At 37.1% G+C, this 72,089-nt stretch overlaps 2 long non-coding RNA genes across 3 annotated transcripts; both read left to right on the forward strand.

Moving 5' to 3' along the window:
- The first annotated feature begins 1,943 nt into the window (after window positions 1–1,943).
- Window positions 1,944–21,079, forward strand: LOC148051440 (uncharacterized). Its single transcript, XR_015699702.1, has 4 exons — window positions 1,944–2,089; window positions 8,668–8,950; window positions 19,818–19,966; window positions 20,828–21,079. It is a non-coding gene; the product is annotated as an uncharacterized LOC148051440 (long non-coding RNA).
- Window positions 21,080–31,872: 10,793 nt separating this feature from the next.
- Window positions 31,873–36,988, forward strand: LOC148051441 (uncharacterized). Of its 2 annotated transcripts, none has more exons than XR_015700173.1 (3): window positions 31,873–31,929; window positions 32,781–32,856; window positions 36,596–36,988. It is a non-coding gene; the product is annotated as an uncharacterized LOC148051441 (long non-coding RNA). The 2 variants fall into 2 exon arrangements; XR_015700175.1 differs by lacking the exon at window positions 36,596–36,988 and adding an exon at window positions 35,100–35,146 and having other exon boundaries at window positions 31,875–31,929.
- The last annotated feature ends 35,101 nt before the right edge of the window (window positions 36,989–72,089 follow it).

Consider the following 72,089-nt stretch of genomic DNA (forward strand, 5'->3'; position numbering starts at 1 on the left):
ACCATGTGCAGTCCTCTCTCCCAGTCCCTTGCCTCCATTAAAATGGCAGATCTGAGCACTGGCTTTTGGGCTGGCACAGTAACTGTTGCTTCACACTATATATACTCTGCTATACAATACTATGATAAAATACTGTAATACAAGGTAAGCTTGTTTTTTCAGGACAATTTCCCTTAAAAATCGCTTTAGAAGCTTGAGAAACACAGTATAATTTTTCTATTTCTCATTTTCCTTAATCTAAATAAATAACTGAAAAATACACAGTGTTCTGCATTGTGGGAAAAGCAAACAATGTGCAAGCTTCCCAGCCACAGGAGAAAATAAAAAAAACACACACATCTTCTCACAAAAGTGCTTTCCCCACATAAATAACTGAATGGAACTAACTGAAGTATAAATAAGAATCCTCCCATAGCCCTCCTTTTCTGTTCAGATAACATGTAATATGGAAATCAAAGGAGACCCCTTTCAATTGTTAGTAGAAGATACTGGCCCAGTGCCTTACTGCTGTATGAGAGGGTGAGGATGCTAAAAGTCCATTGAAGAACATCTCCTCACCCAAGCACCTGTGGGATTTTTCGGTTAGCTTTCAATCACGGCACATATTTCCAACGTGACACGCCTCATTGTCAGCACAAAGACAATACATGGTTTTCATTCTCCTGTTGCCACTGTGTCTTAGGCAGCAGGCTTTATTTTAGATTCTCTGCTTGCCAGTTGTTCCTCTAAATGCAGAGTTTAAAAAACGTTGTTCGAGAAAGACTTAAAGATGGTTACAAGGCTCTGTTATTACAGGAGGACATTGCCTGAATTCGGGGGTTATTTCACTAGCATAGTAAATGCAATTTGTTCTCACAGCAATTCTCTCCAAGGCCATTGCATACAAGATGCCTTGCATATAGTCTTAACCTGGAACGGGGGAACTAGCCCTGCTGAGTACACCAAGGTCTACAAGACATTTGGCACCTATGGGATCTGACATCAGGATCCTGCTCTCATATAGTGCTCAGCAGAAGATTTAGCTTTCACTTTGCAAACTGAAAGCATGGCTGTGGTGATAAAAACAGGACAAGTGGAAAGTTCTCATAGTTTTGACAGTAAGGAGATACTGTCAGCGCTACTCACACTATATCGCTGTAGCAAGTTACTGTGGAAGCTGAGGGCAAGGAAGGAGACCTAATCTTGTCTTTGCATACTTGCAGGCATAAGTTTAAAATCAATATGATTGCATTAACTTTCCTTTTTCATCTTGTAAGACACACCGCAGTTACAGACAGGTGAAACAGTGTCTCATTTTCATGTTCATGTCTGTGCAAAATTGCTCTGCAGATATTTGTTTGCTGCCATGGGGGCTGCACGCCTTGTAGCACATACTTCCCCCCTCCTTGCTAGAGCGTGAGGAGCTCTTGCCATGTCGGTACAATGGACTTCTCCTAGGAAAAACTGCTTGTGTCCACGCTGTCTGAATGAGGTCAGTTCTCATGGCAACCACATTTTATCTGCAGAAATGTGCATTGTTTTCGAACACTTTCCCCTTCTGTGTAGAGATGATGTAAAATCCAAGGGAGCAGAAGAGCAAGAAAGAAACCTAATTGGCATGCAAGCGGCAAACGCTGTGACACTTATTTGCCTTTCATGCTGACCACTATTGTTTCACAAATTGTTAAGCCGCCCGAAGTTTTATGAGATGACATGTATGTTAAGAACACTCCTTTAGGGTTGCTCAGCAACATGCCCATACAATAGATCTTTTTTAGACAGAAATCAAGTTAATGCAGGATTAGTTACTGTCAGATATGGCAGAAACCAGCAGCTTTATTGCTGTGTGCCTCAGGAGATTATTTCAGTCTCTTCCTCCCTCCTTTCCTTCCCCCCCTCTCCAGTTTGAGGAAGCTCGGCAGGGCCAGCGTGATCCCATGGGAGGTTGGAAAGATGAGAGGAACTGCTTTGTTGGTGGGGATGGCCAGAGCTCCCTACTCCCGCTCCACTCCAGCAACCCCAGTGAGGCTCCTGCCAGCAAGGGATTAGGTGGCATGACCGTGACTGTGACAGTGCTACGCTTGTAACGAGGGAATTCTCCGATGATGGTGTAAGGTTATGTTAAATCTCCTTTGTAGAACTAGCAGGGGATCAGGTTAGGTTTTTTTGCAGATTTCAAAACCTTTTGAACAGGAGAAAGACACCCCGCCTGCGTTTTTAACAGCATTTTCGTTCTTTTAAAAGGGAGCAAAGACTTGGCCTCAGCCTAATAAAAACAAACATTTACTTTGATTACAAGAACATCCTCAGTTGCGCCAGCCTAAATGTCTTATAACTCCTCAGACCACGAAGCAGAACTGCTGCTAGGAGAAAAGCCTCCCCTACAGAGAACAGCCACTTATTCCCTGGGAGGCTACTTACAGCGCCGCGCTCAGCTGTGTGGCATGGCTCTGTCTGAGTGGGCAGATCCGGCTGTAAAAGTTCTTGCTCTCATACCTTAATGCAATTTCTATGCTTGTGACTTTTATTGATGCCTTAACTGATTGCTCTCCGCCCTTTGTATGGTATTTGTAAAGCTAGCGTCAGGTACTATAAGTCTACCAGCAAGACTGGTCACAAAACCTGTAATTAGAATATTAGTTAGTAAAAACTGTAAAGTACTATACTTATTTTAGATTATTACCTTCTTTGTTGTCATGGGGGTCACTGTAGATAGAAGCCAGGGTAAACAAGGAGAAAATGACAAAAGCCAGCAAGATGAAAGCTACTTCAAGGTTTGTGAAGGGCAGCTCCATGAACTGTTACTGCTTCGCCTAGAAAAAAGGGTAAACCTTCAGTGTTCGGTTGGCTGGCTGTGGAAAGGGACTGCTCTCAATAGAGTAGTTAAGTCTTTAGTCGGAAGGATACTAGATCCTGGTCAAACTGGTTAAGTAACTTTAGCAGGTAAGGAAACAATACTGCTGGCTCATACAAGAATGCAAGTTCAAGCCCTTTTTACTTAGGATGTAATATGTACGGTTCCTCTAGGGGATATTTACAGCTTGCTTACACTGTTATGAGAGCAGTTATTAAAGCAAAGCTGCACTTAACTGGATGTCTATATCTAGCTGTATCCTATATTTATCTTATACGTATTTATGTGCAATGCATTTAATAACAGGAACATATTTGGACTCTGAAAGAGTAGAAAATACTTATTAAAACAAAAAGTATCCGTAAAGATCTGTAGGAAAGCATAGATTTTCTTGACAGTAAAACTCCTAGTATATGAAAAGTCTACCTTCTGTGTAGTGGAAAGTTTAACACATATGAGAGAAAGCCCTGACATTACAACCAAATTGCAAATCAAATCCCAGTCAATAGTTAGTCCAGGGATTCTGAAGTCAATGGAAATTTAAAATGTTCAGTTGCTCACAGGATTTAGCTCTAAAAAGCAGTCTCCCTGAAATCTCAAAACCAAGGAGTCCAATACATTTGTACAGAGAAGTTGTGAGAAATCAGAAGCATATAAAAAAAAAAATGAAAAGAGCTTGCAGTGAATGAAGTGAAGCCGGCACTTACTGACTGCCAGGAATTTGTATGTATATTCCATTGGGGTTTCTTCAAAATCATCCCAGGTCTAGAAAATGATTCAGTATCATGGACGGAGTTAATTGCTCACAGCTGGAAGGATCTAATGTAACGTGGTTCGCTGACGCTTGTCACTTGCTGCCTTGCTCGTGGCAGGTCCAGTCCACATCAGACTGGAGAGTGGTGAAAGTGGAAGGAGGAGGCACAGCTCAACAAGTTTGTTTCTTATACCTGCCTTCAGGATGCTGGCAACGTGCAAGCAAACTGAAGCAACAGTAGTTGTATCAATGCCATTGGGGCAGTTGAGACTGAAGTTTGTACGTTGTAAATCATGTTGAATTTTAAGCCCTAGTAAAATATTAACATAATTGTAAACAAGACTAACTAGTATAAGAAAGAAACACAGCTCAGGAAATGTATCAGCAAGAATTTTAAAATTCAGATCCATACTGATATAAGCAATAATTGTTGGAATGATATGGCTATGTTAGCAAGAACCAAACCTGTACAGATGCAACTTGTATGAAAAATGGTCCTTTTGAAAGACCTTTCTGATCACTTTGTGAGGATTTTTTTTTTTGCTGTAAAGTCGTGGTCTGAAAAACTCAAATACCATTTATAGAAACTAAAGCATCCGTCACCTCTGAGTGTATTAGCTACCTGTTAATTAAAGGAGATCACTAAACTATATTTTTTTAATATTCTGATTATTCTATTATTTAAACATATGAAATATTTTGACATTGCTATTTTTGAGTTCTGATCTTTTGTATAGTGATCTAAGCAGGAATATTTCCACAGCAGGCAAAGGAGTGATGCTTATGAAACCCAGCATCAATAACACCTGAATAAAACAGGAGCATGTGGAGATGATTTGATCTCTGTCACATCCAGTGTGTCTTCTGCTGGGTCACTTCTGCAATAAACATTTCAATAATAGCTATTATAAATCTCTCTTTATGATTTCTAAGAGTGAAAACATAGTTACACATATCACAACTTCCCTGTCTATATGATGGATTAGTTAGTTACCCCATTTTATTCAATAAACCAAAGAATCACCTGTTCCATTCAGAGGTAAACTTACACCCATGTATCTCATGAAAAATCTATTATTGACTGTATTTATGCATGTTTTTTCTTTGCAACAGATAATATTTTATATCTGCCTGAATTTAGATGTGAACTCAAAACTCACAACTTTTGCTATATACAGGTTAAATTCTTCCATTATCCCATATGTCAATAAAGCTGATGAATCTTTCATGCTCTTCTTAACGGATAAAAATAAAGTTGTGTGCAATTAAAGAAGGGGCCTGATTTCTGATTTTTTGACATAATAGATATAATTATATATAATATAATTATATAATAGTTATAAAAATATAACAATTATAATTATATAATAATTATAAATATATTATAATACAATTTTTTATATAATAGCCTGCAATTTCTTTAAGGAAAGTCATTAAGCAAAACCGATATATTTTGTATTGTTGTGGTTATATGTATAGTGTATTCATTTATGTAAATGATATTTTTACCTATACATCATTGAGTAGTTAAATATCAATCATAAAACCTTAGACATTAGGCACAATAAGAAAAAATTAATCTGAACAGTAAAAAGAAATGATGGTTGATAATGCTTTTGAAAGCTCCTAAGTCCCATTGAAAGTAGTTGGAATATAAGCTCCATAGCTGTCTAGCACATCACATTTTTTTCTTTTCACTCTTGGCAGTATTGGTTACCTGGCTGCCATACCTTACGAATTACAAGCGGAGCTGGTGCTGAGGTGTAATTATCACTAAAGAGAAAGACAAGTCAGAAACAGTAAAAAACATTTTAAAAGTGTTAATTCTGAATTTATACTTAGATAAATAAATACTTAAATCTGAATTAAGACAACACTTATTAGCAAAAATATGCATCTGTCAGAATAAAGTTGTAATTTGACTTAATATGAAAAATCACAGGACATTATAATAAATTATTAAATTACAATGTTTCTCTATTTGTACATTGTCCACTGTACACTGAGAAAATACCACATCTTTCTTTTTGGAGACTAGTTCAATGGAGACGTGTTCAATGGAAGACCAGAATCCTCTGCCTATGTCCTACCGTTGACATGAACAGAGAAAGTATGCAATATTTGTCAAAAATAGAAGGTTTGTGCCCCATATTGAGGTCTTATTAATACTGTAAGAAGGCTTTACAAACAGACACAAATTCTGTTTAGATATCTACAATGAGGCTAAAGAACACAGGGGGTTAACCCCTCAAATGTGGCAAATAAAATGTGAAGTTATTTGATATAAATCTCTAAGCACCTAAGCCATATTTAAAGTTCAAGTTCCTTTTCATCTTTATAGGAATAACAGTTCAACAGAAAGACTAAGAATTGACTCAAAAGCAAACACCTTATTCAGCATTGTCATATGATAGGGAATCTTCAGAGCAAAACCGGAGGGGCTAGCGTGCAGAAGAGAGTTAAGTCTTTCAGTTCAAACACATTGGGAAGGTGTTCATAAGTAACCTGTCTTTCCCATGGGGTCTAATATACTGTCACTGTCTACCTGGAAAACTATGAGAACTTTCTCTTCTCACCCCCATAAGACGCATCTTCTGCATTTTTTACAGGGACTATTTAGTACAAAGGTTACACGAAACCTTCAGTCTTCCTTAGAGGCTGACAAGTCTACCATACGTTTTGAGCTGAGGGAGACCCTTGTTTTAGGAAAATTACTTTACACAAAATACCAGTAGGTCAAAAATGGATGGAAAGCAAAACCTGCCTTTCAAATATGAATAACCTTTCAAATCATGAGTTATTCACTAAGTTTTAATATCATTCTCCATTAATGAAAGCAGATTGTAGTGAGCTGAGTAGAAATGATGAAGAGAGGAATGTGCAGATGTGGGAAGAGATGCTGGTGGTGACAAAATAAATATGAACATTGGTAGCCTTGTAGAGAAATTGGACTAGCCTTCACCACTACTATGTGTTTACAGGGACGCTATTAAAATACTGTAAAATTACTCCACTGGAGAGACAGCTGTTGACATTTTACTGGAGACCAATGAAACCCCAGATCTTTGTAAATAATTCTGATAGTTTTGGAATCAGATTAACTTGGAAAAAGATAGGGAAGGTCAAGATGATTTTTTAAATGCTATTACAAGGTTAGAACGAGAGGAAACGGCCTCAGGCTGTGCCAGGGGAGGTTTAGGTTAGATATTAGGAAAAACTTCTTCACCGAGAGGGTGGTCAAGCATTGGAACAGGCTGCCCAGGGAAGTGGTTGAGTCTCCATCCCTGGAGGTATTTAAAGAATGGATAGATGTGGTGCTCGAGGACATGGTATAGTGAAGACTTGGCAGTGATAGGTTGACGGTTGGACTTGATGATCTTAAAGGTCTTTTCCAACCTTGACGATTCTATGATTCTATGATTCTAAGGTTTCCATTGAAGTGTGTGTACATATATGTGTGTGTGTGTGTGTATATTTATAACACTCTAAAGCCAGATGAGACTTACAGAACGTTCCACTGTAGCCAAAAGCAAACGGTGTGTCTCATAATTTATCAGTTTACCAGGTGGGGGAAATAGAGTCAGCACCAGGGCTGGTGTTTGGTGGCTGTGTAATGTTTCTTTGTCAAACTTTTTCAAAGAAATGTGTGTGAAAAGTAGTTCAATGACCAGATTCTATGGACTTTTATTTTCTAGATTAAATTCTGGCCCCACTGGGATCTTTAGAAAGCTGATCCATTACCCTGGTGTGGCTTGGATTTCACTAACCCCGTAGCAAGTTCCTCCACAACTATGTTTGTTGACTTGTGTGGGACGACTGAGAAAATAAGGAACTAACTGTCAGGACTAAATGGCCTTATCGTGGCCTTAGAAAAGATGAAAAATGTGAGACTGAAACAAAAAGAAAAATCCAGCATTTGTCCAAGCAGGGCTTTTAATTTAAGAAGTTAGACAAAGACAGAATGGAGATTAGAATAAGAAGTCAGTGAGAGCTGGGCAGAATTAAACCCATAATTTGAAGTCTTACTTTTTCTTTTTTTTTAATCTATACATATTTTTTTCTATTCTAGGTTGCTTATTGCCAATAAAAATATCATTCTTTTTCTGTAGGAATGATAAACTAAAATTGTAGGAAAAAAATATGGGACAGGTAGAAAATATAAAGCAAACATATATTCTATGTACCTACATGCCTGTTCCTGTCACCAGAAAGAATGCTGCCAGTGAAGTGGAAATATCCTTCATGATAGTGCTTGTATTTAGTATAAGTTCTTACTGTTTGTGCAGAGGCTCCTCCTTATATGCTGAAGCTGCTGTCATAGCTGTTGATCACTTCTGAAACTGAACTGTGGACTTGACCACATAGATAGTAAACTTAACACAATGAAGTATCAGAAAATGAGGAAAGGCAATATCCAAACTTTAAAAATTTTCTGCTGTAATTAAAATCCAGCTTGTAACTGACAGAAATTATTTGATCTCATAAAAATGGTTGACTAAACCAAATAAAGTGCAAGGGTCAAAAAGTGAGTTATGAAAGTGTAATGTCTACAGCTTCAATCCAGTGACTGTTGCTATTACTGATAAAATGAGGTACCTACTTCACATAGGCCAAGCTGAGCAAATATGAACTTTGTAAGATATTAACTTTAGTTATTTGTGTTAATGCAGTTGGACATATATCATTGGTCTCAATTAAATTTCTAGTTGTTTTCATTTTTTTGCATCCATCACATAATAAAATTATGCCACACTGCCATTTCTTGAGAAAGACTTATGTGAATGTGGCCTTCTTTGCTTTAAAGTAACAAATACTGTATTAATGAGAGTAATATTATTCGTCTACTGTATTTTGTTTGCTGTAAACAAGTCCTGCAGTTTTTATCATTAAAAAACAGTAATAAGAGCTAAGCTACATATTAAAAAAAGAGTTCACACGCTAGAGGGAATGGATCCAAGGAAGATTCTACTAAAATGGTTTTTGAAGCACCACCATTAAAGACATTAAATGATTTGTTAGTTGTTACTGTTTTTCTACCCTTTACTGCTTTTAACTGTAATTCAATTCTGTTTCTTGGCAGGTCTTTCAATTGTCTAAATATTGAAAAGCTGACTCCTATGCTATGACATCATCTGTTGTAAATTAGCATCATTTGCTAACTTTAAAATGCTGACGATCTGATGAGCAGCTTCTTCAGTGAATTGTAACCTGCTGAGTCGTGTGCTATGGTGGGCTGGGTATCCTGATCAAGGAGTTAATTTATTTAAATCTGCTTGGCTATTTATGCAGCAAAGGTATATCCCCAGTCATTAGCTCAAGAGTGAACTGAAACAGAAGAAAGTGAATTGGATACAGAGGAAAAGGTAAGAGAGGGGCTGTGGAAGGAACAGCCAGAGCAGTACCGGTAGAAAAAAAGTTGCCAGAGGAGTAAATAAGTGACACCATGTATAGTGTGTATATAGCAGAGACGATAAGAACAGCCTTTGGACTTATATATCTGTAACTTCCTAGTTATCTCAGTATATCCTAAGTTCATAGTGGGTATGCTCTATACTCCTATTTGCTGAATCTGCTCATTTTGTTTCCTTAACTTGTATTCTAAGCTTACCAAAGTATAATTTAAACCAGATATGTTAGCTGTGAAAAATGCAATAAGGTATAACTTTATTATAGCATACTGAAAAATAACTAGTTCAATATAAGGTAAGATATTTGCTTCCTTCAGAGGATTTATCTTTATTAAAAATTATATTAAAAAATGGGATATTATAGAGATTAACTCAAACTTTCTCCCTAGGCTTTGCTGCTCCTATGGTTAATGCTTGAGGAATGCTCAGCTTAAAGCATACATCCTTTTTTGTTATCTCAGTAAAGAAATGAGCCAATAATGTTAGTGAGTCAGCAAGGCACACAAAATAGCTCTTGCTAAATAAAAAAAAGGCTGTTGTATTGCTATGATGTTGTAACAAAAAATGTTGAAGTTGCTCTGAGTCTGACTTTCCTTACTTCTGTTTGCAGCTAAACTGTGTTCAGTTCAGGGGTATGTTCTGTTCACAGAAATTGCCAGTGACAGGTAGTTTTTCTGGCTAGTCTTGTCTAGGTTTTTTTGTTGTTCTTGGTTTTTTGTTCTCTGGATGTTATATCCAATGTCTTTAATGTTAAATATATCTATATGTCTTTAACTTTGCTGTCTACATATTCTATGTTTTCACCTGCCTAAGCAACTAACAGGGATTAAAAAGCAAAAGATCCTGCTGTATTTATTTCTGTGAGATATCAGTGACTTTATAACTCAGCAGTGGTGTGGAATTTTGTTTGTAACAGTGAAAATAACACTGCTGACCTACAGAAACAATTCTAAATATGAATGATTTTTTTTTTTTAATATCAGCTTGAGATCCTCGTAGGTCAGAGTGCAGATGAGTCCAATGTAAAACTTGATGATTTCTGTTCTGACTCATATGACATTCAGCTATACATGTAGTACTGAGCACATCTTCATAATTTTTTTCATAATGCTTAAAGGCATTTCTTTGTGTAAGAAGATAATGATAAATAATTGATACCTATTCTATTACAAAAGAAAGACATGTTCAGTGTGAAATGTGAACGAGTAGGAAAACTTCTGGAGTGGGAGCAGGGCTTCCCTTTAACCAATATAGACTAGTGCAACTCTGAAATTGTTGGGGTTTAAGCCATTTGAAAGAAAAGCCTTGTCAAAATGGAATTCTCTGTATCCCAATGGCAGTCACATATTACATCAAAATTTGATGAATTTGTGGGCAGAACAACCATGAAAGACCCCCATGTTCAGAAAATACCCCGAAGACCCACAAATAAAGCGTAGCAGCAAGATTCTGCACTGTGCAAGGCAAGAGCAGAATTAGCAAACAAACCCCAAAGTTATTCCTAAGAGTATACTCTCCTCCTATTTCAAGCTCAGCCCTTTAAATGGGAAGAAAACCCTGCTCCTGGCAGTCACCAGAGTACCATTTAGTACCAGCACGTGCAAGTGGCAGAGGATGGATCAGCTCAGCACACCTCAGCTCCCAAGTCCAGGAGAGCACAGCCCATCCCCATGCATGTCATGCCGAAGCACCTTGCGCTAAACCAGCTGCCAAACGGAGACTGTCAGAGTAGCCTGGGATGTTCAGCCGGATTTATGCCGGGAAGAATCAGCCTGCCAAGCTCTCAGCAACAAATAGCTGATGCAGGGGGAAGAGAAGGGTTTCTTTGTCCTCTGTTACAAATAAAATTGCAATATTGGAATAGTATATCCTTTAATCTAAGTGACCAGTTGGATTGTTACTTTGTGTGCTGTTTCCACTAGCATGTTTTGGAGTTATATTGAATTTGTATGGAGTGATATTTGCAAAAAATGTATACTAAATGTTCTTTCCTTAGAAACAGTATGAATTAAATAGCAGGCAGGAGAGATCTCTTTAAGTGAAACTCTACTTTTCAAACTTAACTGGGCTTAATTGGTCAGAATTTTCCCAGCTTTTTTCTAGTCACACTAGCAATAGGGATATATAAATATTTTATTCAGTCAAAAGTAACTTTATAATAAGTGAACTATCAGGAAAGAAAGATCATCAAAATGATAATTAAAATGAATACGATATTTTGTTTTCATTTAGAATCCAAACTTAAAAAAGAAAAAAAGTAGTTAAATATTAAAAAAAACCCTCTGTTTTGATCTTGTTTCTCTTTCAGCAATAATTAGAAAACCTTTCTGCCCATGTGTCTAAGCTTCTGGATAGCTATACTTCAGCAGAGATTCTTCGTGATTCAGTCAAACTTTCCAAGAGGAGCTTGGTTATTTATAATAAGCTATGTGTAAATTGTGGGATCTAGGATATGCCAACTGAACAACAGTAATTTTCCAACCATGATATTTAGCATTGTTGAAGTATTCTCTCTCCAGTGTAAATTTCTCTGATCCAACTTTTGTTTGTGTGTGTGTATGTCCTGGTTTTGGCTGGGATAGAGTTCATTTTCTTCCTACTAGCTGGTATAGTGCTGTGTTTTGGATTTAGTATGAGAATAATGTTGATAACACACTGATGTTTTAGTTGTTGCTAAGTAGTGTTTGTACTAGTCAAGGACTTTCCAGCTTCCCATGCTCTGCCAGGTGCACAAGAAGCTGGGAGGGGGCACAGCCGGGACAGCTGACCCAGACTGGCCAAAGGGCTATGCCATACCGTATGGTGTCATGCTCAGTGTATAAGCTGGGGGAGTTGGCCAGGGGGCAGCGATCGCTGCTCAGGAACGGGCTGAGCATCAGTCCACGGGTGGTGAGCAGTTGTATAGTGATTGCTTGCTTTGTATGTTGTATTAGTATTATTACTACTACGATTCTATTTTATGTTACTTCAATTATTAAACTGTTCTTATCTCAACCCACAAGTTTTCTCACTTCTACCCTTCCAATTGTCTCCCCCACCACACTGGGGCTAGGGTGGGGGGAGTAAGCAAGTGGCTGTGTAGTGCCTAGTTGCTGGCTGGTGCTAAACCATGACAGTGTACCTCCCTCATCACACTACATTAGCCATGTTCTTTCCATTAAACACCATGACAGTAACTGTCATTCATCGGTGAATTGCATGCTCAGCAGAGTTTGGGTAGGGTTTTCATTTCTTTTCTCTGTAGACACATTGTTACACATTTCCTCTTAGAAAATTTGTATTAAAGAAGTGATTCTAGGTTGCTCCTTGGGTAAAAGTTGATAAGCTTTATGGTAGCACATAGGATCTCTTAGACTATATTAAGTAGAGAGACTAAACCCAAAACTTTGCAATTGTATAAAGAAATCTTTCTGAATTTTTTTCATGACCTTAAGTGTTTGGGGGATTTTTTGGGTTTTAGTGTTTTGTTATTTTGTTTTGGTGTTTTTTTTTTTTTTAAACTGAGGCCACATCAGAAAATATACAGATCCTATCTGTGAGATATTAGAAGACATAAAGGGGAACTACATCATCTTCCATTTCAAGTCTGTGCTAATTATCCTTTAATATTGAAAGGATTGAGTATAAAATTATGACCAAATTTTGCAGCATAGTAACACTTTTAGCTTAGATCATATTGGTAAGAGATGGTGTTCACCACTTCATAGGAAGTATGACTCACTTTCCAGTATTTTTCAGCAATATATCTGTATAATATTAAAAACTGAAAAAAAAAAAAAAAAAAGGGCACAAAATAAGCAAATATAAATGCGCTGACCTGGTAATTCAGTAGAAAACAAAAAAAAAATTTCAACATGACTCACCTGGATATGCAGTTGTATGGACTGTATTGTCAACAGATATCATCTTTGCTTTGCCAAATCAGGTGACTGCTTACCTCTTACCTACTAGCATGACTAGATGACCAGGAAGGCTATATTTATTTTTCCATGGCCAGACTATTTATGTGTGGGGCACATCTTGCCTGGACAGAGGTTTCCTGTTTAAAGCCACAGCTAGAATGAAGTTAGGGCTTGGTAACAGCAAGCTCCACTTGGATTCCTTGTTTCCCTTATCTGTTTTCTCACAGTTGTCTAGAATTTGATTTTTCTCACGAAAGCTTTGAAACTGAGAACACTTCACAGCAAGGAAAACTCTGCAAGTATTTAATCACTTGGTATGCACATTTACAGATACATTTTCATACTCACAGGCATATCCATATGCGGTGCAATTTATGTGTTCCTAGTACATAAAAACAATATGGGATTTACTAAGTAGGTTTATGTTGGCTTTCATGCTTATTGTGTCACTAAAATGATCAGGTAGAAAAAGATCTGGTAGAAAAAAGCCAAAAAGGTGAATTTTCTTTTGAACTAGTGGTGAATGACTTTTACTAACTACTGGTTTTAGGGTTCAGTTTGACTGATCTGCTTATCTCAGTGGTGTGGAGAAGACATAAAGTAGCTGGAATTGGCCAGTAATGAAGTCTCCTATGTTGGCAAAAGGCAGCGGAGATAACATATCTGCTTCCTGCAGCCACAGCTCACAACCCCAGCACCATTCCTCTGGTAGATCCACAGTCCAGTAACGCCTGTATATGAGGTCTGGGCAGTACGGGGTCTGCCAACCCCTAACTCTCAATTCCTCCATTACAGCTAACTGGGTATCAGGCTAAAGTGCTAAGTTGGCCTTTCAAATATCCTTGTACACTTCAACTGATGATACATGAAAAGGACTAAAATTTAGTTTTCAATCCAGTTAAGTATAAGTCAAGAATGAACAAAGCTCTAGTTGTGTAACTTAAATTATTTTAATATATCTAATGAGAATTTCTGGGAATAATTTGGACTTGGATAACAAATAAGGGGATAAGCTTGCTGATTTGGTCTTACAGTGCCACATGTACTTCAGTTGAATCCTTCTTTTTATAGAACATTATTATATCTGCCAACACTGTGGTATCTTATTTACAACTAACTCCAGTTCTGTGAAAGCTTAAAGTAGAGACTTTGGAAACTCATTTTATGCCTTGTACCATCTGGATTCTGTAGATGTCACTCTTTTGACCATTTTAATGGTGGTATATTGCTGGTAAATGAATATGAAGGGGGCATTATGATTTATCTGCTTCTCTGGGTGCTTAAAAATACATTGCAAAATAAATACACAAAGATATGATTTCACATGCAGGATTATCTACTCTCCTTCATTTACTGCCATTATCCTAGGACCAGTAAGTAAAGTAATAGTTGACATAAACATATACTTTACAGATTTCTTTGGCACTCTGAGAAAATCATAATTACTGCTGTAAGTCAGTCTTGTGTTTTTATGTATATTTTGGTATCTCAAGAGGAAGTAACTCTGCTATTTCCCCCAACTGAATGTTTAAAAGGTTCCCTCCCGCATACTCAATAATCATTCTATGGTGTTTTAATACAAACATATTGTATTTGTCTTTAAGCGTTTTGGGACAGCCTATCAATTTGGGCTTCCTTGCTCTCCACTAAGCCTACCGAGATTAATGTGCACATTGAAATCGGTGAAGTCAAAATAGAAGCAGCACCCAATTATTTTGGTATTCTCCTGTTTCCCTTTCTTGCCTCCTTATATTGCATGTGGTCTGTTGTGACCAAAATGCTTATTTGAGACCTTCCTGGGCTGAAACTTTGCAGCCATAAGAAATTTGACTGAAATGGCTGGGGCTCCAAATTGGCTCCAGCTTTTACTCTGCTGCTGATTCTCAGATGCCAAGTTTATTTGGAGGTGGCTGCTTGCTTTTGTATCCCACTGAGAAGATGCTACATACCTTATACAAAAATACATAGTTGATGATGTTTTGATATAAAAATTACTACAGCCAAGCACAGTTCCAAGATATTTTTTAGAAAAATCTGTATCCATTTGTTCCAATTTATAGATAATCCTGTGTGCAGTCAGAATTTTTGAGCTATTACTATAGGAAATGGTACTGAATAAGTTAAAAGAAAAAATGGTAGTAGGATACATAAAAGCCTGTAGGTTGGAGGAATAAACACCTTCAGATTTCTGTTGTGAGAAAGAACTATCTGGAACTGATGAAAACTTTTTTTTTTTTGAAGACAACATTGTCCCAGAGAACTCATTTGGGGGAGGCAAATGGATAATGACACAGTGTAAGAACACTTAGATTTCATGTAGCCAACTATTGGGTATAGATGATGTTTTAGGAATATACTACGGTATGCAAAGCTCATTGACAATAGCTACTTAATTCAAGTTACTCTGAGGTATCTGTATGCATCTTTTCAGTTTGGCATTTACACTAACAGTATATAGTTTATATCATATGCAGTACCTACAATTGCAAATGACCAAACGGAAGTTGAAAGGGATAATAAAACTTCGTACACCCACAGTGTTGACATGCTATATTCAGCTGAAAGGGTAGTGTGTATTCAAGTAACCTTTTGCTTGCAGTATGTAATTTCCATTTGCAATTAGTTTACATTTCAGGCAGTGGATGAAATTTGGTTTTGCAGCTGTCTACTGGAGATCTAGTTGTGTTCCTTGGGTTTGACCTCTGAGAGGAGAAAGTAAGGAATACTAGAAAAAAATGTTTATTCAGGAGTCTCAAGTTTCCAGATGCCTGCAGACCTTGCTGAACTTGTTTTCCCTGATCTTTACTTAGAGAATTAAAGTAACTTAAACAAATATGGTATTTTTTAATATTTGACTGAAATCAGAGAATGGTCTTTTAATAATTTTTAAAAGGGAAAGGGACAATTTGGTTTTACTCAAAGGACTTATTTATTAAAAATTTGGTAGAAGTAATTCTGATAAGTGCATTAAAGGAGAACTGAATTGAAATAGAAGCAGTTGTTGAAGAGCTCTATTCATACGTAAGCACTTTGGAAAAATTCCAAAGAAAGATGTTGTCATCTATAAACCTTCATAAATTCAATTTTATATACTTATTAGAACATTTGTGTTATTGATAGCAGGCTATTTTACTTTATAACTTCCCGATTTTTTAATTATTGCAAAGGTTAAGGACTGTTCTCATAACTCTTGTAAAAATCCATGTTTACGTGAACAGTCATATGTCATTGCATGTATTTTTCTTCCTAACTTCCATGTCCTTTTTTTTTTTTTTTTTTTTTTCAAGAGTTAGGACAAGCGTACACATCCCCAGCTTCCAGGGCACAATCCTCTTAACATTCCCTAACCTCTTAGTGAAGCATGTGTACTCATAAACTAACCATCCAGTCTAATACTGCAGAATAAATCTTAATTCAGTACATTATCACAAGAGGGAGCCCTTGTCAACAACAAATTCTGAATTTCAGTACATGATTTTGCAGAGCTACATTAATCACTTCTCAAGAGAAATATAGGCTCTGTGCACATGCAGTGAAAGTAGTTTCACACTAGAAGAGGCCCTTCTGAGACAGGTTATATGCGAACTAACTTTTTATGTAGGAGAAAAGCCTAGAAACCATGGTTGAGAATTTGAGTAGGTTTGAATTGTGATTTTTAAATTATTTCTTTTTCTACTCGTTACTGTGATATTCCTGTTATTAATGAGATTTTATTTAGCAATGCAGGTAGAGCCTTCATTCTCGGAAATCATAGTAAGAGCCTTCATAAGAGATTCATAACAGCCTTCATAGTATGAGGATTATCTGTGTGTGAGTAACTTGTTACTGATCTTTGTTTTTTAAGTTAAAATGAGTGCAGAGGTCTGTGCAGTAGGGGAATAAGGTCAAAATGGAAAAAATAATAGTAAACAGATCAGCTTGTATAAACTAGATTGCTTCATCCTACTTGTGCCTTTTATTCTTTCAGTGTACAAAAATGTATTTTAGGTAACTTCTTGATTCCATTGGGGAATCAAGGTGGAGAAAAAATAGAGATGTGGAACAACCATGGGAGCTCCATGTTGTATCATCAACATTCCATAAGGAGTTATGGACGCCTTGTGTTTTTTCACAAGTTTTGAGAAATATAAGCCCCAGAAAATCCTAAAATTACATTTGCAAATTATTTCCATAATGCCTCAACGTTTAATAATTTTTTTCATCCCTGGAAAGTATCTCATTTACGCATTCAGCATTCAGACTTGAGCACCAGCCTGAGAGCTGGGATTGTGATCTATCGTCATGACACTTCTGGCTTACAAAAGATGGCTGGTCCACAAGGGTCCATGTTACATTTGGAATTTACTTGTTTGCAGGAGTGATGGATCAAAGAGAGAAGAGAAGGGTGATGTTTTACGTATTAAACCTGTTCTGAGCATGTATTTCATCCAAGTTCAATAAGTATTCTTTGGAATCAGTTTTTATAGAACATATACAAGGATGAAATAAAACTCTGACATCTGATCTGTTTATAGGTTACTAAATCAAATGAGGCCTAAGGCAGTGAAAGATGCACATAGACAACCCATTATGGGATGATACTTCTGAGGTTCAAAGCATGTTATCTTGATCTTTCTTTGATCAGCAACTCTATAATAGAAATTAATTTTAAAAAGGGATCATCTACTGAGGAGTAGAACTTGTATCTGGAGTAGTATCTCAAAATCATAAAAGCCAAATCATGCCCCCCAATATTTCTCAGTCTTCCTAATAAAACCAGGAGGGAAATACAGTCTCTCTTAATTTATTTATTCCCTATAGATGTAAGTATGTTGAAATCCAAAGGATTATCCTTTCAGGTGCTCGTTTTCTTGAAACAATTGTGCTTGACTTCCACTGAATTAATTTATGAAACTTATGTGATTTGAAACATGTTAGAAGAGAGAATTATACTAAGTATTCTTATTGTTATATATATCTTTAGAACTAGATGTCTGAGAAAGGTGTGACCTTAAATTTTCTCACATCTGCATATGTGAGGAATGCAATGATGCTAACTTTTGTATGTGTATACGTGATAAATAATCTATTGATACTACCTGATAGAAAACATTACAAATATTTTTGGATAGCAAGCAATATGAGGCTAGAGCATTATCGCTCTGAATTTTTTTCAGAGATTTTATTTTTATTCTTGTGAAAACTCAATATTACTGTCTTATCAGTTGCAAACTATCAATAGGAATCTAATCTGTGTCAATTTTAAGCATTAATACATTCTGAATGATGTTTTCTAAAAAAATTTTTCTTTAATTTCTTTTTTCTTAATTTTAGGCACTGCTTTACAGGGGAAAATATTCAGTCTGGTTTAATGTTAATTGTTTTGCTTTGTGTGAGGAAAATTAAATGTCATATAATGTTATGGTGCTGTCATGGTGAAATTCTATATGATGTTGACTGGAGAATAATCTTAAACAAAACAGGAAAGGATAGTTTTAATTTGCAGATTTCTTAAGCATGTTTGTGTCTAACAACTTTAATAAATGAGGTCTTGCACTATAGATTTCAGGTAGCTTCCAAGTATTTTACCAAAAGGCAGAGCATGTCCAGGCTGCATTAGTAATGATTCTGTCTGTCTTCTCTGTCAGTCACACAATTATTGCTTCTTCACCATTGAGTGCTATTGTTCTTCAGGAAATTAAGGAAAGGTTCCTATTCATCTAGACCAGAAAAGGGAAAAAAATCTCATTCCCTTCAAAACCGTTCCTTCCTATTTCTGGTGTGTTGTGATCTATGGGGACTCTCAAACTTCACTTCTTTATTTTGTGACTAGCACATGTCTCATCTGCCTGTGAATTATCTAACGAACAGGCAGACTGACAAGGAGAATTTTCTTGTTGTCAGTAATATTATGATGAGTTTAGAAATCCATACATATCTACAGAGTTATAAGAATCCCTGCTATTAACTGCAAAATATATGTGAAATATTCAAAATCGTAGGAAAAGCATCTGCTTTCAGATTTGGTTATAAACGTGGATCTGTAGCCAGATTTATGAACGATGTTTACCACCTTAGGAGAGCCTGAGCTCAGCTACAAATAAATTAGCTCTGGTTTGGAGCAGAGCAGAATGGTCTTTAAGTGATAACCAAAAATTATACAAGAGATCTATGACAAGCTAAAAACTGAACCCAGGTCCTCTGAGTCTTTGGCTGGCGTCTCTATGCCAGTCAATTTTGCTGAGACCAGAGACTTTGAAAATGTTTGGGACCTCCTTTTGCAGATGCATGTGAGCGACTTCACTGGTGGCTGGGCTTGCCAGCTAGCATTAGGTAAGATGGAAGAAGCACACAGAAGGGAAAGGATAAAGTAGAAAAAAAAGGTGATGAGTAGTGCAGCGTTGTTAGTCTTTACTGCTCGGCATTGCACCACTGCTAGTAAGGAAGAGGTTAGGTCTGAGATGATATCTAATGTGAGGAGAAGCAACAACTGTCCTGAAAGGCAAAAAGCGCACTCCAGATAGAAGGGGTAAGAGGAGAGGAGGAAGCGTGAGCCCTCTGAAGGAAGTCAACTAGCAATGCTGCTGGAAACACAGGAGACAGGGGTGGTCTGAAATGTAGTAAGGGGGAAGAAACAGAGTTGTGGGACATTTTAATGCTTCAACAATGTTCTGCAACATCAGATTTTTCTCCAGTTAAGTCAAGCCAAGAAAATTATTGTTGTTATCTGAAACAACAAGAAAGGGTGACAGCCACAAAGTAAATATCTGCATTTTTAGAGAAAGAAAATTAGAATGAGAGAGTTACTGGCATGTAACAAGACAGGATCAAGTTGTGAGATGCTTGAATATTTTACTATATATTTTTTTTTTTTTTAAATGTACAGACTCCACGCTAACAGCAATGCCAAAACTTGTCTGTGGTTTTGTTTTTTTTTTCAGTGAAAATTAACCACTTCGGAGTAGGAAAAAATAGAAAAATAACTTTGCACTCAGATACATACCTGCACCTCTGTCCAGTGACAGTCAAACATGAATCAGAAGACAATTTTACACACCAGTGACCCTTGCCAGAAGTGATGGAGCTTTCGGTAAGGATGTGCACCCCCCCCCCATACACTCTGTTTGCTCCAAGGCCAAATTCTACCATCATTACTGATATAAATCAGCATCTGATGTCATGAATGGTTGAATCAAGTTATGCCATATTTATTTCTCCATGGAATCAGATATTTGCAGAACTTCATCAGGCTCTGACTTTGTCCAGCAGTTCCATTTGACCTCCTAATTGGGGATATTTGATTTTAACAGAATTAGAGTATTTCATTCTGTTTCTAACCATAACTAAATAATTCAAATTGGCACAAAAATTACAAGGCATTTTGCTTTGTGTATCTTAGCCATTTAGTTAATCTTATAGAATATTTCTTGTAAAGTTTTAAATTTATTATGAAAAATTCCCACCAGAGGCAGACTTAAAGATATTTTTGTATTTTCACTAAACCAAGCTATTTTTGCCTTTTAAAAAAAAAAATTGTGTGAGGACTGGTTCAATCAGGGATTAGTAATGGCCTATAAAACTGTTCAGATCTAGCTCAAGTCACTGTAGAGACCTGCTCTGGTTTGATAGTTTAGCTTTATACATTAGCTGGGATCTGGTTCAGCTGGCCCATTAACAATAGATATGACACATAATATGATTTTTATGTCAGTCAAAATTACTATGCTAGGTTTATATGAGAAGTCTAAAAGTGTAGTGTGCCAAACAGCATGTGCTGGGAAATATGTGTAAAAGGTAACTGAACTATTATATCTGATATAAAAATGGTGCTTTTTATTTTTGAATATTTTAATGTACTGTCAGGGTAAAAATGAAAAAAAAAAAAAAGAAAGAAAAAAAGAATGTTCTACGCCAGCAGTATTTTTTTCTGTTTTCTTATGTTTCATTTAAGATATCTGAGGAAATGATTTGCCCACCTAGGCACACTTCAAAATCACCCTGATGCTTCTGAATGGACCAAAACGCTGGGGCAAAAATCATCAATAATGGAGCACACTGACACAGTCTGACACTGATGCATTGCAGCAACTCCTGAGGAGACATTATGATGCATTTCCTCTCTGTATGAGGAAAATGTTGTGATGTTAATATGGGTATAACCTACAATATAAATTTAAATAAATCATGGAACTGTTACTCTGTATATACAATAGAGAATTTATTTTGAAAACATTAATAACACAGCAACTTCATTTTTCTTTTTACGCTTTCACACAATATAAGCAAATTGAGAGCATTGACTTTAGTGTTTAATATTCATTCTGAGGCAAGGAGATTTAGTGATACAATTTCTTTTACTATTTATGGGAGTTTATGTGGTTAACCCCTGTTCAGATGTCATGGTGAATTTACTTTTGTACTTCTGAAATTATCATTTTTAGTATAGAAGGGCTAAAGACTACAATTAGTTGTATTGAAAAGAAGAATTACAAATGCCTTCATTTAGAGATAAAAACCATTTGGAGAAAACATTGTTTTGGCATTCTCAAGGAGATGCTGAAACCAAGTAAATATTAAATAATAGGCCATTTTAGCTAAGCTTCTTGTGTACAATTTTATATTTTCTACTTCTTTTCCAGAAAATATGCACATTTTCCTACCAGTTTTTATGAGGTAGGAGCATTTGGATGTAAAATCTCATAATTTTAAGTGATGGTTTGAGATTGAATTGCAACTTTAAAATCCTTTCACCTAATTTTTTTGAATTATCCCCAATGGCAAAATTTTTGCAAAGATCTAGAGTGGAGACAGGTATGGAATAGGCAGCTATGCTACTGTTAAATCTCTTGCTTGGTGTTTTTTGGGTTTTTTGTGTGTGTGTGTTTTTTTGTTTGTTTGTTTTTTCCCCTGCCCCCCACATTGGACTTTAACTTGTATAAGCCAGCTGGCTTTTGGCTATATTTCATCTCTTCTTACCAGGAAGGACAGGGAATGACCTAACTCCACCTGGATGCCATACCCATTAGACATGCTTTGTTCATAGCATGGGCTGCACTGAACGCAGTGACAAGTCCACCTTTACTCAACACCAGGTCACTGGAGGAGGGAGCAGTCCTGTCACAGAGCAAAGTAGCAGCTGGAGTGCTCATCCAAGAAGTGGGTCTTGGCCGTCCTAAGTAAGTTTACTGAAAAGTCCTGCCTAGAAACAAGGCTGGGATAGGGCTTTGCTCTTTTGTCACTGGAAGTTTATGATTAAAGAATTCAGAAAGAAAAAATATGATGGAAATTGACTCTGTATCCTCAAGATGAGCTCATGATCTCAGAGGCCAGGCTGTGTCCCAGCCTATATAGTGAAAGAAGAGCACAGTTGGCCTTGGCACTCCGAAACTTGATCTGAACCATGCAGAAGATGCCTGCTGCATCAGTCCCTGAGGTCTAGAGTGGGGATTCTTGCTAGAGCATGCTATGGCTCTCTTCTGGCCACATCTTGCAGATTCCTCCCAGAGCATGGGGTTCGAATGTCACTGATACTTAGTTTTCTTTTTCAAAGAGTCAGGCACTGAGAGCTGCTCTTTAGAAGTTTAGGAAGTTTAAGCTCTTTGAAATAAGCATGTCAGCCCTGAAGCTTCTTCTCTTGCTGTTGCAGTGTTTCCACTAGGTATTTAAAAAGGCCAATCTGAATACTATCCATACCAAAAGGAAAAATAAAATCTTTAAACTAAGAATTAAAAATATATTTCCTTAACTCTGTTTAACATTTTTTTGTCCTGCCTGGTCTTCCTTATTGAATGAAAGTCTTTTATGCTGATTTAGCACAGAAATTGATTAGGAGGGCGCTCACAATCTGTTCCATTGACTCAGCTCTGCTGGAGAAATGCACACTTGAGCAATGGTAATGAATAGGTGGAGCTGATGATAACGTCTAAGCTGCCTAAGCTATCTGCTTATCATGTGAGTTAACTCTACATCCACATAGCATGATAGTATTTAAAGGAACAGAGATCTATATTGTGTTCTTAAAAACTATCAATATTTTTCATGATGGATACAAATTTGTCACTTGCTGCAATTGCCTGAATAATGAAACCATACTATATTATCACATACACAAAAAAGAAGGAAAAGTGGTGAGATTCCTAAAGGAAATATTTTGTATTTCTTTTTTTATATCTGTGCCTTTGTGGAGGAGTTTTGCATGTGTGGGAGACGACAGAAATAAATATAGATGTTCAGCTGAAAGTCCATGACCAAAAGAAAGGAACATCACAGAAATAAAATACAAAGATTAATGGTAGCAGAAGGATGAAAAGGTCTATCTAACTATCATTATTATAGTTAAAACATTTTTCTTTCAGGTTTCTGTTTTCTGAAGGCAGGGATGGTAACTCATTCGCTAGCCACTGTCACACTGGATAAAAAGTTCCTTTTATCAACTTCAGATTCAGCCAATATATCTCTGGTAAACTTGCTTCTTGTTTGTGTTCTCAGATGACACTACTATGGTGCAAAAAATTATTTTCCAAAAGAATGGCATCTGGGAAGATCAAGTGGGAGATGTTTTTTGCAAGGTGGGATCAATTCAGCTATCTGTCTGTAAGCTAGTTCAAAGTCATACTGTGAAAAGCATCCCCTCGGAAAACTTAATTTTTGTTTGGGTAAAGACTTAGTTAAAATGCTAAATGAGATGGCTTGATCAGACTTAAAAAAATACTTGTCAGGCGAAGGCAGAAATTAGCTAGACTGTGGGCCAGATCTTCCATTTGACTTCATTTGGGAATTCTATTATGTATATTTACCCTACGTGAAGGGGTAAATTGGATTTGCCCCAAAAGCTGTAGATTAAAACTCTTAATAATATATACATGCGGTTGGACCATGTAAGCCACACTTTTCAGTTTATTTTTGGAAGACTGTCTCCAGTTTTGTGAAAACATCAGCTCCAATAAAAAAGCCTGAACAGTGCCTCAGTATTCCTATGTAAATCAGAAGGCTATGCCTCTAAATGCTATCATTTAGTTGCCTATGATGGGTAGTAAAGTAAGTTAGAGTTTGAATTCATGTTTTACTTTTCTTAAATTTTTCTTGATATTACCAATATAGGTATTTCAAGTTATCTACCTTTTTCCATTACACAAGGACATAAGACTTCTCTGACAATGATGAATTTAATTGAGAGAGTATAGCTGCATCAAGCATAGGAGATGATAGAAAATTTCAATCTCTTAAACTGTTTGAATGTCCAGTTCTGTTTGGTTTTATGGTCAGTACCACTGCAATACTATTCAAATCCCATATTACTGTAACTCCACTGATCTGAGTAATTACAACAGACAAAAGGGGGATTTTAATAGCTGTGGCTGAATCTCTGAACTTTGTAAATGGGAAACTAAATTTAAAATTCTTCATACCACCATGTTGAGTTGTATTTTCACTGAAGATTCCAAATGTAGTGAAGAGGACATCTTTCATCATGGTAAAGAGAACGGCTGACATTCCAGGTCTGTATGTGGTAAGCCCATAAAAAAGTCCTTTTAAGTTGTCTCTTGAAAAATGGGAAGTAAAAATGGGGTTTACTGTATAATTCTTACTTTTGTTGTATTATAGTCAGAGATGCTCATAAAAATGAGGGTCTTAAGAAGTGGTACCTAAGTTGCTACGCTAATTTCCAGTGATAAATGCATGCTACACTGTCAGAGCTTAGGTATCAGGGTGCACATGGCCAGACAATTCTTATACTCCAGAGTAGACAGAGATTCAAGAGATGATTTTAATAGTCTCCTCTGACATCAGAATATGAGTCTCTAAATTATATATTCCTTTGCTCTCAGAAAACCCCCACCAAAACCCAAAACAAAACAGCATCAACATCTGACTGCACTCACCAGCTACTAGTGGACCAGAGATACATTGTATATAAGGCTTACTTATTAAAAGAAATGCATACAGAAGAACAAAATATAACTTCTTTCATTTGATTCTCCCGAAATCATGACTGGTGGCAATTCAGAACACTCACTTTTCCTTCTAGTGACTATGCTCAAATGCTTCCAGTTTCTAAAGCATTGTTATAAAAATAAATAATAGGAAAAAAGAATAAAGATCTATTGGGTAAGACATTAAATAAAAATAGTTGAGGATAAATCTCCCTCTGCCTACTGAGTCCTTGCAAGTTGGTACTTCTCCTCAGTCTTGTTTAACAGTCCAGCAGCTTTTCAGTGGCTTCATAAGCTGCACAACCCTTCCAAAACTCTCTCAGGTCCTACAAAAACTCCTTTACGCTGGTTCTGGTTAGTGAGTCTTCTCTATGTTGCAATTAAGCCTTTTTCCTTTCAGGAGTACCCCAGGCTCAACTCTTGTTGCAGTTGTCCAGGCTTTTCTGCTCTGCATACCAGAAGTGTCTCCAAGCTGTGTGTAACTTTGGTTTGATGGGCTTGTTGAGTAACCTTGTTAATACATTGGGTACAACACAGAAATAAATTGAATTATTGTATACCAAGATGTATTCTGGAGATACTGATGTGAGATTTGGACAAGACATTTAAAAAACTGTAACTTCAATTATTCCATGTGCTGTGCTTACCTGGAAAGGAAAATAAGCAGATTGGGCAGGTTATGTTCAAATAAATGATGGAACTATTAAATCCCTTACCTGAGATAATCTCTTAGCCACTGTCTTAGGTGTGCAAGAAAGGACTGACAAATATAGCTCTTCAGGCAATTGAAAGGGAGTTGAGCAACTCTTCCTTAACGGTCAAATCATAGAGGAAAAAATGCTTTTCAGTTAGCAGACAAAGGGCTTCTGAAAGACAAATATAGAACCTAGCCCAAATTCCTTCCAACCATTTAAAAAGGAAAAAAAAAAAAAAGGAAAGTCTGTGTAAGAGAGGAACTTTCACTGTTATATTCTCTTTCTACCTAACATAAGGGAGAGGTTGTATGTATGCCTGTCCTCCTAAGTGAGATTGCTTTGCTGTTTCTGTTAAAACACACGCAAAAAGAAAAAACATCAAAAAAAACTTTCAGAAGCAAAAATAACTGAAAGCTTGTCTTGTGATGTTTATTTTCCTTGATTTTTTTTTTTTTTTCCATCTGCCTCTAAAGGGTTGAGATAATGAGCCTAGCATGTAACAGGTCAACTTTGGGGATATTTCTATATCTAGTGCACATGGTTGCTCATTGTTACCATGGAAGCAGATAAAACTACTGGTTGAGAATATCAGCAGTTACCAGTGCATCTACCAGCTCAACAACAATAGATTACAATAAAACCAAACAGCAATGCTAGAAGATTCTACAATAAACAGCATCTGGTTTGCCCTTTTTATCTTGGCTGCTGTAACAGGTTTCAGGTGGAAGTTCCAAAATGAAAATTATCTTTTGCAAAGTCACTCGTTGTAGGTAGTGGTCCTTTGCTTGTGAGGACATATACTTCTGTCTTGCGCAGTAACTCCTAAGTTCCTAATGGTATCCTGATTTATACAATCTGGAGTCAGAATAAAGGAGCGGTAATGCTATTACTCCATATAGATAACACCATTATGTTTCTTGGGATATGGGTTAGGGGGGACAAAAAAAAAACAAGCTGGGCTCTTGTCAAGATTGAAGTGCTACACAAAGCAGATGTGTAGGATGTTAAATTTGAGATATCTAAGAGTAGGCAAATACATACATTGTAACAAAATAGTTTTAGATTATATTGTATGTATGTACAGGCAAACATGACCCAAGCCAAGTGGACACCATGGTTGATATAACATCTAGTCTTGAAAGGTGAGAATATTCGATTAGGATTAGTGATGGTTTTCAGGGCTTTGTGTTGTTTTGACTTGGTTCAGTGGTGCTTCAACTGGAACACAAACTCACATAGGCTTGGAGCACAGCTGGAATCCAAGGAAGCCACGTCTGGATTTCTGTGTAAGTCCTGAGTGAGGATAGGGATTAGGAGGTCATTATGGTGTGCCATAACTTAGGTTTTAGTAATACGCTTCTGTCTTGAACGGTTAATTCAAAAGATATCAATAAAAAAGGTAACAAATCTCTGAGGAAAGCAATAAGTGGAAGAACAACTTGAACAAAACAGAAGAAAAGAAGTTTGAATTTGAAATGAAGAAAGAACCTTATACGCCTTTGTCTGTCTCAGCTCATCATTTCTTGTTTGTAAGATAATGAATATGTGAGAACTTTTGCCATCATGTTCTTTTTTTCCATAGAAGATATAAAAATATCAAGACAAAATAGAAACTAGTCAGAGACCATAAAATAGGACTCCTCTAAACTCCTTCTGACATATTTATGGAGAGAATTATTTATTTTAAATACTTATTTTGGCTCTAACAGCCCAATTTTTACTCCATATGTAATACTAGGGCTATTTTTGGATGATCCCTCCTAGAGCATCAAATAGCAGTGCTCACAAAAGCAGCTACCTTTTCATCAACGGGCAGCTTTTGGAAACAGGAATTCAGTGCTTGGGCAGCTCTGCATCTCATATCATGACATGCTGCTACACAGTAACACTACAGACTAAAATGAGATTTCCCCTCCTAGCTGTAGAATGAACCTCTAAATTATTCTCCAAGCGAGGGGAATCTCTTTACTGTTAAACTAGCCATCTGATACCTCTTTAACTGCTGTTTCTCATTGGGTTAGATTTTATTAATCGTGTCTCAATGTATGTGGGAGAGGGTCTTCTGTTCCTACAGCACTGTTAATTATGTATGCTGTGTAAGTGGAACATCAGTGACATCCAGTGGCAGCAGACATTAATCACAGGCATGCTCTGTTTCGGTACACCTTGAGGGGTGAGTCTCATCAATTTGCCTCCGTTTTATTGCGATTTGGCACAAGGTTCACTTCTGGGGAGCTCAGGCACATTTTGGCAAAATCGTGTTTTCTGGCTTAAATAGTGGGTGGACAGGCTGTTACTACAGGATCATTTGACAAATAGTAAAGGATGAACAAGACTAAGCTCAATAATCAGTTACCAACTCAAAGAATAAGTCATCTTCTATACAGTAGTCTTGTGTCATCCTAGAGGATTTTTTTAAAAAATACTTGAGCAGAATTTACCAGAATTGCCAAGCAAGAGAGAAACAAGTTTTACAGGAGTATGTAAGAGAAATAATGAACTATGCTAGAGCTAAAGAATTGCTTAGCGATATCTATGGCAAAATTTTTTGTTTGTTTTCTTAAGGTGACAGAACTTAGAAACTTGAATGCAGACCATAGCAGTGCAAAATATGCTATTATTTTAACAAATAAAATTGTGTTTCTTTTCCCAGACAATGGAAGATATTGTAAACATAAGATACAGCTATATTTCTATCAAACTTTCTTCATTGCACTACGGCAAGATTTTTACCAAAGATTATTCTGAATTCATTATTTCTGGCTGAGAGGAAATGAACAGTAAAACTATAGGAAGTCAAGCTCTAAGCTACAGTTTTTGAAACTATCCTTCAGTTTCAATAGGCACTAACTGAAGATAGCGGCCTTTCTTGTAGAACACAGGAAACATATTTAATGAAAAAAAATATACATTTTAATGTTTTATAGGAAGGCTTTCCTCCTTGATACTATTCTTTCTTAATGTAAGCTCATTCTAATCCTGGAAGGTAAATTGTGTGAAAAATGTTTAATTGTGGTAACTTTCTGATGGAAAACGCAGCTTTAACTAAGTCAGAATATTTCAAGAAAACATAGATTTTGCCAAATTTTCAAGTGGGCAAAGCTAAAGAAATTATTTAAATTTCCTAGTTTTTAAAATTTGAAACTTTTTTCAGTAATATGTTTTCATTTCAGTAGAATTATTTGATTTCTTTTTAATATTTTTTGTATTAAACAAAAGCCAACATTCCAAGAATTTCTTTCTTCAGAACCTTGTTTTGGAAAACTTTATAGTCTATTCTGATTTGGAAAACAGAATATTAGAACTTGTGTTATGCTACCTCTTTTCACTGTGTTTTATACAGGTCCCCCTGATCACTAGTCATTTAAATTATCTTCTAAAATCAGAAAGTCACAAAAATATGACATCAGGTATGCAGTGACGTACTTTGTTCCGGCTGCCTTTGAAGAATAGCTGATTATTTACCATGCTAGCAAAATGCAGTTATGACACCTTGTTTTCATTAGGTTGGAATTCTAAAACAAGGCCCAAAATTGCACATACAATCCTACTTCTACATGGTTTTGTCCCTGGCAATAGGAGCAGCCTATATCCTATGGAGTTTCCACATAGTTTCAGGCCTTAGTCCTTGGCTAGAGGCTATCATTCTTTTTGTAGGGATGATGATGTCTGTTTCTGGCCCTAATTTAGAGATGTATCAGATATAGTAATGTCTGTATTGGAGGTAGCAAGTCAGGACTATCTGGTTTTCTTTCTCAATAATTTAATCTGAGTACTGGCACTAGGACTGGACTTCTCTAATTTTATTATGAGATATTTTAACATATTTTTAATTCCATAAGAATAAGTCAAAACAAATTGGAACATGCCTGGTAATCAGTGCTTATTCTGCTCCTAAATTTGCCTATTTTCTGCAAATAGGCAAACATAACACATTCAGTGTACTATGCCCCAATACTTTATTTTCAGTTTTTATAACTACATATTTTTTCACAGCAAATTCAGACATATTGCAGATTAAGAAAACCACTTATTTTTTACTTTCTTTCAGTAAAGAACACCTACTGTTCTCTTAGTCAATGAAATAAGTTTTTTGATATCACTGGAAAGAAGCAGAAATCCTCTGACATCGACATTAGATTAATGAAAATGAGACTGTTGTTAGATGAAAACAGAGAATACTATTTAACTAACGTAAATTTTTCTTCAGGAACATTGCTCCAGCTCAGCAACAAAAAACCATAGAGAAGCTGCCTATGAACCCACCAGGAAAGATCAGGAGATATGCCTGGTACCTAGTCATTGTTTCCCCTCTCAATGACAGCAAATGGCCTCAAGCCACCATGCACTGAAAATTCTGTTTCAAGGGGGATTTCAATAATTCAAAATTCCTGCTGTTCCAGTTGGGGAAAAAAATGTTAATTTTGAAATGATCAGAAAGCTGGGGAAACTAGCACATTTTTACATTGCCATATTCTTTTGCTGACTGTAAAATATGAAATAAAATATTTCATAAGTTCATTAAATGCTTAGAATAAATGGTGCTGTGTTGTCCAAAAAACTTGTTTGGCTGATATTTTTCCTACTATGTTTGCATATGGCCATGCTGGAAACTGTGAGGTATCAGTAAATGGGAAACAGATCAAATTGGTTAATCAAATGTAAATTAGTATCTTTTTAGCTATCAGAATAGAAATAAAGAAGAATAATGCCTTGAAAGGAACATCGCTGTGTAAGAATGAAACACCACATATTTTTTCACCCTGTTGTTTATATGACAAGACTATGTAGAAGGCCAATCTAAGGAACCAGCTCTATTTTGCTAGATAGGTTCAAGCTAATACAAAAGACGGCTGCAGTGTGGAAGAGAAGGAGAAAGAACATGACCACAAAAATGGACAGGATAGTTTTAGAATATTTCAATTTTTATCCGAGCCAACAGCAGTAAGGAAATAAGCCCATTAAAGTTAAGCAACTTTCAGATTTCTCAGGAGAATCTGTGGTCAGATTTGCTCCGTTCTTGTGCTATGAAGATAGATTTTCCTATTCTTTTGTGACAAATGACTATTTCTGCCTGTTTATAGGGAAGGAAGATGCAGTCAGAAGAAACATTCCATGTTATAGCTGCATTTGACAGGCTTTTTGTTTTACTCAGATTTGTTTGGAAGAATGAGGAAATAATGCCTGATAAATCTATATGAATATGAAGTCATGTGAGGATCCAGAAGAGAAAAATAGAAAACAAGAAAGAAAAAAACAAACCAACTCTGATGCAGAGGGTGGTATTCCTTCTTAGAGAAGTTTTTTTCAAGGAGTAGGAAGTTCATTAAAATATTTATGGAAGTCTATATCCATCTGTATTTATTTCACTAAACCAAGGAACTACTTTTTTTGCATGTGAGGGGAAAATCTTCAAAACACACCTGTCACAACGACTCTCCCAACTGATTCATAGATTCTACTGCAAATGCTTAGCATCCGACATTGTAACTTTTCACAGACTGTCACTGAGGCTTCCCTGCTTTTCTTCCTACCCTCTGCTGAACTAACCTATATATCAAAAAAGTTAATTTAATTTTGAAGGGTTTATTATCAGTGGAACTTAATTGTTCACTATATAAGAACTCAACTTCTAGAATTTGCATCTCCTGGTTTTTTTTTTTCAGATTCTCACAGGTTCAGAGCATGACCTGCAAAATCCATTTTTGAACACACTGTTTCTGCAAGCATGAGTTCCTCTGGACCTTGTGACATGAGGGAAAATGGCTGATATTGGTCATTTCTTCATAGAAAGCATTCAACGCCTTCACTCACACAGCACAGCTGAATTCCCTACATCTTCCTAGGTGAAAACAAGCTATACCTTTACAGCTGTTAGCAATAAGGGCACCTGGCTACATTGCTTCAAGAGCAAGTGGAAGCCACATTTTAACTCTTTTTTGCTCTTTTTTGGTGTGTTTCTTTCTTCTGATCTGTGCTGTCAATGAGTTTCTCTGATGTCTGGATGGTCACAGCCACAGGTGACCCTGTCTTCTGTCACAGCAATGTGAAAGCAATGATAACCCAGCCATTTTTATTCAAAGCTTGATATAATCAGGCTTAATCTGGATCAATTATAGGTGTTACCACAGCATTCCAGAAAATGTGACTGGGAGAGGTGTTTTCAGCTGAAACTCTTTCTGTTCGTTCTGAGGGGGCATGGTGGTGGATCTGCAATCATGTTTATCTTTCTAGAGATAATAAAATTGGTTAGACTATGAAATTTGGCCTCATTAAATACACCTGTAATGGAATTAGCTGGAAATGGGGAAAAAAACTACAAAATCACATTTGGACTTACCTATATCATGTCTTAAGTAGCCAAAGATAACATATGGTACCTTGAGTGTGAGAAGACTGTTTTGCTTTCTGTAGAGGTTCTTCAGGTAAGAAATAAACTCTTGATACTTAATAGCACAGTGTCATATGATTTGGTTTTTTGCATTATCCAGGTTTTACTCTAATCTTTAGATGTGGGCTGTTAAAGTTATTTTATAAGCTTGAACTACAGTGCAGGCAAATATGTGCACTCTGTAGAAATAATGACAAAACAGATACTTCTTATCTTGAAAATAGGCACAACTTTCCTTAAATATTTAAGTTTTAATTTCAGAGATGTCCTGGAATGTTTCTGTTATTTTTGAATGATGATAGATAGAGCGTCCCTGTAGGTAAAAGGGAATACTTTTACTAGTAAATAGTGAAATGTTTATATAAAAAATAGAGGTCAGAGTGAACTGGAAATCAAACATAAACCCTTTAGGAAGTCTCTTAATTTCTGTTTGGTTATGGCTCCTTTCTTTCAAAGATTTAAGTAGAGAATGGATTTGAGAACTCATTTGCATTTTAATCCATTTAATTTCCACCTGTCTGTCCATATTTTTGGTGAAAGGTCATTTCTTTGCATGAATATCTAAAACTACTGTTCTGTTGTACTTCATAAGCCTGACATTTAAGAGATTATTCTGGAACTTACTTTCTCCCTTCTAATGTTAAATTTTTCAAAAATAAACTTTTAGTCTATAAATAACCTTTTTTTTTTTTAATGTATTCTTTAAAGACATGTTTAATGTTAGATGAACATTTCTACATAGTGAACAAGCCCTTGTTCAAGAATGCAGGTGTTGAGCAAGATTTGCATTAAACCTGTTTCTTGTGGTTACTGTAGCACACTGTTATTTGGCACCCAAATTGAGAACAAGGAGGTGTCTTCTCTGTTTTTACTCCTCTCCTTAAGATTTGCTGGAGAAAAGGCCCTCTTGTTGTATTGCCAAAAGGAAGAAAAGACAGAAGCAGAGAAGACGCAAAAGCAGGTGAGAAAGGAAGGCTCAAATAGACAAAAAAATATAGCCCTTTAATGGCTTAGTGCAAAACAGTAGCTGTAAATAGCCACAGCTAGGAAGGGAAGAGCTGTTCTACTGCATGAGATGCTTAGGTTAGAAAGCAGGAATAGGAAGGGTTAAATATGGTGATTCAGAGATGGAAATGAGAGAGGGTGAGACTGGATTAAAAAATCAGTAAAAGAAAAAAATGTTCAGAAAGACCAGAGTTTGGGTTAGAAGGAGGAGAAAGGCTCATTACTGTATTCAATATTCACATCCAAAACCTGAATGTAACCTGCATTTCCAGAGTCATCATTTCTCTGCTCCAAAAGAGTATTTTTACTGTATGGAAAAGTAGCTTCCCATCTCCTTTTTAGGACTGGTTTACAGTAAACAGTCTACTACTGTAAAAACATTAAACTTTACTACTGTTGTTAGTTGTTCTGTCTGATCACGTAGAAAAGATTTCTGCAGTGGTTTTCAAAGTTGCAAATATAGTAGTAACCATATCGGTGCCTATATGGTACAGGAAAGAATCTGAACTTTTGGTATGGTGTTTTGTAACAAGGGTGATTGTAGACAAACTTCATTTAAAGAACATATCAAGACTGCAAAGTCAAATACTGGAAAGCTACAAAACGCAGAAGTCGGTATGAATGTTTATTTTCCTCTCTCTCTTTAATTATAATTACATACCTCTTCCTCGGGGCTCCTTCCCTTATTGCTGGATAGGAAGACTGGGTCTGATTATAATTCATAACTGTCTCTGTGAAAAGAAAATGTACACTGGATCACAACTTCATTTGTTGCAGAGAGGGTAGGCAAGAGCCACCTCCTCTAACACTTGTCAATGTTACTAATAATGAGGAGACAAAAAGTGTGTGTGTGGGGGGAAAAAAGATGTTTCTGATTCACCAAGCCATGTTCTTCCTTATTCAGGACAGTCAGTGGTACTAGGGCAGTGTTTAAGTTATTAATATATTCAAACATTGTCCTAAATAGTTCATTCTTTAGTACTTGAATTGGATTGAAGACCTAGATCCACAATGTTTTGAGACGGCCATATCAGTGAACACAAGTTAGGTATCTAAAGAGTATGTGTCTGGGTATCTTTCTTGATTTTGACCAACGTGATTACTCAAAGGCCTCGTACATGCTCTGAGGCTGACACAGAGACCTCAGCTTCCTGACCCTGACCCCCCTGTTATCCAAATGAATGCCCTTCCTTATTTACCTTGCCCTCTGCGAGACAGGCTTTCTAAAGGCAGATCTGTCAGAGTTCAGTTTCAGGATGTGAGGCACACAGACTTCCTTGTAGTTAAAATGGTTCTTTGTCATGAGATATCAAAGTTAAAATTTACCATAACCCTAAACATTTAAAATCATTTTTTCCCTGCTCACTATGAGCCCCATTCTAGTCCTGTCAAAGCATGGCAAAATCCCATTGACTTCAATGGGATAAGAGTAAGCCCTGCATGTGGCTTTAAGAACCGTATTAGTACTATCTTACATTTATATGGCATAAAGATTCCCCAAATCCTACAGAGCTTTTCTGAACAAAACTGTTCTTAAAAAAAAAAAAATATATATATATGTGCTCTGCATGAGCAGAGCACCATGATGATACATGGCTGAAAAGGATTAAACTCTGCATGGTCATGCCAGTATAATAGTGCTCACAGCTTGTAATTTGCAGTAGACTCTGCTACCACTACTCTAATAAAGAAATGATGATCTTCTCTTTGGAGTACACAATACCAGAGCAGAGTAGGAGGTTTTCACACAGTCCTTCTGCGAGATGCGGGGAGACCACCACTGAATTAAACAAGCAGCCACAAGTACCTCGGTAATCATGCTGTGGACAGTGGCATCATTTCTCAGCTAGTGTTATGTATCTACACTGGTCTGTGACTTCCATAAGCTCCTTAGGAACTGTAGCATATTTGAAGGCTCGTGATTTTGTGGTGAAATATATTCAGAGAAGATGAAAATTCCTAATGCACTGCAAAACTGCAAGGAATATCAATATGGTGCCTTTCACTGAGAGAGAGGCTTAGTATCTCAGGTAAAATAAAATGGCAAAAAGTAATGGAAAAATCTCCTAGAGAATGAAGTCCTCAAAGTTTAATTGTTTTTCAGTATAATTACAACTTTTTGAGGGTTTGCAGAAGAGAAGTGTAAATTTCTTAAACCTTCTACTATTTTGACACCCCTTTTTTTTTTTTTTTCTATAGATCACATGCAGAGATGAAATACAGCATGCAAAACCAGTCCCTTTATAAGGGTAATTTGCTTACAGAAGGTTAATTAATAAGTACTTGATTACTAAGACTACAGCCAGTCCCACCAATAGATCATCAGAATGTTTTACAGACCAAGTATTAAGTTAAAGTTGGATATAGTCTGCGTGCCTCAAAAAGAGACAAAATAGAAAGTAACTGGACAAAATGTTTATTTAGCAACTTCAGCTGTTTATATCACCCAGAAACCACATTCAGGGATATAATTTCTATAGCAAGATTAGAACTCCTCCTCTGACCTCTTTCTGTTCTGTTCTGTAGCATCCTTTCCAAATCCAGTGTATCGAAACAGAAATGGATGATTGTCCATACTGGTCAATTGGACTGATCAAGCTATGGAGGACAGTGATTTTATAGGAGATTAACTCAGCAGATAAAACTTGTTTTAGTCCCCACTAACGGGCTTTATTCAGGGAGCTGTAATGACTTTGAAAATGCAGGTATTCTGGATAGTGTTTTCAAAACAAAGGATTATTTATTGATCTTTAGGAACACAATAAGCATGAAAGAGGGTTAAGTAACAAAAGCTGATGTATGCATTATCTTAATTAAGACTAGTCGTTCTGCTACAATTTAAATATACTCATTTGATCAATCAATAATGGGACTGAGAGAGAGATTTTTCTCTGTTGCTGCACATTCTCTTCAAGATTGTGTCCCTGATTCAAACTTGCATATAAGTTCACCTCTTTTATCCATCTCAAAGTCTATGCCAGAAGGTTTTTCAAGATTCTGATAAGGCATCTTAAATCTGGTCAGACTGTTTTACGCAATTGATCCAGAGGGGATATACAAATCTTCTCACTGTGAATCTCAGTTTTGACAACTTGGATAGCAAACAGTTTAAATAGTTGTTGCTGGTTTTCTGGGTAATCTAACCTTCAGATTAAAATTCTGGAGTTCAACCTTTGGATTTACATAGCTGAACAGAGAAATTGATAACACTAGTTTGAATTTGAACCATATTATAGGAAAACATCATGGCAACTATTCACTCAAAGTCCTAATCATGTTCCTCATTGGGCTGAGACATAGCCCTGAAAAAAGGTCCACAGCATTTTCTGGTTCAAAGGTCCAGATGTAAGCTTTAGAAATGTGGCTTGTGCTCCATCTCTTCATCCTCCACTCTCACAATCTTTTGCACATACTGTGTCAACCCTGCTCCAGGCTGACTATGGCCACTTAGACAGAACAAATCTTACCTCATTTTGACAGACACAGAACAACATAGTATCAAAGAACACCTTTGTGTTATTCTTGAGCAATATGAACAATGCTGGCCATTGTCCTCTACTAGGCTACCTGAGGGAAGGAATATAGACACCTACAGGTATGCTGGAAGCGCTTGCTGTAAACTGTTTTCCAAGCACATAATCCAATTTAAAAGAGATCGTACTTTAAAGAGTGGTGCTTTTGTTTTTTTCATGTAGAAAACTTCAGTGCTTTAAGGTTGAAAGGCCTTCATTGGACACATCTGGGGAAGACATGCTTGTGTTAGTGCTTTGGCGGATCCTTCTGAAACAAGTTGTCTGCATGGCACCACACTGTCTAACTAATAGTACTGCAGTCTGGCTTTGCATACTGCTTCCTTTCCTTAGGAAGTTGGGGACAATATTTCACCATAGCAGCATATTTCTGAGCCTGAAAAGGAGAGAGACTTGCATCAGCTGCAAAGTAAAAATTATTCTGGACAACTTAAGCCTCGTATCTTAATGTTTTTTAAGTATCAAAAGCTTATGAATGACTGAATAGGGAGACATGGTCCATAGATTGCCTTGAAATCATCTAGATAAGGCAAATAATAAAGTGATGTTTTAAATATGCATTGTTTCTTGTGACATAATCCCTGCCATGCAAAAACCACAACTAACAACAAAGCAGTAAAGCATCAGTTAAAATTTTCCTTACAAAAAGCTGCCAGAAACTTACCCAAAACCCAAATATTGCTCTTGGCTCAAACTTGTCCCAGAGGGTTTTGGCTAAAATAACAGTGCTTTTTAATTATTCTGAAATTGACTTATACACAGATTTATGCAGCTGGGAATTTTGCAGGTCTCTGCACCATGACAAGCAGTTGAATTCTGAGTAATTACTTCTCTTTAACTAGCATTCTGAATGAATTGAGTTAATTTCTTCTCAGTCTGAAGTGAGTGTTTATGCAAGTCTATTTAACATTTGGGACAAAATTCCCATTTTTTAAAATGGAAGACTAGAAAAACAAATGTTCCCAAAAATTCACATGGTAGAAAAAGTCATTTTTTTGAACAGTCTGTGGATTTCTTGGAAAAACTAATTGCCCCAAATGTTAAGTATACTGGAGACACATTGTCATTTCCGAGATAAAGTTTATCTGGTGTTATATTGACATGTAACTTGGGAAAGGTTATAAGCAAAAGAGAATGTCTGGATGGAGATAGTGCTTGGTTAAAATGATTATTTTAGTTATATATTTTGGCCTATTTAAAACCTGAATTCAGAATAGAGCTCAACACAGGTCTGCTAAGAGACCAAGCTAAATGTGTATAGTTGCGACTCGGAAAGAGAATATTCTTCTAACTGATAGATAACCATACAAGAACCTGTGAAGCAGACTTTTAGAGTGCCTTCTCAGACAGATTCACATTTGCTGATGCAATCCAAATATCCTGAACATCCCTAATATTTGATTCCTAGTCTTAATTTGGTCTATTGACTCATGCTGTATGAATAAGAGGGCTAGGAAAACAAAGCTCTTTACCAACTCCCACAAATGAGAAAACGTGTTTCATTAATGTGAATAGCTTTGTCTCTAGGCACATCATAGCCTATAAAAGTCGAGAATGGTACTTACTGGACAAGGAACTATGTGAAAAATACACCAATGTGTTGATTGAATTAAAGCCTTTATAGAAATTTTGACACTTGAAGAATACAAATTAGGGCTACACTGGCAAATTTGTTTCTGGATTGTCCTCCCTTCTGAGTGCTAGGTTTCTTTTGATAATATTATTTCATCATATATTCATGGGGTTTATTAACCCTCCTTTGTATAGACATTAATCAAAACTGAATCAAAGTTAAGAGTGGCTGTCCAGTGTTTTTTACTGTATTACTGTATTGAACGAAAAGTCTTCAGCCCCAAATTTAAAACAGTAATATGCTTTCACCATATTAGTATAAACTAGGATAGAATTTTCTCATCACATGTAACACAAGCCTACCTGTTATCTTTAATATCTTGTAATAAATTGCCATCTAAATCCATAAAAATCCTTTTACACTAAAGAAGAAGCTTTGATTCTATGAGAAGCTTTATTCTAAGTGTATGCATAGATCAATCCCTATTCAGCAAGGCTCTTTCTCTACATGACTACATAGCCAAAACATCTAATACTTGACTGCATTAAGTTGAACACACGCTTCAGCAGTTTGCTTGAAAACATACAGCTAGAAGACAGACCAACAAAGGTCAAATGAATCCAAGCACTCCAATTGAGGAGTTAAGGACAACAAATAAACCTTGGTCTTCAATATGGCTGGCAAATATGGTGCCTACAAATAGGTACAAAGAGGGAGGGTGGCTTGTGAGGCAAAGCAACATGGGGCAGACAAGATTATCCAAAAGGGCACCCTGAGTGGTCTGCTCTTATGTCAGCATGTAGCTCATTTTCACATTAAACTTCTTAGTTAATGAATAATAAAAGACCACTTAGAAACTATTACGATGTATTAAATGGATTGTATCATACTAAAAACACCATGGTTTTGCATCCTAAAATGTAAACTATAATGTCAGAGCAATTAGGAATTATAACTGCACCAAGCATATCTTAGAATATGAATGAAAAGATATGAGTTCTTACAAATCCTATCAACAATACAACACTAATTAAGTCAATTTCAGGGACAAATTTTTAATTAAAAGTAAAGAGAACACATTGGCTATACTGAGAAATTAATAAACTTATGGTTTGACCTATATAATCATAACTAATTGTTTTGACAACCCATAATTCCACCATAGGGAACAGAGTATTTTTATGCTCTTATCACATTTAATAGATGAAGATGTGGTCTTTCATTTGGAAGTATATTATTCCTTCATTTTGATTGTAATTTGCCCAAGTAGCCTCCAAATTTGACACATACAGTCTTTGAATGTGCAGCTTTGTGGTGGTGAATTCTGGTCATGTAAAATTCACAGAAGGTGAGTTTGGTTTAAATGCTGAACACATTACCTGAACAACTTCAGGAGGTATTATCAGAGTATTTAAGAGAAGCATGATTTGGTGAGCAGAGTAGAATTTGCCTTGACTCTTTTCTCTCCTTTTGAATGTAGAGAACACTCTGTTCTTACAAAACTTGAAATATCTGAATCTTGGCACACTGTTACAGAGAAGGGAATCACTCACTGTGCATTTGCTAGAAGTAGCCCTCCTGTTAGCTGTCATGTGAAGTACCTTATATCCATTCAGATATAAACACATTGGTTTAGTCTGCATCTATGATTGCTAGACTGGAAAAAGGAGACAACAAAAAGGAAAAAAGAAAGCAACAGAGAAGATGCAGAAGTCTAAAGCAAAATCTGATATCAAGCTGAGAATCATCCTGACTTATCTGTTACCACTGTCTTTTTTTAGTAGTCCCCTCCACACTCCTCCTCTTCCTCTTTCTCTCTTTTTTCCCCTTGATTTCTCCCTTAGGTATCTATTACCCTTCCACAGTCTCTTTATATCTATCGTGCCTTCTGTACCCATCTCGGTTCTTGCTCCCCTCTGCTTCATACTCATAGCCTGTTTCCTCTGCTCACTCCCCTTGTTCCTTGTTTCTTTTTTTACCCCAGTCTTCCCGTGCCTTCCTGACACCACCACCCCCCTCCACCCTGCTAATTTTCCAATTAGCTCTTTTCTGTTTCCTCTCACTTTTCGCATTTCCCTTTCTCTGGACTATCTTTTTGCTCTCTTCCTTGGTCTGATTTTTCATTCTCTGTCGTTTTGTGTTGAGTCCTTATTGCTTGTCTAATTTTTCCATCAAGCTTCTGTCTCTTATCTTCCATTTACCTCCTTTATTTCTTTACCAACCCTTTATGTTTTTATTCCCCGTGCCCTACAGTTCTCTACCATTAACTACAGTGCTTGTTATCCTCTTCTTCCTTGTACCTCCATTCTTCAGCAGAAAATGTCATTGAAATATGGGGCAGTTTTTATCAGCACAGTGATGTTGCAGACCTGATCGACTCTGTTTAAATAGTCATTTCCATTTCAGTGTACGCAGCTTCTTACTACTAATTCCTTTGAAGTGTGAAATCTATTGTTCTGGTAAAATACTAGAGTAGTGCATTGTGGGGGGAAAAAAAACTATCTGTAATGGAATTTTAACTTGCTAAATCAAAATCACAGTGTTGGACAGATATGTAAATAATGAGTTATTTATACTAGCTGTCACTCTACCTTATCTAGAAAATAATTCAGTAGTTCTTATACACAATTGTGCCTGGCATCTATTTTGATGTGTGATAACTGTAAAACATTATCAGTGTCAGGAACTATACATACTCACGTCATTTTTCATTTTAATAGAGCTGAAAGTGCTGAGAACAAAGGCTCACAACTGATGCAAATCTTCTTCTGAATAACGCCAAGTTTGAAGTATGCTGTGCACTAGAGAGACTGCACAACCTTTTTTCACAGAGTCCGTAAGCATATGCAGAGGAATTTGTAGCTGAAAATGAAAAGAAAAAAAATATCTTTAATGTTCTGGAATTGATTAGGCCTGTATCCAACTGATTGCAGGCGTTCTTTGTGTGCATTAAAACTGAGCATTCATAGAATTTTAAGTACATTGCAGCAGTTTGCTAAATATTTGTTGTAACAACATTTTCTTTCCTTCTATTTAAAAAAAAACCACCCTAATCTAGGCATTCTGACTCATTTTATATGTTTGCAGAGACTAAAAGGTTGCTGCATTCTTGCAACATATGCTCAAACAGTTTTATCATCTGCTCCTAGTTTTCTTCTTTCCTATGTCCATTTACTTACAAATGTCCTTTATCCATATGAAGCGATAGGAAACCTCTGTTAAACAGGCTGTGGAAAATTATAATATCCACTTTCAAACGGTGACTACTGCCAAATGCATACATGGGAAGAGATCTTTACGTCTGCCCACGCAAAGAGTACAGGATATCTTGGCTCGTTACATCTTTGCACATGAGATGAGCTGATCAGGAGAGCAGTTTGTGCTGTGGGGGAACATGTCTGGATGAGTTCCACGTCCACTTGCTGGCATGAGCTGCAAAGCCTGCTCCGCATTTCCTCTCCTCCCCAGCAGGCAGGCTGTTTCGGTTGCTCTCATCCTAACACACTGCACCAGTAAGAAACAGACCGATTAGGATGTGAAGAGGTAAAGAAACAATGCCAGGGCTGCTGATTTCTGTTAAATTTAGTAGTAAAGCAAACGTTGAGGGGAATGGCAGGACAGAATTCCAATATGTTGTCCTCTGATGGAGGCAGTCTCTTTCCTCGGTGCCCATTTCAGCTGTAGGAATATCCAAATGTCACACAGTAGACATACAGAATCTTAGGAATGTCCCAGGGGATATATGTTATACATGCAGAATCTTAGGAATGCAATATATCCCAAGGGACTGAGATCAAGATGGATCAGGTCCAAAAGGCTCTGAATCCTGTGTCTTTTTTTTATATACTCCCTAGTACCAGTTTATAGAAGCAAAAACTTTACAGAAAGTAATGATACAGTATTATAAGCATCCCAATTAGATTTCATAAGAGCCACCCCACATACTATGCTAAAAGTATAATCAAGCCAAAGAATCTAACCTGGAAAGAGAATAGGGAGACAAGATACTGAAATTATAAGTCCCCTGAACAGCAATGGAAATTGTTGGTTTCAGTAATACAATTTTGGTCAACATTTCTTCTTATTCTGAGATACACTTCTAGGGTTGGTTGGTTTGTTTGTTTGTTTTATTTACAAAAAGTTGCAATATTTATTGTACAAAATTTATGCAACAGTGAATTAATGTTCTTATTCACTTAAACTTTCTATTATAGTGGGAATGGCAGAGCTACAGGAACTTGTGCCAGCTCTCTTCAGAGGTGTCCTAGGATGGAATTTTCAGATGTACAAAACAAGTTTGATATTTTGAAAACTTATTGTTTTCCCTTTGCACTCTTTTTCTGAAGAGAGAAAAGAATGTCATTTCAGAGGAATCGAAGTAGTGGGCATGCCAGCTTCCCACTAACTCAGGGTCCAGCTACCTATGGAAGAAACAGGGAGAACAGAGATAAAAGATATTATAGGATGTACCCAAACCCTTTTGGTTTCTTTAGTGTGAGGGTAGGTCATGAACTAACAAGAAAAGTACAACTAAATTTAGATGGAATTGTACGGAGAATATTTATTTTCTGGAATTAGCATTTTGTTTCCCAAGGTCTACCCTTGACTATAGCCTGCCTTCTCTTGTGTAGGTATATAATCCTTTTTGGCCCCAAACAGCGAGAACCTTGCAGAGTGCACAGGTTCCTGGTTTGTTTGGGTTTTTTTCCCTTAAGTATCTTGTGTCTTTTCGGCTCCAAAAGAGTACTTCTGTAGATCAAGTCTGTAAGTTTGTGTTATTGTTTGAATTTTTACAAGATGGAGTTTTGCAAAAAAATACATGAGTCAGTTCTTTCTCACACTATTTTCTCAGTTATGCAGCAAAATTAAACTGTCACAAAATGTTCTTCTGCTTTATCTTCTGATATTTTGTGCTCTGAAATGGAGAACTACATCTCTTTCTCCTTTCATCTGCTGCAAAGATGCAAAACATCCTGAGGTTCAGGGTGAAGATTTAAAACTATAAGGACAGTTTCTTGTGAGCTCAGAAATGGTTCTTGTGTGTGTGAATATATGTGTGTATGTATGTATGTGCATCCTGTGAGAAATGAACCTGAAGAAAAAATTTAATATGGGGTTATCTGGGTTAACATCTGCTTTGCACAGAAGGGCAACCTTATACACAATATCTTGTTTTACACAAATGCATGTCTGTAAGAGTTCCTATGATTCCTATGGAACAAGGTCACGACTTTGGTCAGTTCCTTGTCAGTAAAAACTCATCACTTCATGTTTTTACCTCCTTTTCAAATACTGTCCTGGTATTTTTTTAAGTGCCTTCTGCTATATACTAGATAACACACAGCTTTAAAAATCATTTTGAACTTAATGACTTCCTCCTACCCTTCTGTTTTTCTTAAGATAGGAGACAGAACTGTTTTCATTTTTTTCTGACTTATTGTCAGCTGATCATTTCAGGAAAGCTGCAGTTATTATAGGCACCTCGGTAAATGTAAAAATGTCATTTCTATATTCTCCTTGAATATGTCAGGTACTAAAACCTAGATATCCTGGGAGCACCATTTTTTGTTAGTTTATATTTAGAGTGGTGAAGAATTAGGATAGTTGGTTTAAGAAACACTTATAGGAAAATATGTGTGTGAAGTACTTGTTGAAAACTCAAGTCTACTGTCGTCTTCATCTATGCAGGACAGATTCTCTCTTCTACTTTTCATGATGAATCATTATGTTGCTTTGCAGTTTTTTCCTATACCTCACAAGATCCCACGCACGCTTTGAAAAAATTGCCGAGAAGACAAAAAAAAGCCAATTTAAATAACATACCCAGGGCTTATTTTCCTCCTCCATTTGCTATGAAATCCCAGCGGAAAAAAAAGATGTATGACCAGTTTTCTATAAATCTTATGCTAAATAGCTGTTAAACAAAAGAAGGAAAATCCTAAGGATGAGAATATGCAAATACCCAAAATAAAATACTGCACTCTGAGGGGCAGACATGCAAACTTTTTATGAAGTTCAAGGAATGTTTCTAAAGTTACAAAATACCTTGAGACAGAAATACCTTCTTGAAGCATCCAGGCTGCTGCTAGGCAGCAGATCGTAAATTACAGAATGCATAGATTTTCAGTCCTCACACCATTTTTATGTCTGGCAGAATAACTCTATCTGTTATATCTTGTTGCTACCCAAGAAGACTTATTAAGGTGAAAAGCACTGTACCTTTACTGAAAGAATAGCAGTGTACATTTACTATATATATATGTCCTATCTATAGCAGTTTATATTTGTGCAGGAGGCTTATACAGTGTATTTTTTTCCTGACTTGAGTGATAAATTTTGGAAGTCCTCAGGAATAATGATCTGGAAAATGTGTTTTTCCCACAAGGCTCTAATATTTTTTTTAGCCAGTAGCTTCAGGATCCCATAAATGGTACACATTTTTAGGAGGTATAAAGCATTTTTGGAGACTGACTGCTAATGGCAAGTTAATCCATTATTAGATTGCTCCAAAAGAAGAGATAAAAGATCTTGTGTACTTTTTTCCTAAACTTTTAGGGTTGTGATATTTTGCCAGAAGGTCTGAAAACAGACAGGACCACAATGCCTTAAGATATTACCAGGGCTGTGCCTTAGGTAGTCACAATTTTGATGATGTTATTCTGCACGAACAAGGTTAGTTTCTAGGAAAGAATTGATTATTCCTCTTGTGCATTATAATATGTAGTGAATAAAATTATTGTTCAGAGCTGTACCTATTCCTGCCCTTTTGCTGTCTCAATAAGGGCTACTGAATTTTGGAAGGGCAGGATACCTGGGAGTAACTGTTGATTAAAAATGTACAACATATAGCTGGTATTGGTGTTAAGGTGAGGTGGTTAATACAGTTAAGTGACTTGAATAAGAACTATAATTTTTTTTTTTTTTTAATTAAACTGTCTTACTTGATACGGTGAGGGTCATGAAGAAGAAAAAGTATTTCCCCACCGTTTACAACTTCTCCTATTGGCTTTTCAAAGAAAATATACTTCTCTTGCTTAGGAGCTGATCCTCTTGTGTAGCAGTTATTTAGCACAAACTAAAGAAAATGAGAGAAAAGTAATTGACCAGAAAAATTAAAAGCTCTTAGGTCTACCACAGTCATTTTAACTGCTAAGGTAGAATTGTGTATGACTTATTCCACAAAACCTTTTGTATGTTTTCCCTCCATTCCCCCCCCCCCCGCCCCCCCAAATATCACTCAGTTGTTGGGCCCCATTTTCATTTTTATGCCTTCTTCAGTGCCTGCTTGCTCTCATTATTACAATACATATTCTGTCACATGAAGCACAATTTTACTGAAACTACTACAAAAAAAAAAAAAGCCAAAAAGGTCTTGAAAGGATGACACTTTTGTTACTAGACAAATGTGCTTTCTGTATTTTTCCATCTACCTCTCTTATGAAAAAATGAGAATGTTAAACAGCAGTAAGAAAAAGGCCATATGGGATAGCTGTCTCCAGAATGATGCTTGAATAGTTTTGCCTTGGTGAGGTATTGCTACAATACATCAACAAAATGCGATTTCTCTGAGGTAGTTGCTACTCACCGAATACTGCAATCTAGGAAATAACCTCTGCTTGTTTTCAGTTGAATGATTTTGGGACTAGAATGATAGTAGGTAGGCTACAGAACTCTCTAGAATTTGTTCTTTTAAATATGGTTAATAAGAAAGGCAACTGTTTGAATTTCAGACATATTCCAAGAAAAAGCATATACAAATTTAGATGATTAAGCTTTTACATTTTTTTGCATATTTGCTAAGCTACACTCTACATACACTTCTCCAACATATGTTATAGTGAGAGAAATTCAAAGATAGACCTTCACAAGGAAGCTGTTGCTTGAAAAATGGTTTGATGTGAAATTTTCCCTGGGAAAAAAATCATACCTGGCCTTTTAAACATCCTATATTCAAAACATAAGTAGGTTTTCATACTTTATATAGAATGGAGGCTGCATTTCAAATGGCACATTTTACTGTGTCCCAAAAGAGGCTCTGGACGACTGAGGAAATTAATACAAAGTAACCTGAAGTACTACTGATGTTTGTCTTAATATTATGGCACAAACCAGAAGAAGTGGTCCCGTGTCTTTATGTACAATTAATTCTTTTTGATCACTCTTGCTTTCCTTCTTCCATGTTCATTCTTTTCCCCTTGCTATGCTACTGCGTTATTGCCTTTTCTGCAAATTCAGTGTTAATGACCACATCAGCCTACTTAGCCACGAGCTCTTCAAAACTCCCGTTATTTCAGAGAATGGCTACTCTTCTGTTTCTCTAACCTCGGCTCTATTTCAATGCAGTTACAACATGGAGGAAAATAAGAGAACTAGCAGAGGATGTAAATTTGTTATCTTTTACAGACACTTCAGGTTTTGTATCATCAGTGGTCAGTTTCCTGTTAGTTTAATCAACATGGAAAATATTTCAGCCTTACAAATACACTTCAGTTCTAGACCAATAGCTCATAAATAATGCAATATCCGCATGATTCAGGTTGCATTAATTGGTTATCTTTGGGATCTTGTCCTGATATAGTAATAGACTTGAATTTTATCTGCACCTGTAGTGACTAAAATTCACCCATGAAATTTATCTAATCCTTACAGTCATGGTATGCTGTTTGATAGAACGTTGCTATTATTTAGAAGCCAACAGGCTTTGATGATTCATCAAGCAACATAGGTCTGGAAAGCAAACATCTATATTTTATTCAGAAACAGATCAAATACGTAAGGGCTCTAAGAAAAAATATAAAGTCACCAGAATGCTGAGATTAAAGCACAGCTCTAGCTATGTGTGTGATTTGTTGATGCTTTTATTTATTTTGTGCAATTTTTAATATCAAGTCCTTATTTAAATTCCCAGGGAAATCTCTAAAATTCAAAGCTCCGTCTTTGGGTCACTGAATCCTGAAACTTAACGTTTTTCATAATGTATCTGTTTGTGGTTCTACCTCCCTCTTTTTTTTAAAGTGTTTTAATACACACCAAAGCAAAAATACTTTTCAAATACTTAGTGGTTTTACTTTGACAAATTTGTACACTGTAATAACCTAGCCTGCATAAACAATTACTTTCAGCTGTGTTTGTGATGATTTTCTATTGCAAATGCTAGAGGGACCAGCATGGGTAATGGATTATTCCAGTGAGTGCTCACAGGCAGGAAAAAAATTGATAGTGAATTTTGTCCTGATGTCAGGTTTGGCTGTAGTGCTCACAAGATAATGGGGTTCCTGATCCAGATGAGGGCTGGGGAGATAAGCAGCAGATTAGGGCTCTGCACTCTAGGAACATGGGGATTGTTGCCAGGGGTCAGGGAGCAGTGGGGACTCTCCACTCTGCAAGGGAAGGTGGGATGGGAGCCAAGTGAGGCGACACAGCCAGCAGAGGCAGGAACCTCGTGCCCCAGTACCCCACTGAGGCAGGCAGGTCTAGTGAGGGCAACCAGACACAGTTCAGTGATTGCCAGGCTGCCCAAGGTCACCAAAGGAAAAGGGACAGCCCTCAGATGTGCTGTCTATAAGCGGTCCCTGACTCCGGGCAGCCAAACCTCCTGTCAGCAGGATGCTCTCAGGACTCTGCCACCAAGATTGGTCTACATGAAACTCCATTAGCAACCTGCCAACCTAACAGCGACAGAAGTGGTTGTCATCTCTATGACATCCTCCTCTTTTATCAATTCCACCTTGCCATAAGCAGCTAATAATTCTCACATGATATCACAACAAGTATTTAACTCAAGAAGAGTTAGGATAGATGTGCACTTTCTTAGTTTAGAAGATTAGTTCATCAAAAAAAGATGCCTGATTAGTCTGTCAGGATATAGCAATGAAAAACCAATGTAATACTTAATCCTTTCTTCTATTTACTTCTATATCTGTAATTAATGTTTCTGCACACAAGGTGCCTGAGACTTGCCTATTACTAAGGTCACATTATGAGACATACAGCTGCCTGGATCACATTTCCTTTTTTCAGCTATTATTACTATGCTTGCTGTTCATTAATTCTGTGCCTAGTTCCTGATTTGATAGATTTATTAGTAGCCTTAATATGTGATTTAAATTACACTCTGTTCTTTTAGTGTCCTGGGATGGAGATTGTATGAGGTAGTCAGGACACATAAAATCCTCTGTGTTTTGATCTCACTGTTGATGTAATTTCATTTTCAGTATTCTCAAACTATTTGCCCTCACACCTTTGACACTGCATTGGATGCCAGAATCCTTATGGAAAACTGATGCAAAGTGTTCATTTAGATTCAAGTCATAAACCTTAATTAGCTTCAGGCTCCTGGCTGTCTTTACTGAAAAGATGCCCCAGTTCTTTTTTTTTTTTTTCTTCTTCTTCTTCTTTTTTTACTAAATTGGCCAAATACTTTCTTTTAGCTTCTTTCACACAGTCCAATTGAGCTTGTTTTATAGTTTCGTTTTTTCTTCCACTTTCCACTTCCAGGAAGCTTTTTTTTTTTTTTGAATCTGTCTTTTTTTCCATTCCAATATATTTCACTATCTGTCTATTGAGATTTTCAATCTCCATTTAACCAATTCTTAATTTTTCAAATATGTACTTTGCAAATCTAGAAGCTTAATTAGTTATTTTTCTTTTACTCTTTACTAGTGTTCACAGTCATATATATCTTTTGAATACAATGCAAAGCTCTCTTTGAATATCTATTTTATTGATAACATATATTTTCCCTGTCTACTCCTACATGTACATCTGTTAACTTAAAAAATGGCAAACCATGATGTCAGTAGAAGAGTAATGAAACTATACATATATTTATATATTTTCAGGTGCTAACTACAGAATGTGCATTTTCCAGGTGCATAAGTAGACTGTCAATATTTAAAAAATATTGAAAATTAAAATTGTGAATAAGAAACTAAAAAAGGAACTCAAATATAAAAATAATATTTTTTTTCTTTATTCTAATAACTGGGTTTTGGGTTTTTTCCCCGTAAGTAATATATTGATGATACTTGATACCATCGTGGGAGAGAAAATTTGACTGCTTCAGATCTATAAAATCCATTCCGTTCTGCAAGTACCTTGAAAAGCAATAACAGTGTTTAGTATTATTGCTCTGTATGTTGACACTAGGAGTCTTTTACCTCCCCTAGGTCCAAATTACTTACAAACAGTGTAATGAAATTAGTTAATCACTTGCCACTGAATAGATAAGAAAAGATAATGAGGGCACACCTGGGAAGTTTGGTATTAATGTCTGGGCTTGGATCAGGAGTGTGCTTTTGAAACACATCTCTTGCTCATTCCCCCTTACTGGTCCTTGGCTCATGTCTCACATCAATCTTGGACCACATGCAATGAACCTCTTTGGGATAAAATGAAAATGGAAGATGCTACATGGGAGCCCATATAATGCACTCCAGCTACAACTGGGCACACAGTTCATTGCATGATGTCCAAAATAAAACAGCTCTGGTGTGCAGAGTACAGACCTCAGCCGTTTAGCTTTATTGATCTCTTCCTACAAGTCTACATGACCTGCTATGGTAGACACAGCTGCTGATTCCTTTGGAAATCATAAGTACAATACTTACTTATTTTGAAAAATTCAAGAACAAAACATTTTATAGGAGACTACCATATTCAATGTTAACCACATGACCATACTTTTGTTCTTCCAGAATTGAAAATAAAGTGCACAGAACCCTAAGCTGCTTTCTAAGCAGCACTACAGGACTTTCAGAATCACAACTTTAATTCTGGCCTGGGACTTTTCCTGTTGAATTGAACAGAAATAGTGACAAGTGAAATACCTTGTTAATATCTGTAGTATTTTCAACACTGGCTTTAATAGGCACAAGTATTTAATTTTATATTTGTAAAGTGAAAATGCTTTCTCAAACTGTTCAGGTCAGTGAAAGCACAAGTGTGCGTAGAAGAAGGGAAGCTCGGGAGGGGAAACAAAATTTATAAGTGGTATGTTAGGTTTAAAACAATCCCCACATTCTAAAAAAATATATATCTTTGGGGGAAACTGTCAAAAGATTATTCTGCCAGAGGTATATGGTTTGAAGCCCCTCCTCATTCCTCTTGCATCTAAAAGATCTTACTGACAGTATTAATTTTCTGCTCACTTTCCAAAATTCACAGGAAGCATAGGATCATGTGGGAAAAGTGATGGACTAGGCAAGACACCAGCTTTAGAGATAAATGACTTCTTCCTGACATCATTTTGCTCACTAGCCTCTCTTTCTCCCCAGCAAAGGGAGAATTCATATTTGCATTATTTACAACTGTCATTTTTATAAGTTTACTTTACCTACTGTGCATCTTTAACTTTCTCAAGGTGTCCTTGAGGATTTAATACTCATCCACAGTAAGATCACATTTTCTTCCTGGTCCCATTTAAATCAGGTCATTATCTCACTCAGTGAAACTATTTCTTAAAATACAAAGACATGTTTCTTTATGCTTCCTTTTAATTGATGGAAAAAAAACAGGTCTCTGGAGAGTCATATGATTAATACCACTAATTTGTTAAGTGCCCAAAGCTACAAACATAGCAGAGACCCATGGAGATAGAACACTTGCTTTTCATTTTCAGAATAATAATCTGAACTTTCCAGGTAATATTCACTTTTATTATAATTGCCATAATTGTTGCTATATTTGGAAAAAAAAAAAAAAAGAAAAAAAATCTGGATTTTTACCTAAGCAATCTGAGTGCATGTCATTTCACATCCCTTGCCTTCAGGTGAATGCCTTGAATAAGTAAAAACAGTCAGTTATTTTTCTGAGGCAGATTGTCACCCACTTCTCCAGGACAGTGCAAGAAAATGAGTGGAGATGCCCGAGGAGGTGAAAGAGGGATCAATGGGATCTTCATGGAGGCCCTGCAGAGAGGAGAGGCTGACCCACATAGATGAGGGTCAGTAAGAGGCTATGGTCAGTGTGGGGGCATGTGAAGAGTCCCATTATGGGGAAGGCTGGAGGCCCATGACTTTTGGCAGCAGCAAGGCAGCTGCTTGTCCGTTCACAGACCTGTGACTGCAGGGTAGGCTCAGTAGCCCGTGAGAGTGGTTACCAGCGAGGGGGAGAAAGGCAGGTCTGGGGAAGCATTGGGGCTGCCCAGGTCTGAACCACTCACGGATACCATGAGGAAGCCACAGGTGGTCATGGGGGGCGGACTCAGGCCTGCAGGGGATGTAAGGTCATGCCATCTTGAGATGTTTGTTGCTGGCCAGGTGCTTGCGTCCAGAACTCTGCAGAGAGACCACAAAGGCTTGTGCGACCCCTCAGACTTAACTCTGCTCTGTGTCCACGCGGGAACCAGTGATACTGCCAGGGAACAGTTTGAGCTTACTGAGAGTGACTGCAAAGCTGTGGGGAGAGAGCAGAGGTTGAGGGAACCTGTTTTGTTCAGCCTGAAGAAGACTGGGGAGAGGTGGAGCACTTAACAGCAACTGCCCAGTACCTACAAGGAGGGCATCAAGAAGATGGAGCCAGGCTCTTCACAGTGGTGCCTGGTGGGAGGATGGGAGACAACAGCATAACTTGAAATGCAAGGTTCAGGCTGGATCTATGGAAAACATTTTTCCACATGGTGAACAGTCAAGCACTGGAATAGGTTGCCCGCAAAGGTTGTGCAGTCTCTGTCCTCGGAAGTTTTCAACACCTGACTGCATAAAGCCCTGAACAACCTGGTCTGACCCCATAGATGGCCCTCTTCTGAGAAGGAGGTTGGGCTAGAGAGCTTCTGAAGTCCCTTCCAACCTGCAAGCCTTGGATTGAATCATGATCCTATGCACTGTGTAGGAGTAAAAACTAAAAGTCTCTGAAATGCAGCAGGATAGAGGTGATCTGGCATGTCAAATGCTGTTAGTTTCGTTTGTCATGTGTTGTCATATCACAATGAGCCATAACATGGTATGACTAAAGCAATCCAATGTGGTACCTACAATTCACCTCACAATGTGACAGATTTGATGGAAAGTATGAAATCTGACTGGTTTTCTGGAAAGTGAGAAGCATCTTCAAAACAGCTTCTATTCTAAATTCCTTTAAAATATATTTACTGTAACAAAGTGAAAACCACTCAAACCTTTGTATTTGCTGCAGAATTAAAGTTCAATCCTGGTTTAGCTACCATGGACCTTCTGTCATCAAAATATCTGCTAAGCTATTAAGAATGTTTTCATTTGAACATTTTGTTTTGGCAGGTAAAAAGAGACACTTCTCACAAAGTAAAAGATTTCTCCTAACTCTGTGAGCAAAGCATTAAATAGGTTAACATTTGGGTTCCTGTAAGGCAAAAAACCACAACCAATTTCATTAGTTTCACAGAAATAAAGTTTGCATTTAATGTTCCTGTTGAATCAGCACTGCTCTATTCCCAGAGTTGCCAAGGGCAGGCCCAGTTCACTTCCTGAAAGTGACCATAAATGTGTAGTATTGGATATCTTTTTTTACACTTGATAGAAATGTCGAGAAGAAGAGTTCAGGTTCCACGTTAACCTTTAAATTTGCTTTGTTTTGGAGAACTGAAATCCTGAGCAACCTGGTGAAGCCCGTGCATCATTGTTTTGATCTGTGATGAGAGATTGTAGGACTAAGGTATGGAATGTTGATTTATGGCTGATTTCAGCTTGTCTGCAAACAGACTGGAGTGCACATACCTTCCTGCATGATAAGCTGGCCAGTTGATATTTGCATACCAGTGGGCTAGTCATACTGTACTACCTACAGCGTGCCCACCCTCTCCTTCTTTACGTTAAATGGCTGAGAGAGACTTTGGCAGCATGTAAGAGATACAAAGATCCTATGTGCCTGTCCATTACCTGGAATGGAAATTGAATTTTCGTGCATACTTGCATGACTAAAGGGCTAGTCAAAATACTATTATGTGGTCTTGTGTGTTTCCAGACAGTAGAACAAACTAGCTCAAGTTCCCATGAGCTACAATAACATGGAACTTTGCCCAATAACTTTTGCTTCTTTGTGTGGTGATGTATGGGCATATATATCATGTATATATTATTACTCAGATGTAACAGTGGAATTATCCAGGTAGGATTATGCATACCACAGTCAGAATTATCTGTTGCTTCAGGAAACAGTTTCAATGATTCAGAGAATCAATGCACCCTGTATAAGTGCATTATAACCCATGCATGTCAGAAAGAAATTTCGTCCACAGTGCTCTTAGCTAATCAGTCTGTACGTGAATTTTCTTGTATGTATGGACAGAAGATAGTCCTGGAAGTATTCAAAACTACTTGTGTTCAGAATTCGCCTATTCATTCCTTAGTGATTCCGATATAAAGATTTTAAACATATAAAAAGGGAATTTGTAGCTATTTAACCTTCTGTGATTTCTGAGTTCATAGGGAGTGCATTACCTGAAAATTCTGACTGGGCTCTTACCAAAAGCAAAGGATAACATGTCATACACCGTGTAAGAATGATGGGTGTGTGGGAAATGTATGTTTTTCATATTTATTACAGTTCCATCAGTCTCAAGCAATTCTTTGACAATCTCAGAGCACCCACTCACCCTTTGACAAAACCAGATTGATAAAAACATGATTAGTCAGTAACTGCTTAGTGTAATTGCCAGAAATGCTAATGCTTACTTCTTTCCTAGAAGACTGCAACACGCTAGGAACACCAGCTATTATCATGTCTTGAATGATTATGCTGACTGGCTCATTAATAAAATATGAGGTGACTACAGACTCTACTTCTATGTTTCTCCTTCATTTTTCACTTTTTCCTCTTCATTTTTCAGAGAGTGGTGAAGAAGCAATGTATGCGTATCGATTTAGCAGACTTTATTTTCATGTTTATATGTGTATAGTGACAGGTTCACATTATGCTATTAAGAGAAACGGATCCTTTGGCATTTGTTTTGCATTTTAGTCAATCGAACAAGTTAGTTACAGAATTGCTTAAACCTTTTTTGTTAGCTCCTGCAGGACTTTAAGTGCTGGGTTAAAACTATTTTCCTAATGCTGTGCCTGCATTAGAAAATTTCAGAGATAGCAATATGTATATGCATATACATATTGCTATGGCATATATGTGATGCTATTTGCCAGTGCTTCATGTCACGATCAGAAGTTGTACTGGCAAAAGACTTGACATCCAGTATGCAGACACCAGTATTCTTTGGGTTACTGTCTAGTACTTTGGTTTATGACATTTTTACTCTGTGTTGTGGGATGGCAGCAGAGTACTGAGGGAAATAGAACAACACAGGATTTAGTCGCCACAATGGTTTTTTTGATCTACCTCATCATTTTTTCTTTCTCTTTTTTTTTTTTTTTTAAATTAAATTCTCTCATCTGTGAATTCCAAGAAAACAGCTTCCTCGTTGCCGGTGCCTGGTTGTGCTTTGATTAAGATGAAACCAGGAATACAAGGCATTTAGTGAGCAGCTCCACCTGTGGTGAAATGGTGTTTCTAATGGACAGTCCTACGCTTCTGAACAGTTGGAAAATCAGAATGTGATGCAGTTTGGGGCTTATGAGCGAGTCCGGCAAAAAGAAAAGGTCACAGTTTTTGAATTTCTGTTGAAGTTCCCTGGTCATTTAGAGCAACAGCTCTGTCCTGTGACAGCTGGTAAGCCAATCATGATTATGCTCTGGAAGCTTAAAACCTTACTAGCTGTTAGTCAGTGGCCAATCTGTTCAGGCAGTCCAAGGCAGAAACGGTTGTCCTACAGTTGTGTCCTCCATTTTGATGCACAGAAATATGAATCTGAAGAGTGCGCAAGGCTGCAGGGATATGAAACAGTGAAACTTCCCCAGTGCATACAACCAAAATTTTCTCCCATCTCTGTTCTCTCATTCAGTACTTACCAGAACAGAATACTTTTAAATCACTGTGTCAATCCTGGCAAATACTGGAGTTGGTCTGTTGATGTTATCATTGGCTGAGAAAGCGTTTGATGCTTGCACCTTCATGAATACTAAAATTTTTGAGAATATATAATTAGGAAAGATTTTCCAGAACAGTGTATCCACATTAGTGAGCTTAAAGTGTCAAGAAGGCTGGTGGTAATTCAGTCCATCTTTTAAGAAACTGTGGACCACACTTGTTCTCATTTGAGGCAAAAAACCCTCACCAAAAATACTATATTTTTTCTGATTAAAGCCAGTTTAGAACAACACTGGAGAAATATTTTCAGGGAATCTCAGGCAAGATGACTAACAAATGAAAACGTTTCAGAGATGTTGTTTTTATGACAATGGAAGAGGAAATGTAAGTCTCCCAAATCCCTACATTTTTGCTCATAAAGCTTTCTGAATGCATGCAAAGCTTCATTCAGAGCTGCATGATTAACAACTTAAAGAAGACTTAAGGTTATTGTTAAAAGTTGGTATTTGGAAAGTGTTAGGGGAGGAGGCTTTTGCATATTCTTGAGTCTGGGCATGGGGTTAGTTCAGTAAATGTTGTTATATTTATTATGAAAGACAGTGTGAGATTCTAATCACTAAGATCCCTGGACAATACAGTTGAAAACTGTGAAGAGGATGGTCATTCAGGAGGAGAAGTATACTGTGCAACATTTGTGGGAGGTCATTGTTTGAAATATTTTCTGTAACCCTGTAACACTAAAACCATGGTGTTTTTCAACTTTTCTACTCCTTATGCCCATAGTTCACCAAAGCACCATACTAACTTCAAGTTAATTAAATGTTTTTCTTTCTTCTTTACTTATGATCCCCTTTAAGTCATTATGACTTGTAAGATTTGCTTTATTGAAAAGTTACATAGCTTCTTGATGACTCTATATGATAGAAAGAAACAAGTCTGGCATCAATTTAACTGCAAAATTCCAAAAGTCTTTGGAAAAGATACTGCTAGAACCTGTCAGGAATATCTACGCATTTCTTCCTGTTAGAAAATACAAACACTCAAAACTGAAAATAACTGTGGGTGTTTAATTGGAGGATTTCTCAGGATTTACTTTTTAGTCAAAAATAAAAATGGAACCTCAAAGGGAATGGGATGTGTACACAAGGATTATCACGGTTGAGGTATCAGGCCCTTTTTCTTCCTGATTCTAAGTAAACAACTTAAGAGTAAATTTCCCATTTTTCAGGTAAGTGTGGTTATTATATTGTCTAGTTGGCTTTTTTTCTAATGAAGGACTTTTGGGAGGATAGCCTTATTTTGATGTGGAACAAATTGTAAATCAAATCAGCTGAATTTAAGAAAACAGTTCTATACTTCCCTCTGTAATGCCTCACTGAAAAATATCCAGTGCCTAAGTTGTTCCTGGGCACCTGTAGAGAACTGCTAGTGCAAAACAACGCGATGTCTCAAACAGCCTGGGTGCTAAAACCACAATGCAGAGCGACGGTCGCTAGGACCCAGGACCGGACGGTGCCCTGCAGTGAGGGTGAGGGAGGGAGCCCTGTGGAGACAGGGGGGCCTTGCCTCGGCCCCATCCCTCCACGTCTGTGAAGCTCTTATTCCCCCCTCCCCACACCTACTGCCTGGGGGACAGTCCTGGTATCACTCCTCTTGGTCTGACTATTCGCCCCTCTTAATTCGACTGGTATCTCTGCCACTTCTGGAACTGGGATGAGAGAAGGTTCCAGAAGTCCAGAGCCTGAAATCTATAAATAGGGACTCTCGCGCTCTCTCGGCGGCTATCTCCACCGAATACCCGCGTTGGCAGGTCCAACACTGGATCCAGGACTGGCGATTCTCCTCTTTTTCCCTCTTTCACTTCTCCTAAGGTAATTAAGTCATCAAGGTTGAGAAACTGTAGTTGAGTACTGCACGGCCTACCTCGATTTTCCATAAAGCTGCATAGCTTAGCCGCAGAGCTGAGGTAGATATAATCATGAGAGAGTTTGCGGGTATCGACTATTTGTACTCTATCTCCGTCTCTGTAAAAGCTTTCTATTGAAGCTGGTGTTTGTGTACGGACCTTGAGGGTTGGCCCACCTTAATCCACACTGAGAGGATTTGCGAATCTTGGTCGCTCCTCCCCCCTCCTCCCCAGGTGGGACGTGACAGCACCCCACTGCCTTTTCAGTGCCCCTTGACTCAGATGTTTCCAACTGTCGTCTTTTTCCCTTCAGCCCACACTCAAGATGCTGGGAGTCCCGCCATGTTCCCTGTGCTGTTACTGGGGGTACTTGGACTGATGAAACCTGGACTCTGGCTAGTGGCAACCAGCCCAGGCAGTGGCTGCAAGCTCAGGGCTCATGCACTGACTGCCCAGCGGGCTGTGGCTCGCCCCAGTGGCAGGTGCCCGGCTTTCTGCCTCTTGCAGTTGAAGCACTGAGAGTATTTGATTCAGCTACGAAATTTTATGAAATTTGTGGGAAATCAGAGGAGGTGAAACCTCTGCCCCCTGTGAAATTTGATTGAAATTGGTCAGTGGATTTTGGAAGGTTTGTGGATTTCTATGCAAAACGGTTCTGTAATGGCCAGGATCAAGTAAGACATCTTTGCTTACCTTTTTTCCCTGCCCTAGGCAGTGGATCTCTTCTGAGGCATTTCCCTGGGTGATGGCAATGTGAGAACAGTGCTGGAGGACTGTTGTCTTAATCCTACCTCCTTTTTTTGCTAACAATAAAGGTGATACGGTCACAGCTGAAGAGCTGATGAAAGAGCAGGCATGGTTCTCCACACATGCGTGTGCACTGACATTCAGCTTACATGGGAAGCTTGCTGTGGCGGCAGGGGAGGTGGGAGGAAAGAGGAAATAGCAGGGGGGGATTTTCCAACGTGTAGGCTTGTAGCATCTGAAATGCACTAGAGTTTCCTGTAACGGGTGATCCAATGGCCCTTCTCTGGAGCAGTAGTCATGGCAACACCTTTGCACTGGACCGGTAGCTCTAAAACATTTGTTAAAGACAGGAAGATTTAATTTTGTGTTTCGAAATTAATTTTCTAGTATTTTAAACACAGTCAACCATATAAATATAAGGACATTATAAATTTTTCATCTGGTAAATATAGCTCTAACCTTTTTTGAGAATTTTCCCGGCAATGTATATTCTGATATTTCTTCAGTCAGACTCTGTTATTAATTGAAGCTGCATTCAGACCTGTCAAGCAATGGAAAAAGGAATCCAACTTGCAAGCTACTCAACCCACTTCTCTGCATTTGACTTGTTGTGACACTATCTCAGTATTGCCTAGAACTTCTGTAATGTGAACCTTCTGTAATGTGAAGCCCTTACTCGTCCTTATGATGCCCCGCCATATGAAAAGAAAATGACATTAGTCTTGACACATGCAACCAACCTGAATAAAAACTGCCTTATTCCTGGATACAGGAGCTGTCATTAAAAAAGGAGCTCTGAGGTGAATTCACAGAAAGTAGTTTTATTTTTCCTGGTATTGTAAATTTATGTAGTGTGAACAAGGGGACAGAAATTGTCTGAATTTATTAGTTCTGATAATCCATTTCTTTTACATTATCTTTCTAGTGTTTTCTGGTTTGTGCAGGAGGTAATCTGGAAAAACCTTTCTGCATTTTATTTAACACTGACAATTCCCATTGATAGAAACAAAAATTGCAGTCTACTGAACAGCATCCACATTTCACTGCAAAGACAGTAAGTCAAATCCTTCAGGGAGGATTGTATTTTTATAAGACATTTTTCATATCTTTTATTCTCTTAGGGTCAAAGAATCATTACATCTTCAACACATAATTATCTTTATCATCCAAAAGTAATTTACATTTAACAAGAATATTTAATCACTTCATTGCTTGAAAAAGCAAATGAAATACATAGTTTTATGCCTAGTCTGCCCAAAAATTTTGCTTGCAGTTATTCCCTGTTATGAGCCAAAGAACAACCACTGTTTGAAATCCCTAGTTTCTATTTTATTTTTATTTTCCTAGTACTTTTTAAAGCATTTCTACTGTAATCAGGAAATGGAAAACAACAGAAAACAATTTAATGGTTGAAACACTAGTGACAGGCAAAAGACCAGAACTTTCAGAAGTTCATCATCTTGCACCTGAGGTAAATATATAACAAAGATGTTTAGCTTCAGATCTCTTTTCTGTACTTATGAAATATCTCAGTTATGTTTTTATTTTATTTCAGTAGAAGTTTTGCCTTCAGAAGGGTGGATTCCCCACTCATATTCAAGTGGTAGCTGCATGGCGTGGCTGGTTTGGAAATGTAAGAAAGATCCCAGTTGTCAGCAGAAATAAAAGGTCACCCTTCATTTTGGAAAGCAGGATTTCTAGGGCTAAAGATGGCTGTGGTGAATATCAGGCTGTGTTTCCTTGTTTGCTAGAGCTTATGTAATGTTAAATCACTTGCTTTGACTGTTCCTTACATGTTCTGTGTGACAGTGACATTGATTGTAAAATCCAGCCAGGATATATAGGAGAGGAAAATGGGCAGGGAGGCATGCAGAAAGCTTCTGCTGATTGTGCTCCTTTGCTAACGAACATCTGTTAAAAATAGTCCAGACCAACAAAAAGCAAACTTGAAATTGAATTCTAAGTTATAAACAAACTAATCTGTGTATGCTCATGTGCATACCAAGTAGGGATTCTTCAGGATTCTCCTTCAATTTACCATGGAACCTCCAGAAATACCTTAAAGCTTTTACCTGAAAAATACTGGGCATTGGTATGCAGCAGAAGTTAACTCATAACTTCTTTAGCTAATATTTATATTGTAACAGCATAGAAGACTCCCACGCAGCAGTTACTGACAGACATCAAAATGGCATTCCTGTCCCCAGTATTTTACAGATTAAGTACCAGATTGTGGGATCAGCTCCATACTACCTGAATTAGAACTTCAGCATAGAAAGCTTCGTGCTGTTGAAAAAGCATGCCCATGCAAGGTCTATGGCTCTGCATGTGATAGCAACCAGATCCATCCTCCACGTCACACCTGGAAATCAGGGAGTGACAGAAGGCATGTCCTACAGGACTGACAGCATGGCATGCAGACATGACCATTTGCTTCAAACCTGGGACTGTAATAGCTGCTGTGACCATGGTAGCTACAATTATACTGCCTTTATTTTGAATCTTTGTTGCAGGAAGCTGCAATATACTTTTGCCTGTATTGCGGTAATGCAAGTCACATCTTCTTAGCATCGAAATTGTTTATGGATTCTTTTCTAACCTAACCTGGTTTTATTTTTTATTTATTATGAATGAAACTTTTTGATTTGATATAAAGCATGGTAATGCATTGGCAAGGCTACGCCAAATAAAATATTTTACATGGAGTTAAACCCCAGCAGGTTTAAAGCTTTTGTCAGTTTGGTTTTGATAAAAAATAATTATGTACGTCTTCCTTGATTTTTCTATCACAATGATGAACTTAGATCTGAATTTGCTAGCTGGACCCTTTACTCAGAGTGTGTAAAGGACTTTTTATTTACCACTGTGATTGAAAGCTCTTTCCTTTCTGCCTTAGGGCTTTTATGCATAATTTTGACAACTTGCTCTTTATCAAAGAAATTGTCAATCTTTAAAACTGCTGCTTTCCTTATTTACTTGCAAGCTTTGAATATCAAGCTCCAAGAGGAAAGGAAAAGCCACATAAAAGAAAAAATTCAAGGTAATTTAAAACGAAAGGGAGGAGGTATACATTTTTCAGTTCTTTACAAGCTTTGCTCTGCACTCCTGTTTTGCCTTTCAGTTACAATTCTCTGAGTTTCCTTTGGGCTGTGCTGATGCAATATTCTCAGCACTCTACTCCGTGTTCCACTTGTTTCCACCAAAGCAAGGGAATCATTATTATGCTTCATATGTATGTTGTCCTAAATCCATCAGATAGGCTACCTATTTAGTGGGGCTTCTCACTGGTCTCCTTGCTCAGGACTCCTTGACTCCCTCATTATGAAGTTTCCAGTGAAGCTAAGAGTAATATTTTTGATCCTAAAAAATCTCACTTGGTCTGGAACCCCATGCATAGTGGTACTGCCAGTGGTGTGATTAATGGGCGGCTGGCTGGATATTCTGTCATCATAGCTGAGGAAAACAAGTGTTTAAGGGTTCTTAACTTGAACTCTTTGAGAAAGTGTTGATTTATGCACTGAGCTTTCATGGATTTTATTGGAACATTTCCTTCTGAAACAAGGATGTGTTCTGGAGTCAGGGTGGCTCTTGTTCTGAAATAGCTTCAGGATCTGGCTACCTGCAGGGTAGTGTAGATAATATGTCATTTATCCATAAAAAAGCTAGCTTGGCTACTGCAAGTATTCTCAGTCACAAATGCACTGTGGTTTGTGTGAGTTAATTTACTGTATTTTACAAAGCACAAGCATTGGAGAGTAAATTAGCTTCTATGGAGGTCTAATCTTTCATTGACTAGCTGCTTCTGATGCCCAAACTTGTAGTTTGGGTATGCTTCTTATAAATTCTTGACCTTCAAGCTGTGCTTTGAAAACAACTTAATGGGAAGGCATTTGTGGGAGGCTAAAGTGGGTGTTAAGAAGTGTTCTTTGAGGAAACAGTTGGGTTTTTTTATTATTGCATCTTTTCTGTAGTGTGCCTGTCTTATGAAAGATCTGAAATAACATTGCATCGTTATTGGTTTTGGTTTTGTAGTTATGAATTGATTTCAATAGACGTCACATCACTCTTGGCCTGGAATTTTAAAAAGATAGACCAAAACGTGAATAAAGGTGAAATAAATTTGAGGGAGGACAAACAGTTTTATGGTAGTAACAACTTTTCTTCATTTATTGGAGTAACTCTAAAGAGTATATAATAACTTTGATATACATCCAGAACTAGTAACATCAAAGAGCGTTCTGTGTATGAATCATATGTACGATGATATAGTCCTTGTGAAAATGCATTAACAAAAAGAATGAAGTGCAGAAGGCAGCTGCGGAAGTGGTACAATTGTTTTGCCCTTTGCCAGATAACAATGTATGGAAACTTAAGAAAAAGAGACTGACTCAAAGACAAATACTTGAAGATAGAGGCTAGTAAAACTTTCTAAAGTCCATTTTTAAACTTGTCCCTTTCCCTTAGGCATGTAAGTGTCAAATCCTAAACCTATTGAGGAGTGCATTACAATAACAACAAATACCTGTGATTTTCTTTTCTTTTCTCAGTCTTTCCCTAAAACAGAAGACTGAATATTTTTCTGTTGAAGGAGAAGGGATGGGAAAGAGAAAGAAGGCTTCCGTGTTACTAGATACAATCTTATAAAAGCTTACTGTACCTTTAAAGTAGTATCGAATTAGGCTAAATATCTTGATGTTGATACCATGATACAAAACATCCTTTCATCATCAGAAGGATATCAGAGAGCTGTAGAATTGTCTGTAACCTGAGTCTGCTCATGCAGATATGTTCAGATGTTTCCTTATTTCTGCGTGTCTATATGTGCATGTGGGCTTGTGCACGTTTCTCAGTTTTTCATGCTGGTGTCAGCTCAAAGCAAATATTGAGAGCTAATACTTGCTTTACTGGAAAAAAGGCTTTTTTTTTTTCCTAGTTCAACTTAAAAATTCAAATCAATATTGGATGAAATTCTGAAACATTTTTAGGTTTTCTTATTTTATTTTGTTCTTCTCATAGTCATTATTTGATATCTCCCTGCATTTCCAGACTGCGTGCACTGAATCTTCATCTCAATATTATATATCACTGTTGATTTATTAGAAGGAATTCAAAGTTAGTCATTAGCAAACACTAACCATGCTTTCTTGCTGATACTGTATGTAGTTTTTAGCAGTGGGAGAAAAATCCCCTGACAGAATTGTCTGCTCTTTGAATGCCTCCCATAGAGGGGCAAGAGGGAGAGAGAAAAAGAAGCAAATCTGCTCTGACAGCAGCCAGTGTAGCAGTGCAGGCCACACCACTTCAAAGCTGCAACGCTCTCTCCCATTGGCATCACTATCGGTGCTGCTGGGCTTTCTCTGGTCGCTCCACAGGAAGAGGATAAGTACCTGAATTCTCAAATATTTTCTATTATTCACACTTCCTCCTGGCTCAGGTGAAGACATGGTGCAGAGCTGTTATCGGCAGTCCTCTCTCACTGACATAGGCAGGTAAATTTGTAAGGTTAGTCTGTTAGCTAGTGATAAGGACTCTCTCTGGGCAGGCAAGTAAGTGACAGGTCCAGAACATAAACACTGATAATGAAAACATTTTTAACCAGCTAGATGTCAATAATAATCTATATTCAGCTACCTAATCAAAACCGTTATTTTTATTGTGAGATAGTTGTGATTTCCACTCTTCCCTTTTCTCTCTTCTGGGAGGAGAAAAAAAAATATTTACTGGCAATCAATTCTTTCGGTGATTCTCCCAGTCTTCATAGCTGTGTACGTAAAGCATCTATAATGCAAGCTGCCAAAATTGTGCAGCCATGTCTACTGGCTCTTTAAGTCCTTGTAGTAAAGTTACCAAGGGAGAAGTGAAAAATAGCCTAATATCTTCTGAACTGCAAACATTGCAATGAGTTCACTTTCCATTACATCACTTGCATGCTCTCCATCCACAACTTTCTACTTGCTTATGAAATATAAGAAAGAGAGACACAGATCATCGGTCTCTTTCATCAACTAACTCAGCTCTTTTAACATTGCTGGTAGCATGGAAATAGGTAAAATATGAAAAAAAAATTAAGAACTGTGATTGAATCTTAGCTAGCTGTGTCGCTGAGTGTATTCCTGACCTTTATCAGGTCTGGGTATTTCACAGTATCATTTTTCAGTATTTTCAATTCTATTGTGAATAGAGTAGGCATCCCAGGAAACTGGAGATGGATATGGAAGGGCAAAAACAAGGAAGGGAAAAGCTCTGATTCAGAGTTTATTATTACTAAAATATAGAACTGTAGAAGTAGGGTAAATTTAACTGACATGATACTTAGACTCTGGAGGTTGAAAACAGCACTCATTTCCTTCAATGGCAATAGCTAAGGAAATCCAAGGTGATCTGAATTACCTTCTGTGAGATATGCTAGTAAGTAGAATAAACATTTAAAAAACACACAACACTTCATGCAGTAGAAGTAAATATGCATAATGTGGACATCCTGAAATTATCAGTTCCTAGTGCCATTTCACTGTAGTGAAAGGCTGCATAGCATGTCTCTTCTGCCTGGTTCTTGAGACCCTCGTGCTATCAGAGATTAGGGTTTGTATGTCTCCATGTATTAGTCTGCACTGTTTCCACCCTTGGGTCAAGGAGCAGTATATCCTGGTTTTGCACATAGGCTTGAGTACTCCTGCACCATGTTCCTCCCATCCTTTCAGTTCTAGTGGTAGCACTGGGAACACCTACTATACCCACTAAATCAATATGTGTTTGTACACCCAAGAGGTTGACAGGAAAATGTAACTACGCTTGATGGAGCCTGCCTGTGTTCCAGTGCTCAGAGATGTTACTTGGAATATGGATCATAGTTATTTTGGCTTGAGATTAATAATGACTCTGAAATCAATTACCACGTGTAATGTATTAGAAATAAAAATATATTTTCTAATATCACATGATAATGATCCATGTTTTCTAGATCATTAACACAGGAAAAAATTTCTTAGGGACAAAGAGAGTGATTTCCTATACAAAAAACAAATGTTTAAGGCAAAGCTTTTTCTTAGCTTTGTCCACTGGGTACAGTACTGTTTGTTTCAGTATAAAACTGCTGTGTGTTTCAGTTTGCCTGTATTGTGGTTTAAATGTATTTTGAATCAGGGTTAATACATCACATTCAGTTCAGAATTGTGCTGTTCGTAATAGAAAAGTGACCTGTCTTTGTGCAGGGGTATTACCTGCTTGTTGTAACACACCTGGGATTCTTCTAGGGCTTACAAAACATTTTGTGTTTCTGAATTTATTCTTTGAAGAAAGCTAGCACTTCTCTGCACTTTGCATGCTTAGAATGTGTAAAATGGATATTTCACATTTGACATGTAATGCAAATAACATTTATTGTTAGTAGATGTCATGATAGCATGGTACTGAGTACAATGGGAACTGGAAAAGGTAGCTTGGTGCTTCTTTTTTTGCCTTGGGTTTCAGGAGACGTAAGGAAGTTTTAATTTTTTTTTTTCTGTTTCACACATTATCCATGTGCCTGAGCACTGCTTTTGAATCTAGGGTTTGTTTTAACTCCACCAAGATAAATGCAAGTGTTCATGTTAAGTTGTCTGGGCTTTGTGCTTAAGCTTTTTATCTGTAAAACAAAGATGTTTAATACTGGCTTGCCTTGTGGGTATTGTGAGGACAAATTCTCTAGCCTTTGTGAGGTAAAAGTACACAGATAACTTCAGCTTTTAGTTGTAAAGCAATTTTTCAGATTACACACATTGAAAACCTGTTTTAAAATGTTTTTAATGGGAAAAAATAATGGTTAAGAGCACAGTGATAATCTTCATCTACATCACCCTTTTATTCAAATTCAAAGGATTCTGCAGTTACAAAGTGTAACATGATTATTCATCTTTGTTGGATCACATGCTGTGATCAAAACATAGACTTGGGACAATGCATACAAGATGAGATTGCAGGGTGTATGACTGCAAACCCAATAACAGAGATGGGCTAGATCTGAATAGACTGTTCAGCTGTAATCAGTAAAAACTCACTGTCATTTATTAAACATAGTTACCTATGCTACACCTTGCTCTTTTTTGTGAATACAAAGGTACAACTGATTGCTTTAGCTTTAGCAAATACGTCATGCAAAACTCCTCGCTGGATAGCACATTAAGTGTATTTAAAGTCCATTTCCAGCTGTATATTTTGATTATTATTATCGACCTTGAATCAAAAACCTCTCCTGGTTAGTGGCTCAGGCAGGTTCGTCATGGAAAGTGGACTGTGTCCTACACTACAGCTGTGAGCAACCCTCCCTTTGCTCCATCACATGTACAATTCCTACAAATGTATCCGGTGAGAAAAATTCCCTCCTGCTGGCCAGTCTGACAACTTTTAAAATCCCGAACATGTGAAGAGAGAACACAAATTTCATCTCTGAAAACTGTATGCCAAGAGAAAGAGCAGTACACCCTACCTCCTGTTTCTAGCTCTAGTTTACCATGATTATTTCAAAAGATCAAATTCAACCAGAAACTAAAATATAGGTCTATTTTGTGAGGAAAAGAAAACATGATCCAGTTTTCTTTCAAAGCATAGGATAGCATAAGGTTCAAATCACAATTGCATTTTCTTACATGTTGTTTAAAGCTTGTGTTTTCACTACTTACGTTGCTTTCTATGGTGGCAGAACGTTATTGTTCGCTAATCCAAATTCTATTTATGGCTGCAGTACAATTAATCAGTAGCTGGTGATAAAAGTAATTGCGTTTTTCTGACTTTCCTAATTTGTTAGAGCAGTTTTGGCAGTTGTTATTGCTAGCTGAGAAAGAACTGTGTTCTCAGAAATTATTCACTGGGGTATTTTCCAGTTACAAAGATGAGATTCTGGGTCACCTAAAGGGCATCCTAAAATGAAGTGAGGGAAGGATATAAAACTTACTGCTGAAAAATAAACTTACTGAACCAGTGTTAATGCAATGTTCAGAAGTAGGGGGTTTTTAAAGTCTAACTTCAAACATTACTTCCCATGGATCAATGACTCACTGTTTTCATGATATAGCACATCAGCTATTTTCTCGTTATTATTTAGTAAAGAGAATTATTTCACAGAAGAATTATAAACAAAGACATAATTATACTGAAGTTAATTTTATAAGAATCAGATACCACTATATTTTCTGAATAGGTAAACTTTATTGCACAATGTTGATATTGGAATTATATAAAACTTATTTTATTAATCTACTAACTAAGGTGTGGAAATCACCTCTCTTATTTGTGTAAAAAATTCTATAAATCATCAGTAAAACTTTGCTGTGAATTTGGTGATACATAATAGGTGCACATATCGAAACATAGAAAGATGCCCTCCAGAGAAAGAATCTATGAACTTTCCTCTCCAAAGATTTCATAATGCTGACAAAATAGGCATTTTCTTCTTGAACTCTCATTTGAAATAAGCAGAATATTTCAGAGCTAGGATTACTTGATAACTTTTAGAGCTAGATTTTAAAGAGTACAAGACACTAGAAATCTTTCCTTTCAAGAATATGGTGGCAGAAGGGTTTAAAAATTCCTGCAAAACAAATCCTAAACTTGTGTAAAGAATTCTGAATATTTGTTTACAAAAGGAGCAGACTCTTTCTTTCACTTTGCAGTCTATTTTAATAACTGTGATTTACTGCTAACTGCCTTTGTGTGGCAAGATCTTCATTCAGTGGTGCAGGAAGAAAATCATCCCCTGCAGTCGAATGGCATCTTAAAACACTGTGCAAGCTTCCATCTTCTAATTTAACTCTGTGCAAAAGATCATTTATCAAGCAGTTCCATCAGATTTTAATCTTTGTCTATAGCTTATGACTTCTGAAGAAAATGTAGTAATTCATGCCAAGTTTACCATGCTGTTCAGTGGTGTCCAGGAGGTCTTATAAATCCCCTTTCTGCATCTTGCATGGATATATGCTGAATAGATATTAAAATAAGATTAGTAATGTAATTATTGCAATCTAGAATGCTGGTTACTGTAATTCCTTTTTCTGTAGAAGTTGTCCACAGTTTCCGTAAGTTCTTTGGAACTGCATGAATATAGTTTAATATTGGTGAAGTAAGGCAACTTTTGTTACTACATCTGTAGTATCAAAGAGAAATTCTTTATTTGGAGCACTGAAATACTGATGTCCATGTTGGAGAAGTATATATTTTCTTCAGTGAAGTTTGATTTCAGTCTCAAAATCCTGAAGCAATATCTAGGATCTTGAGGTGATTTCCAAAGTCTCACTCAATCTCTTGTTGAGGAAGCAAACACCAACTTCCAAAGCAATGCAGTTTGTACATACAAACTTGCAATAAAAATGGTGAAAGGGGTATTACAAAGATTGAAAAGTACTGGTGCAAGCATAGCATCTGGAGGACTGTAGCTTTGAGCACTTAGGTGAATGCTTTTATTCCAAAATATGCAGTTTAAGTTTCTGCTGCAGTTTGTGGATCAGTGTAGCTTGCAGATGTATAGTGGCTTGCTCTAAGACCATACCAAAAGAAACAGATTCTAGAATGTGAATGTTTTGAAGTAATTCTCCTTAGTTTAAGACGAATACAAATTTTGCAGGCTTTAGTTCCTAGGTCTTAGTTGTGATATCAATACTTATTAAAAATAAGACGCTTGTCATAGTATCCTTTCTTGTTTCGGATCATAAAAGTTTCTAGACAAAGGATATTAAATCTGTCAACATTTTGTGTCCCCATGTGTGCAAGCCTTTAATGCATTTATTGCATTGAAAAAGGCATGGAAAATAGGTATCTGAAGATACCTCATATGAGGATGGTTCCACATGTTCTGATGTAATTGCCCTAGGTTTGTCTTTGACAGGACTTTTTTGCTAATACTTTGTGGTGTTTTGTTGTTGCACCATGTGACTGTCACATTCAGATTTACTCAAAACAGTTTTTTCTCCCCTTCATTTACACTTAATAAGGGAGTTTACAGGTTTTGTAACTTGACTTTTATGAAGGCAATAACATCTGTAGTGTTATGCCATATTTTTTACCACTGTTGGCAGTGTCCAGGAATTTTGGAAGCAAAATTTTGTGTATACATTTTTGTCTAACTTATACTTCTTGTACATAGATTCCCTTTCAGTTTGGAGGGAGGAGTACTCTTCTAAAGCCTCAAGACATCCTTGGCTCTACCAAACTCTTTGCCTTTAAATTCTTTAAAAAAATGTTACTGAACAAACTACAATTAGTCTGAATGAATGAAATACAAATGATAGCTCCTAACAAAGATCTAGGATATATAATAACTAGGCAATATATTTTAGACAGTAATAATAAGGCTGTGTAACTCAATAAGTATAGCAACAGGACAATGCTTGTTATGAAGAAAGTTCAAGAATGCAGTTCTTGATGCTAGTAACTGTAAACTGTCCCTTTATGGCCCAATGCAAGGCAAAAATCAAACATACATTTACATTCTCATGTAAGTGTCCCTATTCTTTTGCGTGACAAATACCTGGTGTCCTAAATGTACTCTTGAAACTAGTTGCCAGAGTGCCGTATAATATAAAAAATGAAGTTTACTCAAACTAGTAAAGCAAGTAACCACAGTAAGAAAGAATACTCATACGGAACAGTCAAAATGAGACAAATTTCAAAACAATCTATATGAACGGTTCGTACTAAGAGTACACTAAAAGTACTGGAAAAACATATCTGCATTCCCTGGATCTTGTAGAACTGATCAAGATGTCTCTGAAGGATCCTAAAAAGGAATGAGATTTTTTTCTCTGGTGTAATGGAGAAGATAGAAACAAAGGAGGGAGGACAGGCTCGCAAGCCTGGAAGCATTCCTTCTTGGCAGGAGTCAAGGTGTCTGGGAGCCAGCAGTCAGGCAGAGGGCTTTTGCCTTAAAGGCCCTGGTGGTCAGTGTGTCTTGGGAATTCAGAGGATAGCATTTCCTCTGTTCTTCTAGACAAGAAGCTCTTCTGTAAGGATTTCTATGATGTCCTGCATATTTCCTATGTGGGAGATGTGATCTGAATATCTGTACAAGAAATAAATACTGTAGATATCCACATGCACTGAACACACAAGATGAACTGGAACAAGTTTTTAAAGAAATTTTAGGCAGTCTATGGACAGTTTTTGCAGCTGGTTTATTAACAAAAGCTTTTAAAACTTGGTGCGACAGTTTTGATTTTGGTTGTATTTGCTGTTTGGCATCAATATCTGGCTTATGACGTGCAGGCATATACACAACAACCAGTTTACTAAATTTTTTTCTTACACAGATGTAACTTATTTCAATCCTCATTTTCAGTTTTTACTGGCTCATTTTTAGAGGACAATCTAGTCCTATGCTGATTCAGTTATCTGAATGCACCTAGGTGTGGTCATGATGGATAAATGAGTTTGCTTTCATCTGTTAATCAGGTGTTTCTCAATCCATCTTTGGTAGAAAAATCACGGAGAGAACTCAGAGCAACAAACTATGGCAACTATCATTTAGTCACAAAACAAAATTCAGTGGTTAAAACCAGTGCTGTGCAACACCAAAACCTTCTAGAAATTCACAGTAAAACCTCAGTGAAGAACTTGGCTCTTCAGTCTGCTGAAAAATAGATTTATACTTTGCCTGAATGTCTTTCAGAAGAAACTTAAAAATTTTTCTTTATTTATTGGGACATTAATGGTTCTAAGGCACTGACGCAAGTATCTCTTTTCTCTTAGATTCTTAAAGTTCATACAGATTGCAGTTAAGGAGATGCATTCCCTTGGTGTGCAGACAGGAAGGGAAATAATAAAAGATACATTGCATGGCTAGTGTTTTTGAAGTATTTTCTTTGTTTCTTTCTAGAAAATATGTATTATTTTTAATGTCTTTGGTATTTCATCACTCTTTTAGGTTAATATTCTTTAGAACAACCAAAGTTAGACTGTTGGCATCTATGTTATAAGATCCCATGTAACATAGATGAACGATTTTCAGCTATTGCTTAGGTAACTTTATTTTTTTTACTTGCCAAATGCTCCTACTTTCATTTTTAGTTAGTTTTTGGCAGACAGATTTGATCAGCTATCAACCTACCATCATCACTTTTGGCAGTAATCAAAGGCTTGCCAGTGCTTTAATACCAATGATTCCTGTATTTTAGAATTTACTGGATGGCAGCTGTCCTAAAGGACGTTCCAGAAACCTGCAAGTGAATTATTTTGACTTACTGTCTTGGACCAGTACAGATGATGCTTACTACGTGGGAACTGGCAGATGTGTACGAGAAGGCGTAAATGAGCTTGCCAGACAGTTTAGAGCTCTCTACTGGGTAGAGATACAATATGTCCATTTTTGCCACCCTGACTAGAAACCAGGCAGATAGCTAATGCCCTTAGTTAACAGTGTATGTATGACACAAGTGGATTTCATTCAGATAAACCTACCACTGACCCCATCAACAGTAGTGAATGTTTAGTATCAGTTTTCATCCTGGGTTAAATGGAATCATCAGAGACTTTGCAGTAGGATGGATTTACTAGAATTCTTTTGGTTGTTTTTAATTTAGGATGGGGAAAACTGTCCAACTCAAAGAGGAGATAAACATGTCTCTGTGAGAACGCCAAGAAAAAAAGACTATTTCCAGAATTTGATGTTATCAAGTTAGTTTCCAGATCGTCCGGCACTCTTGGGCTAAAAGTTTTCTCATATTACATGCAATTTAACCTTGCAGTCCCTTCTGGCAAAGCGCTTACAAGTAGTTAACATTTAAGTACATGCTCTCCAGTATATGTAACAACTTCCAAAGTCGGTGAGCCAGGGTAGCAATCCAGGGGCCCCTTTCTTGTGCGCAAATGTCTAGTAGTACTGTGAACTGCATCACTATGAAAAGTTATTTCGGCTGCAATGAGCACATTCTTAACCATCTTGTTAGACAGCATTTTTGCTCCTACTTCTGTGATGGCTAAGGCAATTCTGTAAGGCTTTGATCCTGGATAGAACTCAAGAAATCCTGCACAGTTTGTACTGGGTGCTTAGACAACAGTCTACATAGCTTGGGCAGAGGTGAGGGAAGGGTATTAGCAGTAGTGTTACCTATTACCAAATTCTAGTGCTTAGATCTGCACTATTGGTCCAAACCTATCTGGAAATATGGTCAACTTTGGCAGATGGAAGCTGAAGCATTCTCAACTCTGGCGCAGATACTTACTGTGGGAATTTCGTCTAGGGTCAAACGTTCAAAAACAATGTGGGGAAAATATTATTATTACCCAAGCATTATTACATTTGCTGAGAAGTCGGGGGGGGGGGGGGGAGAGAGAGAGAGAGAGAAATCCTGCAAAATGGCAGTATAGAATTTATAAACAAATGTGTGTGCGCATCCATGTGCATATACATACATACATATATATTTAAAAAATACATAAAATCCACAATTCTTTTGAGATCAGATAGAATAACTGCCTCAGGAAAGTTTACTTTGGTTTTGTGTGTAACATTTTTTTTTAAAGTTCTACATTAATAGAAAGCAGTTATAAAAGTGCTTGAAAATCAAAGTGATCAC

Source organism: Nipponia nippon, unplaced genomic scaffold, assembly GCF_047370975.1.
Source record: "Nipponia nippon isolate SJK-2023a ecotype South Korea unplaced genomic scaffold, ASM4737097v1 scaffold_6, whole genome shotgun sequence".
NCBI lineage: Eukaryota > Metazoa > Chordata > Aves > Pelecaniformes > Threskiornithidae > Nipponia > Nipponia nippon.